The following is a 72,089-nucleotide window of genomic DNA, read 5'->3' as shown; positions in this document are numbered from 1 at the left end:
AATGAAGTCTAGCGAGCACAGAATATGGATTGAGAGTAAACTGAAGAAAGACGAAAGTAATGAGGAGCAGCACAAATAAGATTAGTGACAAACTTTACTTCAGAATTGCGGACCGAAGTAGACCTTGCAAGTGAATCTTGGATTACACTGAAACAAAAAAGAAGAGATTGAAGCGTTTGAAATGTGATGCTATAGAAAATGTTAAAAATGAGATGGGCTGGTAAAAAACGAAATTCTCCTGGAATCATCGAGGAAAGAAATATGCGGACAACACTAGCAAGGAGAAAGAAAGGACGATGGGAGATTGGGGATGGGAGATGTGTTGAGACATTACGGAATAATTTTCATGACATTAGCCTCTTCAGATCCAAGCAAAATTTTTATATAATTTTAATTGCCTTTTCCTAAGGTTGTGTCACATGGATGTCATAAATAAGCATCGTAGTGGTAGTTTCATGTTACTGCTCATCCGGGTAGAGATTGTTCTACGTCCAGCTGGCTGGACACTGGAACTCAAAGCGACCATTCATGATACATAGCCATGGAAGCAGTAACACTAAATTATGTTTTTAATTATTTATTTAACACTTAGATATATTACGTACAGAGTATTAAAAAATTATGCCACTAGAAAAGCAGTCTCAATCATCAATGTTTATGTAATTCTGTTAGTACATCGCAATCACTTTTCAGTTGTGGAAGTCAAAGAAACTTTTTATGTCATTAGGAACACACAGATATACTTTGTTTTTGGATCATGTGAACTGGTTTTATCTTCGCAGTTCTTGTTTCAGTATCTCATTCATTCATTTTTGTCTGTAATTGGGCAGGGAGGCAAATGTCTACTCTCACCTTTCCTAACATTCTGTTTGTAATTTGACTTATCTTTGCACGTTTTCTAAGAGCTGCTTCATGAGATTCAGATTCAGAGCCTGCGGAGCAAATGTCTTGTCGTGCTGCGGTTGCAGCCAAACTCGGGGATTCACCAATACAAATCTTAAAGTAGGATAGGTGCATGCCTGATTTCTTGCTAGCACCTAGTGCCTGCTGATCCTAGCTGTACTAAGTACACAAGTTCACAATTGTCAAGTCAACGAGATGGAAGAAGACTCTTACAGGCCGCTTCTTTGCGCCACTATGACGCAGTGAATGGAACATCTCAAAGTAGCCAACAGCAGAAACTAAATATGACTGAGAGAAAAAAAGTCCAGAGACGGCTAAAGTGTCCAGTGTACTAGACACATAGTTGCAGTGTCGAAGATTTCCAAAAAGAAAAATAGGGAAGTAACGTCCAGCTGTATGGACGCGGGGACTGAAGAGGTTAGAGGGGACTGCACAGGGTATAAACTGTAGATATAGATTGTAATACATCCAAAAAATAACTGAGGATGATAGGTGCAAGCGCTACTCTGAAATGAAGAGGTTTCCCACAGGAGACGTCTAACCAGAGGACTGACACAACAAAAAGAAACTTCACTCTCTTTGGTGGAGTTCAGCGCTTCCGTTTCATGGATTTTTTATTTACGTTCTGGTGTACCATAACCCACACATGTTCCGTCTCCCACAAGAATTTGGCTTGAAAATTCACCACCCTCGTTACGTACTACTCGCTGCATACTGATGCTACTGGCACTTGTTTTTTGCAATTCATTCAGAAATTTCGGTATGTAGTGTGTGCACAATTCCCGCTAGTGAAAGCGATTTGAAATAATTTCACAAAGAATACGTGTTGAAAATTGGGGAAGTTCATTAAATGATAGTGAAAGTTTCTCTTTTCTCAAAATTCTACATCAAAATTATGTACTATATCTTCAGTGATCGTCGGCCACTTCGCACTTCACAATGAATATTAGTGCAGATATCCTTAAGCACTCTAATTTTGTTAGCATTACATCACCCATAGTGTATTATTCCATAAATTTCACTCCATAAATTCTCATCTTTCGTACACAGAAAACAAATCATTACCCGATATTTAAAATTGACGAGATTTAAAACTGGCAGACAAATTTAAGAAAAAAATGCAAACATCAGCACGGACGAACTTCGCGCCATCTGTCAATAGTAAGTAGTTGCAGGTGCTCAGCAAGCATGTGCCGATCGCCGACCACAGCCTGCAGTGGCCGAACTATTAAAAAAAAAGATGCAATGAATAATAAGGCGAAGTACAGCCCATCAGTGATGAATGACCAAAATTAACATCGGTACAGCTGCAGATCAATTAGTTTCTTGACAATGAGAAGCAGAAAGAGCTGATAATCCAGTATCTTCGTCTGCGGTCACCGACGCTATACTCTGCACGATACGTCACATACGACAGATAATGCTACATTTTGTTCCTTATCGGTGCGCTAGAGCGGTATCAGATCGTGGTGCAACATTGCGACACTTCAGCAAATGTCCTTGTTTCCGTCACCGCCTTTCTCTACAGTAAGCCGGCTGGCTACTCTCGAGCCGCTTTTATTCCAGTAAGAGGAATGTGAGGCTGTGCGCTGGCATTATTTACTTTGGACACTGTTCGTCACTTTCTGTTCGACAACGTGAAGAATGAATGAAGCCTAAACGTTTATCCCTACTGTGCGACATATTTGGGCAACTGGACTGTGGTATGGTGCATTGAGAGCTACGAAATACAAAGCACAGGGTTCAATACATTTCATTTAAATAACTTTTTTCGAGCGATGACGGCAGACAGCAGTCTTATAGATATCGCTACAGTGAATGAAAAGCGAAAGTTTGTTTTTTTCTACTGTATTAATTTTATTGTGTTAACCGGTTTTCGGCTTACAAGGCCATCTTCAGACTCTGACATGTGAATGTCTGAAGATGGCATTGTAGGCCGAAAACCGGTTAACACAATAGTAGTAATACTGTAGAATAAAAGCAAACCGGCTAACACAATAAAAGTAATCTGTAGAACAAAAGTAAACTAGCGCTTTTCATTTATTGTAATGTTGTTCCACCGAGAACCGACGGAAGATTCAGTTAATATACGAGCGGTGTCCAGAAAGTAAGTTCCGATCGTTGCGAAATGGAAACGACTATGAAAATCCGATAAAGCTTTGCACAGATGTGTTGGGCAGTGTCTCTAGTATGACCCTAGATAGAATCACGTCGCTCTTCTCATTTCTGAGCTTACAGAGAGTGCGTAAAGATGTTTAGAAATTTGTGTCACCCGCCAAGTACGAGGGCCTGGTGGGAAATTTCGCCTGAAGCTATGCAGCCAACATTACATAACCATCGAGCGGTTTCTTCTTCAAGACAATTCTCAGCCGCATTCTGCAGGGGCAATGAAGATGCTCCTGCAGCGTTTTCAGTTGGAAATGTTTGATTACTCACAATGCAGCCCGTAAATATCTCCCTCTGAGTTTCATCTCTGCTCACATGAACCGCTGGCTATGAAGACAACATTTTGGCACAGACAACGAGCTGTAGGCCAGCGTAGAGAATTGGCGGAAAGCACTGGCGGCTGCCTTCTATGATGAGGGTATTGGAAAGTTGTTACAACGCTACGACAAATGTCTAAGTCAGAACGGCGACTACGTAGAGAAGTAGCTGGAAGGTGTAGCTAACTGTTACAAATAAAACATTTCTGATTTTCACTGTGGTTTTCATTTCGCGATCAATCGGAACTTACTTTCTGGACAGCCCTTGTAACTGCAGTGTATGGAGAGCAAATAAAGGCTCTGCATGCTTTATGGTTGTAGGGCTATGCCAACAATTTTACAAAAAATATGATTGCAGTTAGTAAGCTTGCAAAACTTCCTGCATGTAGAAATGTTTAACCTGACCCATATTGGCAACGGCCTTGCCGCAGTGGATACACCGGTTCCCGTGAGATCACCGAAGTTAAGCGCTGTCGGGCGTGGTCGGCACTTGGATGGGTAACCATCCAGACCGCCATGCACTGTTGCCATTTTCGGAGTGCACTCAGCCTCGTGATGCCAATTGAGGAGCTACTCGACCGAATAGTAGCGGCTTCGGTCAAGAATACCATCTTGCGACCGGGAGAGCGGTGTTCTGACCTCACGCCCCTCCTACCCGCTTCCTCCTCCGAGGATGACACGGTGGTCGGATGGTCCTGGTAGGCCACTCGTGGCCTGAAGACGGAGTGCTGACCCATATTATTAATTGAGTCAGACACGCTTTTAAGACCCAAGCTGTGAGTATTGTGCACAATGGAAAGGATAATGCGAAGAATTTACAGCCCTAGCTGTGGATCCTAAAGTGGAGAATTATAAAAAAATAAATTTGATATGAATGGTAGGTGGTAAACAGAAATAAGCTTTGCTTTGAAACATTAGTTTATTTAATTAAAACACGTCAAACGGATCTGAATATGAAAGAGTATCAATTGATTTTACAAATGTCACGTTAGTGAATTTTACCACGTAAACTTATTGGTTTTCAGCGTTCCTTGGACGAACAAGAAAACAATACCCATGAGACGGAGGCAAAATTACTCACAAATTTTGATGTAGAGCAATACAGTGACTGTTGGTCTGAGAGTTACATTGAAAAACTCATGCATCTACTAAAGCAATGCTGGATTTGAGACAGATGATTGCAATGACCTGTGGAAATATGGACCAAGGGTTTTTCCACAATGCCAGTACTACTAATTATGGTCACCTTAATTCATCAGCATGAGACGCACAGACCTCCGCCGTTGTACATGTGCGTCTGTGGTACAGGACGAGGGTCGAGCTTCCGCCATCACAAACTCTGGACCCTGCATGTCTCCTAAGATACACTGAAGAACCGAAGATACTGGTACGTGTGCCTAATATCGTGCAGGGTCCCTGCGAGCACGCAGAAGAGCCGAAACACGACGTGGCATGGACTCGACTAATGTATGACGTAGTGCTGGAGAGAACTGACTCCATGAATCCTGCAGGACTGTCAATGAATCCGTGAGAGTACGAGGGGGTGGAGATCTCTTCTGAACATCATGTTACGAGATATCCCAGATATGCTCAATAAAGTTCATGTCTGGGAAGTTTGGTGGTCATCGGAAGTGTTTAAATTCAGAATAGTATTCCTGGAGCCACTCCATGGCAATTATGGACGTGTGAGATGTTGCATTGTCCTGTTGGAATTGTCCGAGTCCGACAGAATGCACAATGGACATGAATGGATGCAGGTGACCAGACAGGATGCTTATGTACGTGTCACCTGTCAGAGTCGCATCTAGACGTATCAGGGGTCCCATATCACTCCAACTGCACACGCTCCACACCATTACAGAGCCTCCACCAGCTTGAACAGTCCCCTGCTGTCATGCAGGGTCCATGGATTCAGCCGTGTAACGCAAGTCTCTAGAGCAACGGAAGGTTCCAAATTATTGGAAAAGAGCAGATATGCAAAACTTTACAAAAGTCTTCGGCATTCAGTAGTAGCATGTTATAGGAGGGCATTACAGTGCTTTTTAACGAGTGATTACTACAATATACTTTTCATTCAGTTTTCAGTACTTTGAGCAACTAGACGGTATCGGCATGGGAAAACTTCTGTTTGTTATTTTATTTAGGACTGAAGAAAAGCCGGCCGGGGTGGCCGAGCGGTTCTAGGCGCTGCAGTCTGGAACCGGGGCGACCGATACGGTCGCAGGTTCGAATCCTGCCTCGGGCATGGATGTGTGTGATGTCCTTAGGTTAGTTAGGTTTAAGTAATTCTAAGTTCTAGGGGACTGATGACCTCAGAAGTTAAGTCCCATAGTGCTCAGAGCCATTTGAACCACTGAAGAAGAGGCTTCACTATTGACATTCTCAAAACCTTCCTGATTTGGTGATACATTTGATGTAGCTTCATGGAAAAGAGCCGCGAGGGATTAGCCGAGCGATCTAAGGCGCTGCAGTCATGGACTGTGCGGCTGGTCCCAGCGGAGGTTCGAGTCCTCCCTCGGGCATGGTTGTGTGTGTTTGTCCTTAGGATAATTTAGGTTAAGTAATGTGTAAGCTTAGGGACTGATGACCTTAGCAGTTAAGTCCCATAAGATTTCACACACACTTGAACATTTTTTTTCATGGAACAGAAACATTACCACTTTGCTTCAACATTAAGTTTACTCGTTCAAAATATTCAGTGTACCACTGGGACCCCTTTATTGAGCATACCGTGTATCGCAAGTTTACTTACACCGACTCATATTCCCACGCTGCAGGTTAGGGATACTAAAAACCGACAGGTTAGAACCGATACCGGTATTTTAGTTCTGAATAACCGGGTAATTATTTCTTCTCGGCTATAACAGATGTCTTTTTAGTTTTCACTGATAACCGAGTAAAAGTAACCGAAACATCAATTAGCCATAGCAACAACGCTAAAATTTTTCGTTTCTAAACACACCTTTCTTAGGAAAAGAAGTAATATTATACTTAAAATTTGCTTAATTTTGAAATCTAGTGTTGTTACAGAAAATGAGAAAAACAATTAGTGTTATTTTAATAGCAAAACCGACAGAAAAGAGCAGCAAAATTAAGAATCGGTACAGCATTGCTGAGACAATAGTCTTCCTGTTTCCGTGTGTCGTGGCTTAAGACACGCGTGTACGTGTAGTGTCCAAGACTTGTCCCTACCTGGCCTATAAGGCAGTTTCTCGCTGTCGTCGCCGGACATCCGTGGTATTGCACAATGGCACTTACCCTAATCTGGAAATATTTTTACTGAGTGACATAACAATGTATTGTATTACTGATTTTTCTTCATCATTTTTGTACATAGACAAGTCATTTTTCCCTCGTTCTGTTTGCGAGCGGAACAGGAAAGGAACTGGCTAGTAGTGGTACGGGGTGCCCTCCGACACTGGCCGTAAGGTGGATTGCGGAGTCTCGATAAGGATGTAGGTATAGATGTAGGTGCAGATGTAGTTGTTGAAGTCAATATTATGAGAAGATGAGATGAGACAACATGAATTTATGTGATGATTATTATACATAGTCTTTTTTTTTAATTCAGACTGTGATGGAAAATGGAAATAAACGTTTAGCGTCATTTGCCGGGAGACCCCTTACGGGGCAGGTCCGGCCGCCTTGGTGCAGGTCTTATTGCATTCGACGCCACATTGGGCGACCTGCGCACCAGATGGGGACGAAATGACGATTAAGACAACACAACACCCAGTCCCTGAGCGGAGAAAATCCCCGACCAAACCGGAAATCGAACCCGGGCCCCTCAGGACGGCCGTCCGTCACGCTGACCATTCATCTATTTTTTTTCCACTTTTTTTTTTTTTTTGAAGTAGGTCAGGGGGCAGAATGGGCAGGGGTCGTACTTGGAGGCCTGGCCACGGTGTCCCCGTCTCCTGACAGGATAAGGGAGAGGCAGCAGGAAGGAAACATTGATATTGTAATTTTTTTTTTAGTAACAATAATATTTTATTTATTCATTTAATTTTAATGTCCCAAAAGAAAAATCATATATAAAAAAGAAGGGAAATAAATATAGGGCCGAAGTGACATCCTCGTCACTTCACTGGGAGTAAATCCTATCCCTCGAAACAACGTAAACCTGGGACTCCCCACCGCTTCGGGGGGTTATGAAACATGCTGCCTAGAAAGTTCGCAAAATGCGTTTTATATTTAGAGTGGCGTCTGATGATTTCGCGTTGTTCTAGTAGATAATGCCAATAGTCCATGACCGATATCAAGGTCCGCGAGAGCACGTAGTGTGATGCGTGTCCTCCAATCCATCGGTTTGCCGATGTTTTGTGTGAGGGGAAAAAGACAGGGTCAGGGAAAAATAAAGCGTCCGTCGTGATCGTGGATTCGTCGGTGCGTCGGAGGAGGGCCATGATGCGTTGCGTCAGCCGCCAAACATCCTTTGCCTCACCGCACTGCAGAGAATGTTCGTCGGTGTCCTGCATGCCACATATAAGGCAGAGCGGGGAATCCACCATGCGAATGTCGTACAATCGTTGGCGGTTGACTGTCTTTCGGTTGATTAATGTATACCATGACGATCGCGCTGCTGTGGTGAGGAGTGGTGTGTGGACAGCTCGCCAAATCTGTCGCCAGTTTCGTGTTGGGTATTTAAGTTCGACAACATTGCTGCCATGATGACGCCGCAAGTATCGATATATCTCACGGGTAGTGGGGATTCTGGTAGAAGGTATCTGTAACTGAACATAACTAAAATCAACAAAAAATCGCGCCACGTGAGAAAACGAGGGCGAGATGGTGCCTACTGCTACCGGTGGTTCAAAGGACGTGGGAAGAAGCACATCCAGGATGGCCGACGTGATGACGTGTTGCCGCTGGTTCCAAGTTCGTAGCGTCGCTCGCAGGTATAGAGCTAGAGCCTTGTTCCGCACATCCGTGAGGTTAAGTCCTCCAGAATGGTGTGGGAGAGTTAAAGTCTCGTATTTGATCTTAAACAACATTCCTTGGCTGATATAGTATCCGAAGGCCGCCATTAATCTGTCAGCGATACCATGTGGCATTGGCAGTACCTGTGCCAAGTGCGGCAGTCGCGAGGCCAGGTGAACATTAGTGTAGTCCACCCTTTGGAGCAGGTCGTGCGTTCGGAGTGAATTGTTGCGTATGTGCAGTCAGACGTTCTGGAGGAGACGTCGATAGCTCGCCGCCGCTGATTGCCGTAGCGATCGGGTGAACAAGACACCTAAGCATCGCAAGATGTCCACCGTCGTAAACGGACTTCGCAGAGCGTCCAGCCCTCGACCGATGTGCATGATCTTGGTTTTATTCATGTTGACTCTGCTTCCCGCAGCTACCCCGTACGTAGTAAGAAGGGTAACCACCTGACTTACTTCGTTCTCCGACCGGACGAGTATCATCAAGTCGTCGGCATATGCACGACACGTGAAGGAGCTCGCACGGAGTCGGACGCCTGTTAGAGTCCGTCTAAGAGTCTGCATCAATGGTTCGAGCGCTATTGTAAACAGTATCATCGACAAGGGACATCCTTGCCTAACTGAGTTGCGAACAGGAATCGTTCCTACCTCCCTGCCATTGACTCTCACCGTCGAAGAAGCGCCGCGAAAGAGGCGCATGAGGACGGTAATAAAATCCTGTGGTATCGCCATGCGTCGCATGGTCGAGTCAAGGAAATCATGGTTGATCCTGTCAAAGGCACGATCAAAATCCACCGATACGAACGCCGCTCGTGTGTGACAAGCTTCCGTCAGGGAAATTACGTCACGGTATTCGCCGAGGATAGAATGTATGTTGCTCCGAACCCCGAGACAAGCCTGGTCTGGTGGTATTGTTTTGGATATTATCTATCGGGCGGACAGACTGTGATTGAACCTCATGAAAGGCACACGAATGGACACTCTTAATAAGAACGTGAAGTACAATGCTTCATTTGTTTTAAAAAATTATTGTGACATTAAGGTGCCTGCAAATGATTCCTTTAGCAGTGGACTTAAACCCACTTATTTCTTTTTTGGAGTTACACATAAAACACCTAATGTCTCCTCATATTTTCCTTTTGCTGGGTCATAAACGTCTTTAATGATCAGATGGCCTCTGTCTGTTTTAAACCGAACATTTATAATTCTTTCACTTGTATATATAAAACAGTATATGTTTGTGATTCAGTATGTTCTAAAAGAGCCAATGGTTGAGCTTGGGCGCTTTTAGACGAACTGTAAAGTCCTCTGAGTTCCCGATTTGGTGGTCGCATTTGCCTATGAACGGAGCAGAAATGATGTAAAACGTGTAGCTACGAACTAGGTGGGCCGTCCAATATCGCTCACTATGGGGCGAAATCCTTGTGGATTTTCAAAAGATCATATTCCTGGAGGAACGGCAGTCTCCTGGTGAAAACTATTAAAGACGTTTGGGTGCATATGAATCGTCTTGAGTCGTGCCGGGTATTTAATATGTTCGACAGTTCTGTTCACCACCGATTAAATAACGACTCCACTGGTAAGATTCCGAGGAAAAACCTACTCTTCCTTTCAGATTTAGATTTTTTAGCGTTTTCTCTAAACTGTTTGTTGCCAAGGCCGGAATGGTTAATTTGTAAAAACAGAACAAAACCGAAGTAGCTCTTCAATATACACTCCTGGAAATTGAAATAAGAACACCGTGAATTCATTGTCCCAGGAAGGGGAAACTTTATTGACACATTCCTGGGGTCATATACATCACATGATCACACTGACAGAACCACAGGCACATAGACACAGGCAACAGAGCATGCACAATGTCGGCACTAGTACAGTGTATATCCACCTTTCGCAGCAATGCAGGCTGCTATTCTCCCATGGAGACGATCGTAGAGATGCTCGATGTAGTCCTGTGGAACGGCTTGCCATGCCATTTCCACCTGGCGCCTCAGTTGGACCAGCGTTCGTGCTGGACGTGCAGACAACGTGAGACGACGCTTCATCCAGTCCCAAACATGCTCAATGGGGGACAGATCCGGAGATCTTGCTGGCCAGGGTAGTTGACTTACACCTTCTAGAGCACGTTGGGTGGCACGGGATACATGCGGACGTGCATTGTCCTGTTGGAACAGCAAGTTACCTTGCCGGTCTAGGAATGGTAGAACGATGGGTTCGATGACGGTTTGGATGTACCGTGCACTATTCAGTGTCCCCTCGACGATCACCAGTGGTGTACGGCCAGTGTAGGAGATCGCTCCCCACACCATGATGCCGGGTGTTGGCCCTGTGTGCCTCGGTCGTATGCAGTCCTGATTGTGGCGCTCACCTGCACGGCGCCAAACACGCATACGACCATCATTGGCACCAAGGCAGAAGCGACTCTCATCGCTGAAGACGACACGTCTCCATTCGTCCCTCCGTTCACGCCTGTCGCGACACCACTGGAGGCGGGCTGCACGATGTTGGGGCGTGAGCGGAAGACGGCCTAACGGTGTGCGGGACCGTAGCCCAGCTTCATGGAGACGGTTGCGAATGGTCCTCGCCGATACCCCAGGAGCAACAGCGTCCCTAATTTGCTGGGAAGTGGCGGTGCGGTCCCCTACGGAATTGCGAAGGATCCTACGGTCTTGGCGTGCATCCGCGCGTCGCTGCGGTCCGGTCCCAGGTCGACGGGCACGTGCACCTTCCGCCGACCACTGGCGACAACATCGATGTACTGTGGAGACCTCACGCCCCACGTGTTGAGCAATTCGTCGGTACGTCCACCCGGCCTCCCGCATGCCCACTATACGCCCTCGCTCAAAGTCCGTCAACTGCACATACGGTTCACGTCCACGCTGTCGCGGCATGCTACCAGTGTTAAAGACTGCGATGGAGCTCCGTATGCCACGGCAAACTGGCTGACACTGACGGCGGCGGTGCACAAATGCTGCGCAGCTAGCGCCATTCGACGGCCAACACCGCGGTTCCTGGTGTGTCCGCTGTGCCGTGCGTGTGATCATTGCTTGTACAGCCCTCTCGCAGTGTCCGGAGCAAGTATGGTGGGTCTGACACACCGGTGTCAATGTGTTCTTTTTTCCATTTCCAGGAGTGTATTTCAGATTGTCCTCGTGCTCCGGCTCCAATGATCACGTCGTCAACGGTATATTAAACACAATGCTTCTCTTATTTTTCAATCCTACAGGACAATTAGATATATATTAGTTTTCTATGAAAAAGACAACAGCTTAAATCAGAAATCCTCTTAAAATTGTTGAGACACCCATGGCCTTACTGTAAACAACTGTTGGTTATCTCTACAGATAGAGAACGCACCGCGCTGTTTTTTTTCGTTTTTTGCTTGCTATGGCAAGGTTTCAATTTTCCGTTGATGAGAGTTCATTAGGGATACAAACCGTGATTATTAACACAACGTAATTTTATTCAGAGTCAGCGGAATTAAAATTCCCGTCCGACGACTCTGATTCATATTTTCTGTAACTTTTCTAAATTACTTTAGAACGAATGCCACAAAGAAATTTTAAGCGACGCTTCGGCTGATCTGTTCTCCTCTTCATCAATATTTCAGACTGACCGGAGTCACCATTCATATATTCTTTTCACATTTAAATGATTGTCTGAGTAATCATTGTTCTTTTCTACCCAAAGAGATGATCTCAGACCAGCGGCTTCCGTGTGCTTGTACTCTCCTTCTGACTATTAGTAATTTCGAACGTTAGGTTCACAATCCTTCAGTTGAAGCACTTAATATAATTTGAACAAGCGAAAGAAACTTCCATCTCACTGTTTTTGCCAAAGAGTATGATCATTAAAGATTTCTAATATGTCGCGATGTTTCTGCTTACGGAAGTTAAAGTTAATTCAGTTCGCTCGAGTGGAGTTCACATGCATGCTTGGCCATCGAGATTTAGATTTACTGTGGTTTCTAGGAAGGTCACATTCGCTTCCTCCCAGTATTCCTAATCAACTGGTTTTGTGGATTTGGCATCTACCTTTTCTATTGCTATTGTGGTCGACGGAACTTTCCTTCCTGGTGCCAACTTTCGAAAATGCAGATAGCTTTGGTGTAACGTTTGTGCCACACTTAGTGAAGAGAAGAAGGTTATTAAAATATAACACCATTCCGACACGGGGTCAACGGTGATGAATCACAGTCTGGATGTGTGGAGAGCGAGAGAGAGGGAGAGAGAGAGATTTGAATCCGGCTCATCCTTTCTACATTTCCATTGCCATATCCAGTGCATGCATAACGACGATCGCTCAGTGGTATGACGGTTGAGCGTACGTTGCTTGATGAAATTTCCTTGTACAACTTCTGGCTCCGTGTCATACCGGGACAAACAGATAACGTCTTCAGGGTGGCGTAATAGATACGTCTCGAGTAGAGAGAAAGAGCGTATCTCGAACGGTATCTCTGTGACATTAGACTGACGGGGACTATTTATACTCGTGCTGCGTGCGCTCACCAGTCAGCAGTCAGCAGCTAGCAGCGAGTAAGTCAGCAGCCATGGACAGGTACGCAGGCCGCGTCGCTCTGGTCACAGGCGCCAGCGTCGGCATCGGCGCAGCCATCACACAAAGTCTGCTCCGGCACGGACTCACCGTGGTGGGGCTGGCTAGGAGAGTCGACAAGGTCAAGGTAAGCTGCACTAGCCGCTGCTCGCCGCTCCTGTAGCCCTAGACCAGGCCCGGGAAAGATTTGGGGAGATGAGTCTGCTCACCTCTCCGGCTTCCCCCACCACTACGCTATTCCGAGCAGGTGTATCAGTGAGGTGACTGTATGCTGAAAGCTACACACATGATAAACTTAGGAATATACACTACTGGCCATTAAAATTGCTACACCAAGATGAAATGCAGATGATAAACGGGTATTCATTGGACAAATATATTATACTAGAACTGACATGTGATTACATTTTCACGCAATTTGGGTGCATTGATCCTGAGAAATCAGTACCCAGAACAATCACCTCTGGCCGTAATAATGGCCTTTATACGCGTGGGCATTGAGTCAAACAGAGCTTGGATGGCGTGTACAGGTACAGCTGCCCATGCAGCTTCAACACGATACCACAGTTCATCAAGAGTAGTGACAGGTGTATTGTGACGAGCCAGTTGCTCAGGCACCATTGACCAGACGTTTTCAGTTGGTGAGACATCTGGAGAATGTGCTGGCCAGCGCAGCAGTCGAACATTTTCTGTATCCAGAAAGGCCCGTACAGGACCTGCGACATGGGATCGAATGAAGGGTAGAGCCACGAGTCGTAACACATCTGAACTGTAACGTCCACTGTTCAAAGTGCCATCAATGCGAACAAGAGGTGACCGAGATGTGTAACCAATGGCACCCCATACCATCACGCCGGGTGATATGCCAGTATGGTGATGACAAATACACGCTTCCAATATGCATTCACCGCGATGTCGCCAAACACGGATGCGACCATCATGATGCTGTAAACAGAACCTGGATGACGTTTTGTCATTCGTGCACCCAGGTTCGTCGTTGAGTACACCATCGCAGGCGCTCCTGTCTGTGATGCAGCGTCAAGGGTAACCGCAGCCATGGTCTCCGAGATGATAGTCCATGCTGCTGCAAACGTCGTCGAACTGTTCGTGCAGATGGTTGTTGCCTTGCAAACGTCCCCATCTGTTGAGTCAGGGATCGAGACGTGGCTGCACGATCCGTTGCAGACATGCGGATAAGATGCCTGTCATCTGGACTGCTAGTGATACGAGGCCGTTGGGATCCAGCACGGCGTTCTGTATTACCCCCCTGAACCCACCGATTCCATATTCTGCTATCAGTAATTTGATCTCGACCAACGCGAGCAGCAATGTCGCGATACGATAAACCGCAATCGCGATAGGCTATAATCCGACCTTTATCAAAGTCGGAAACGTGATGGTTCGCATTTCTCCTCCTTACACGAGGCATCACAACAACGTTTCACCAGGCAACGCCGGTCAACTGCTGTTTGTGTATGAGAAATCGGTTGGAAACTTTCCTCATGTCAGCGCGTTGTAGGTGTCGTCACCGGCGCCAATCTTGTGTGAATGCTCTGAAAAGCTAATCATTTGCATATCACAGCGTCTTCTTCCTGTCGGTTAAATTTCGCGTCTGTAGCACGTCATCTTCGTGGTGTAGCAATTTTAATGGCCAATATTTAACGTTTGCAACACAGTACAACTACTTTTATAAGCAGAATTTCATCACATGTGCTTATTTTCACTTTTTTCTTTCAAAGCAACAACTTTTATAACACGTAATAAATCCGGAAATCATGATCCGTGATAGTCACACCTGAATGTTGCTACATTGTTGTCAATTGCATAAAAAAATTATGCACCCATGTGTTGTACCAAACACTGAAAACACTGAAATACTTTAGCGGCTTGTCTGTACTATCGAGGACATTACTCTTGGGGTGACATTTTATAAAAGTCTCGTAAATACCTGGATTGGATAAACAGGTTGCTGAGAAGGGTGCTATACTGTACATCTGTCAGCTCAAGTTGGAAGTAATGATATGGTAAGATCCTACGGGACCAAACTTCTGAGGTCATCGGTTCGTAAGCTAACACACAACTTAATTTACCTTAAACTGGCTTACGCTAAGGTCAACAGGCATACCCATGCCCGAGGGTGGACTCGGACCTTCGACGTGGGAACCGCGCGAACCGTGACAAGGCGTCTCAGACCGCGTGGCTATCCCGCGCGGCTGGAAGTGACGAGGTACATTAGCAGCCAAAAGCGAGAACGATCTGACAAATAAATCGAAATCTGTCCTCAGTCATGCAATGTTTTGGTATCTCTTTGGGAAATTGTGATGAAGTGTTTGAGATAGTCATGTCTGGCCCAGGAGTGATTGCCTTGACTTGCAGGAAATGTTCCATATCATGAACACGAAGCTGATTTTTCCATAGTAGTACTTTTGTTTGATCGCATCAGTCTTGACCGCCATATGTCACCAATTGATTCTGCCCTTGTATTAAGACACTTGGGGAATTCAAATAATACTCTATGTTTGTGAGCTAACTTCCCAAAGATGTTCGGGCTCACATGCGGTTCCTCTTCGTCGAAATGTCTCGGCTCAAACTCGTCTAGGGGTTGAACCGCAAGTGTCGCATTACGTGCCCTAGTTTAGACATTTGTGACCCTTTGGTTAAATTGTCTGGCTGATGGCAAGTTTGCGAAATACAAAATTAACATAACATATAATGACAGTAATAATAATATTGGGAACCAAATTAACGACCCATAAATCATGTAGGCCACACAGTTGCGATTCGGTTAGAATAATGTTTATTCAGAAAGAAAACTAACAGCGAAAGTAGTCGTATTTAGAGTTACTGTTACACTCGAGCGCATACCTATTTGATACAGTTTGATCATTCACAATCTCATCGCGAAACACAAGTCCAATAGTCCGCCTCCTTAACTACACGAGAAGTTGGAGTTCACACCAGGCGCGCGGCTGCTCACCGCTCAGAGACTAAGTCCCGCGATACCACACAACGCGAAATTTTCTAAGTTGTTTCACTTCCTAGCTCCCTAAAAACCGACCTTCCCCTCCTCCAGCACTGTTTACTTTGGTGTCTTCTAGCCGAAATGCCCGTTTTCGCGTCTCCATCCGAACTGTCCCCTTTGGTGTCTCGACCAGAACTGCCCTCTGCCCGTACCCGGCCGCGTTTCCCGTGTGCCGGACACCTTCGCTCAACTGACTAGGGCAGTTCCCTTTCCTGAAGCCGCCCATCTGATTCGCTACAGCTTATTCTACATTACATTACATTTTAATATATTTAAATAATCAAAGCTTGACCACTTTCACGTTCTTAATAAAGTAACAATAATATCCATTACATAATAAACGTTAAATTCTTTTACATAAGACCAACACAATTTCCTTCTTAGCTTTGAAAGCCTCTGCCAGTATTCTTGCACCAATGTGCTTTCTGATAAATAAATAAAAAACAAAAGTAACTAAACTTTACAAAAAATATTCTATTACCTAATGATTCAATAAGGTGTCATGCTGTCGTCGTTCAATGTGTTTTGTTTGGAGAAAAAGATGATCTGATGCTTAACTGAAAATATTAATCATTTAAATTTACTATATCTTTTAAACAAATAAAGTTACAGAGTTGATATTTACAACATTTGCCATTTTAATGATGCGCTTCTATATGAAATGTCGATCGTTAAGATCGATCAAAGCGTTCAGATTTTAGCATTCAGATCTTTGTTACAAAACTTGTTAATTTCACTTTAACAGTGAATCCTAAACTATTATAGATATGATCAGTATTCAAGTTTTATTGGGATCACCATGAAAATTTATGGAGGATGGCAGATTAAAATTACTGTGGCTTGATTCCCTGAATTGCTACAGAATTAAATGGTTTCCATAAATGTTTCCCCTTTATGGCCGTTCTTAGGTCCGCCATATTTAACACTGCTACGTCTCCTTGGCTTCTGCTGGGTTTCCCTATGACGCAGGTTCTCGTCTGTCTCACTCGCACACTACAGCGCTTAGGCCTCAATAGACAATAGACGCCTGTGAATTTCCCCATCTCGTGGTGAAACTGCGCCCTTTGTGGCACGCTGTTCTGGGCGACAGGGTTCGTTTCACAGTCCCTGAAGGCTGTCTCTTTCGGCCATATACTTATATGCTTGTTAACTCACATGTTGACTACAAAAGATATTGTCAGCACTCTGCTTACCCTCAACTCAGTTTATGCCGTAATGGCTGCCTTCAGTTCACTCAGCATTTATTGTCATTCGTCAGAAGACAAGAGCATCAAATTGTCTTTGTGGTTGGTGTTGTAATGATGTTCCAGTAAGTGCTTATCCATATTAAGTATTTTGCACGGCTTTAATATTACACGAATAGTGAGGCAATTTCCATTCGGCATTGAGCGATATGGCTTTTCCACTTTTCATTTTTTAGACATAGGTATAGACGCTATAGTATTACTGATACAGAACGTAAATCTAGTTTAACGCAAGTAGTATTGTCAGCAAACTGCTTGCTGTATGACAAGGTAAATGCTTTGCTTTAGCGACGTCCGTCTGCAGCCTTCATTCTGTTCTTCCTCCTCACCCCTCAACCGCACTCGCCGCTGCGCTCGCGGAACGCTGTTTGGCCATGCCTGTCCTAAACTGTAAGCATCCATTTAAAGTCACTTAAAGTGCGTCTTAAAGCGAACTAGGAAAAACCCGTGTGGTTATACGTGCCGCAAGGCGCACATCAATATTCTACTGATAGCAAGTTATCTAGACATCGAGTACCAAAAGGAAATTGGACACTCTTGATTTCTCTGCAGTCATTGCGCTAAATACGGCGGCAGTGAAGTAAACGATCAATATGGGTGAAAAAACAGAACTTCTTTTAGAGGACTTATCACTGAAATATTGTTGTTGTTGCTGTGGTCTTCAGTCCAGAGACTGCTTTGATGCAGCCCTCCATGCTACTCCATCCTGTGCAAGCTTCTTCATCTTCAAGTACCTACTGCAACGTACGTCCTTCTGCATCTGCTTAGTGTATTCATCTCTTGGTCTCCCTCTACGATTTTTAGCCTACACGCTGCCCTCCAACACTGTATTAGTGATCCCTTGATGCCTCAGAACGTGTCAAATGTTCAAATGTGTGTGAAATCTTATGGGACTTAACTGCTAAGGTCATCAGTCCCTAAGCTTAGCCGGCCGCGGTGGTCTCGCGGTTCTAGGCGCGCAGTCCGGAACCGTGGGACTGCTACGGTCGCAGGTTCGAATCCTGCCTCGGGCATGGATGTGTGTGATGTCCTTAGGTTAGTTAGGTTTAAGTAGTTCTAAGTTCTAGGGGACTGATAACCACAGCAGTTGAGTCCCATAGTGCTCAGAGCCAGCCCTAAGCTTACACACTACTTAACCTAAATTATCCTATGGATAAACACACACACCCATGCCCGAGGGAGGACTCGAACCGCCGCCAGGACCAGCCTCACAGTCCATGACTGCAGCGCCGGAAACCGCTCGGCTAATCCCGCGCGGCTCAGAACATGTCCTACGAACCGATCCCTTCTTCTAGTCAAATTGTGCCGCAAATTTCTCTTCTCCCCAATTCTTTTCAGTATATCCCCATTAATTACGTGATCTACCCAACTAATCTTCAGCATTCTTCTGTAGCACCACATTTCGAAAGTTTCTATTCTCATCTTGTCTGAACTACACTCCTGGAAATGGAAAAAAGAACACATTGACACCGGTGTGTCAGACCCCCCATACTTGCTCCGGACACTGCGAGAGGGCTGTACAAGCAATGATCACACGCACGGCACAGCGGACACACCAGGAACCGCGGTGTTGGCCGTCGAATGGCGCTAGCTGCGCAGCATTTGTGCACCGCCGCCGTCAGTGTCAGCCAGTTTGCCGTGGCGTACGGAGCTCCATCGCAGTCTTTAACACTGGTAGCATGCCGCGACAGCGTGGACGTGAACCGTATGTGCAGTTGACGGACTTTGAGCGAGGGCGTATAGTGGGCATGCGGGAGGCCGGGTGGACGTACCGCCGAATTGCTCAACACGTGGGGCGTGAGGTCTCCACAGTACATCGATGTTGTCGCCAGTGGTCGGCGGAAGGTGCACGTGCCCGTCGACCTGGGACCGGGCCGCAGCGACGCACGGATGCACGCCAAGACCGTAGGATCCTACGCAGTGCCGTAGGGGACCGCATCGCCACTTCCCAGCAAATTAGGGACACTGTTGCTCCTGGGGTATCGGCGAGGACCATTCGCAACCGTCTCCATGAAGCTGGGCTACGGTCCCGCACACCGTTAGGCCGTCTTCCGCTCACGCCCCAACATCGTGCAGCCCGCCTCCAGTGGTGTCGCGACAGGCGTGAATGGAGGGACGAATGGAGACGTGTCGTCTTCAGCGATGAGAGTCGCTTGTGCCTTGGTGCCAATGATGGTCGTATGCGTGTTTGGCGCCGTGCAGGTGAGCGCCACAATCAGGACTGCATACGACCGAGGCACACAGGGCCAACACCCGGCATCATGGTGTGGGGAGCGATCTCCTACACTGGCCGTACACCACTGGTGATCGTCGAGGGGACACTGAATAGTGCACGGTACATCCAAACCGTCATCGAACCCATCGTTCTACCATTCCTAGACCGGCAAGGGAACTTGCTGTTCCAACAGGACAATGCACGTCCGCATGTATCCCGTGCCACCCAACGTGCTCTAGAAGGTGTAAGTCAACTACCCTGGCCAGCAAGATCTCCGGATCTGTCCCCCATTGAGCATGTTTGGGGTGGATGAAGCGTCGTCTCACGCGGTCTGCACGTCCAGCACGAACGCTGGTCCAACTGAGGCGCCAGGTGGAAATGGCATGGCAAGCCGTTCCACAGGACTACATCCAGCATCTCTACGATCGTCTCCATGGGAGAATAGTAGCCTGCATTGCTGCGAAAGGTGGATATACACTGTACTAATGCCGACATTGTGCATGCTCTGTTGCCTGTGTCTATGTGCCTGTGGTTCTGTCAGTGTGATCATGTGATGTATCTGACCCCAGGAATGTGTCAATAAAGTTCCCCCTTCCTGGGACAATGAATTCACGGTGTTCTTATTTCAATTTCCAGGAGTGTATTTATCGTCCATGTTTCACTTCCATATATGGCTACACTCCATACAAATACTTTCAGAAAAGACATCCTGAGACTTAAATCTATACTCGATGTTAACAAATTTCTCTACTTCAGAAATGCTTTCCTTGCCATTGCCAGTCTACATTTTATATACTCTCTACTTCGACCATCATCAGTTATTTTGCTCCCCAAATAGCAAAACTCCTTTACTACTTTAAGCGTCTCATTTCCCAATCTAATTCCCTCAGCATCACCCGACTTAATTCGACTACATTCCTTTATCCTCGTTTTGCTTTTGTTGATGTTCATCTTATATCCTCCTTTCAAGACACTATCCTTTCCGTTCAACTGTTCTTCCAAGTCCTTTGCTGTCTCTGACAGAATTACAATGTCATCAGCAAACCTCAAAGTTTATATTTCTTCTCCATGGATTTTAATACCTACTTCGAATTTTTCTTTTGTTTCCCTCACTGCTTGCTCAATATACAGATTGAATAACATGGGGGATAGGCTACAACCCTGTCTCACTCCCTTCCCAACCAATGCTTGCCTTTCATGCCCCTCGACTCTTATAACTGCCATCTGGTTTCAGTATTGCCTCACGTGTTCCAACGTTTCTACAGAATCCAAACTGATCTTCCCCGAGGTTGGCTTCTACCAGTTTTTCCATTCTTGTGTAAGGAATTCGTGATAGTATTTTGCGGCTGTGACTTATTAAACTGATTGTTTGGTAATTTTCACACCTGACAACACCTGCTTCCTTTGGAAATGGAATTTGCATATTCTTCTTGAAGTCTGAGGGTATTTCACCTGTTTCATGCATCTTGCTCACCTAATGGTAGAGTTTTGTCAGGGCTGGCTCTCCCAAGGCTGTCAGTAGTTCGAATGGAATTTTGTCTCCTCGCGGGGCCTTGTTTGGACTTAGGTTTCCAGTGCTCTGTCAAACTCTTCGCGCAGTATCGTATCTGCCATTTCATCTTTATCTTCGTCCTCTTCCATCTACATAATAATGCACTCAAGGACATCGCCCTTGTACAGACCCTCGTCTTTTTACGTACTTGATCCTCTGCTGCCTTCACTATTTCATCTCTCAAAGCTACTCTCTTCTTCTACTGTATTTTTTTACCCTGTTCTTGTCAATCGTTTCCTAATGTTCTCTCTGAAACTCCCTACAACCTCCTGTTCTTTCACTTTATCCTGGTCCCATCTCCTAAATTCCCACCTTTTTGCACTTTATTTAGTTTTAATCTACAGTTCATAAACAATAGATTGTGGTCAGAGTCCACATCTGCCCTAGAAATGTCTTACAATTCAAGACTTGGTTCCTAAACCTCTGTCTTACATTTATATTATATACCTGAAACCTTCCAGTGACTCCAGGCCTCTTCCACGTATACAATCTTCTTTCATGATTCTTGAACCAAGTGTTAGCTATGGTTAAGTTACGCTCTGTGCAAAATTCTACCAGACGGCTTCGTCTTTCATTCCTTACCCCCATTCCATATCCACTTACTGCTTTTCCTTCTCTTACTTTTACTACTGTCAAATTCCAGTCCCCCATGACTATTAAATTTTCGTCACTATCTGAAAATTTCTTTTATCTCATCATACGTTTCTTCAATCTCTTCGTCATCTGCGGAGCTAGTTGACATATAAACTGGTACTACTCTGGCAGGCATGGTCTTCCTATCTATCTCCGCTACAATAATTTTTTCACTATGCTGTTGTAGTAGCTTACCCGCGCTTCTATATTTTTATTCATTATCAAACCTACTCGTGCATTACCCCTATTTGTTTTTGTATTTATAACCGTGTATTCACCTGACAAAAAGTCTTGTTCCGCCTGTCACCGAACTTCACTAATTCCCACTATATCTAACTTTAACCTATCAATTTCCCTTTTTAAATTTTCTAACCTACCTGCCAGATTAAGGGATTTGATATTCCACGCTCCGATCCGTAGAGCGCGAGTTTTGGTTCTGCTGATAACGACGTCCTCCTCAGTAGTCCTCGCCCGGAGATCCGAATAGGGGACTATTCTACCTACGGAATACTTTACCCAAGAGAACGCCATCATCATTTAACCATACAATAAGCTGCATGCCCTAGGGAAAAATTACGGCTGTAATTTCCCATTGCTTTCAGCTGTTCGCAGTACCAGCACAGCAAGGTCGTTTTGGTTAGTGTTACAGGGCCAGATCAGTCAATCATCCAGACTGTTGCCCCTGCAACTACTGGAAAGGCTGCTGCCCCTCTTCAGGAACCACACGATTGTCTGGCCTCCCAACAGATACCCCTCCGTTGTAATTGCACCTACGGTACGGTTATCTGTCTTACTGAGACACGCAAGCCTCCCCACCAGCGGCAAGGTCCATGGTTCATGGAGAGGGATCACTAAAATATTGCAACAAAAATACAAAATTTTGTTAAAAGTAAATAACAGTTTTTCACTGTAGACAATATACTACGTTTATTCAGAAATCTCAATTTAATTGTGTATTAGAGACGCTTCTATTGTCGCATGTATATCCAGATAACTAAAGCTCTTAAAAAAAAAAACTTTCTGTACAAAAAAAAATACTTGTGACCAGTATTGAGGTTTCAATGGCATGCCTTCCTCTCCTGTATCGTGAATGCAGAATTCATATTTTCTTTTTATTTTCCATCAATGTTGTCGGCGTCCCACACACTTAACATACAGCACATTTCGAGTAGTGTTGTATCGCATTTGGTGCCGATATAATACTCTTCACTTCTAATGTCAAAGACACATAGACCTAGAACATATTACTCTCTTAAAACCGTCCGTAGCTCGTGGACCAGTGGCTAGCGTTGCTGCCTCTGGATGACGGGGTCCGGGGTTCGATTACCGGCCGGGTTGGGGAATTTCTCTGCCCGGGGACTGGGTATTTGTGTTGTCCTCATCATTTCATTATCATCGTCTTCATTCGTGACAGTGGCTAGACTGGACTGTGTAAAAATTGGGACTTTGTACGGGCACTGATGACCGTGCAGTTGAGCGCCCCACAATCCAAACATCATCATCATCATCATCATCAGTTAAAACCCTCTCTTGCTAAATACGCCAAGTTGCCACATTCTGCCTTTTTCTTCTCGAAATAACTATGTCGGTGCGGGCCGAGCACTGCTGAAGCTGTGAAGCATGGTCGATGGCACGCCATTAGGTGAACGCTTAGGCAACTTTCGTGTAACATCGGATGCGCTTTAACACATGGATATAGCCTCGTCCTCGATTCCGTTCAGTATGCTACAATAGGAGGGAGGAAGGAGTTTACGCAATACGTGAAACTCCACAGACTCTTGTTGTACGAGAAAACTAACGTAGGACTATATAGTTATGTTCTATCTAAATTTAGACCTTGGGACCGCGCTAGGCTGTTCTTCTTTCATTATTGGCAGTAAGCAATTAAGCTAGCTTTATGCTCTCTTCAATAGTTCTTTGTCTGCTCACCTTTTCTTTCCTCGCTTCTACTGTGCGTCATCTTCAGTGTTCCTGGGACTCATTTACTTGAGGGAATACTTGTTTCCGCATTTTGTTCAGTCTTCAGTTCTTGCTTCTTTGTACCAATTTCTTATAGGTCTTCATGCATTTTCCTAAGCCAGTTGGGTTAATTTTTCTAAATTCTGTACGATTTTTCCTGGAATTCTGCTAGGACTCATTCTTCACCTCTACCACTATAACTTTATTGTACGTTATTGTTTATTTCTGTGTGACTTCTTAATTTAAATACTTCTACAGTTCGTGTACTTGTTAATATCTTCCTCACAATATTTCTTTTCTTTTCCCTGATTACTTACTTTTCTTTTATTGATCATAAAATTAGTATTTATGTTACATATGTGCATTCTGAATGCATCTATGTCTCGCAGTGATGAATTTTTGCATTTACAAAACAATTTTTTAATGCAAACATATTTTGTTAAGTCAAATGCTAAGTATCTCTTTTGTAGTCTTGATCTGATTGCTTCTCTATATAAGGAGAGTCTTTCTTTCAGGAAGCAGTTACGAAAATTTATTTATTTGCAGGCTACTTTTGGATTATTACAGCTCCATCAAGTTACTGACACAAATTTTTGCATCGAAAACAGAGTTATAATATTCTAAACAGGTTTGCAAATGAATAAATTTTGGTCGTCGATTGATGAAAACTTTTTGCCCCTCTGTAAACTAAGACTAAGTGCCTGGCCTATACAGTTGAATTCGAAAGGAGCATGGTTCCAGGCAACCTGTGCGTACCTAATGTAGCCCATTCAAGATCTGTCTAAACCAGTTCAGTAGAATACGTGGTCCCTGAAAAAGGGCACAGCTGATTTCCTTTTCCATCCTCGTTCAGCTGAGGCAGTACCCGGTCTCTAATGATCCTGATGTCAACTGAAAATTAAACTCCTTTTTCGACGTGCGCTAGACCCTTGGCAACAGGTTAGTGATCGGCATACAGTTTTGTTGCAGGGATGTATTTAACGAAGCCATTCGCCGCCATCTTGTCCAACATTGTTGTCCAGCAGCTGATTACCTAAATATAGACAGGGCGCTAGGTTCTAGCCTCGTTTCCTCTGTTGTCTCTTTTTCCCTGCCTTGGTAGTACTGTGAGTACATCTCCTCGCCACAGGTCCTGTCTCGCTTGAAGGTTTTCCAACTGTGTTACCTACACGATAAACTTTTATTTAGGCCGACTATGTAAGAGTTATGAACATTGCACATATTTAAAATTTCTTCATTTCTGCCAGTACACGCCTTCCATAGTGAGAAATGTAGAGGCCATGTTCCAACAATTTGCACAGGGAGGGGAATGGTTTAGATGTCCACATGGGCACACAGATGTAGGTTTCCGGTGTGATTTCCGATGGTCCCTTTGGAAGGGTACGGCCGATATCCTTCCCGTTCCTTGCGTGGAAGTTCCGAGGTCTGTAAAGAGACAGACTGGGATTTTACATTAGTTATGCTGTGGGAATAGCATAGGCCTATACAAAACAAGAAAAATTACTAGACCTACTCAATTGAGGAGATAAAAAATACTGTTAAGCTGCAAAGCAATATAAATCTGCAAACCATGACGACGAAAAGAAAACGTACACGGTAGAACGACTAATTACTTAGCAAGCTCAACATGTTAACATTTTCTCTGCGTATGTAAGCTAAGAAAAACTAGTAAGCGAGTATGGCTCCGATGAGATACTTGAAGTTTTTTCGTGGATGTTCCGTTCTCGTTTTCAAACCAGTTTTAATATTTTGTTCACTAAAATTCCACATCATTGTAGTCTTTCTGTAAATAATCACCACGTTAGAGTTTGGTTAGAATATATGCTTTACCAGACATGGTCGTGGAACTGGAACCACAGGGCACACTGACATTTTGCACATTTACAAAGTGTCATCAGGATTGGGCGCTACATTAAGTGCGAGAAGAATCGAGCAAAGATCTGGTCCCGAATCTTGGGATTTGTGCAATGACAACTAGCAGCGAAGTAACCGACCAGGCTAACAAGAAGTATTTTCAGCACTTTCAGTTTCTTCAATTTATGATACTGTTTTCTTCCTTTCAGATGATACCACTACGTTCAGTTTACAGAAAAATTTGTAACTTACAGCAAGGCATTTAACACAAATAAATTTCATTTAATTGTATCTACACTCCTGGAAATGGAAAAAAGAACACATTGACACCGGTGTGTCAGACCCACCATACTTGCTCCGGACACTGCGAGAGGGCTGTACAAGCAATGATCACACGCACGGCACAGCGGACACACCAGGAACCGCGGTGTTGGCCGTCGAATGGCGCTAGCTGCGCAGCATTTGTGCACCGCCGCCGTCAGTGTCAGGCAGTTTGCCGTGGCATACGGAGCTCCATCGCAGTCTTTAACACTGGTAGCATGCCGCGACAGCGTGGACGTGAACCGTATGTGCAGTTGACGGACTTTGAGCGAGGGCGTATAGTGGGCATGCGGGAGGTCGGGTGGACGTACCGCCGAATTGCTCAACACGTGGGGCGTGAGGTCTCCACAGTACATCGATGTTGTCGCCAGTGGTCGGCGGAAGGTGCACGTGCCCATCGACCTGGGACCGGACCGCAGCGACGCACGGATGCACGCCAAGACCGTAGGATCCTACGCAGTGCCGTAGGGGACCGCACCGCCACTTCCCAGCAAATTAGGGACACTGTTGCTCCTGGGGTATCGGCGAGGACCATTCCCAACCGTCTCCATGAAGCTGGGCTACGGTCCCGCACACCGTTAGGCCGTCTTCCGCTCACGCCCCAACATCGTGCAGCCCGCCTCCAGTGGTGTCGCGACAGGCGTGAATGGAGGGACGAATGGAGACGTGTCGTCTTCAGCGATGAGAGTCGCTTCTGCCTTGGTGCAAATGATGGTCGTATGCGTGTTTGGCGCCGTGCAGGTGAGCGCCACAATCAGGACTGCATACGACCGAGGCACACAGGGCCAACACGCGGCATCATGGTGTGGGGAGCGATCTCCTACACTGGCCGTACACCACTGGTGATCGTCGAGGGGACACTGAATAGTGCACGGTACATCCAAACCGTCATCGAACCCATCGTTCTACCATTCCTAGATCGGCAAGGGAACTTGCTGTTCCAACAGGACAACGCACGTCCGCATGTATCCCGTGCCACCGTACGTGCTCTAGAAGGTGTAAGTCAACTACCCTGGCCAGCAAGATCTCCGGATCTGTCCCCCATTGAGCATGTTTGGGACTGGATGAAGCGTCGTCTCACGCGGTCTGCACGTCCAGCACGAACGCTGGTCCAACTGAGGCGCCAGGTGGAAATGGCATGGCAAGCCGTTCCACAGGACTACATCCAGCATCTCTACGATCGTCTCCATGGGAGAATAGTAGCCTGCATTGCTGCGAAAGGTGGATATACACTGTACTAGTGCCGACATTGTGCATGCTCTGTTGCCTGTGTCTATGTGCCTGTGGTTCTGTCTGCGTGATCATGTGATGTATCTGACCCCAGGAATGTGTCAATAAAGTTTCCCCTTCCTGGGACAATGAATTCACGGTGTTCTTATTTCAATTTCCAGGAGTGTATAAAGGAACATGTTTTTGCAATTCGTTATTATATAAATATTACTGGTAAGATAGTTTTGGATATGATAACAAGCAGCACCATCTTGTTCTACGTATTTTAATATCATCTCTGACCCTTGTTTCTTTCTGCTAACCATAAACAGTAACTCCACGATGTTCATGTAATATTAAATTTTTTCCTGGTAATCTTATTTTTGTGTAGGCACTGGCACTAAAAGATGCTCCTGGAAAGTTGTACGCTCTAGAAGGAGATGTCAGCAACGAGAAAAGCATCCTTGCTGCTTTCAAATGGATTAAGGCCAATCTGAAAGGTGTCGACATCCTCATTAACAACGCTGGACTTGTCGTAGAGAGCGACCTATCATGTAAGTAAATATCGCAGTTTATGAGTTTGTTTCGGCATCTCAGTGAAGCAAAACATATTTGTATTCAGTTTGGCAATATCAGTGGATTTGGTGTGTTATAAATGCTTTGCTTTCCGATATAAGCTTTTAATGCTGTCATACTGCATCATATATATTTGTATTAATACGTCTGGCGCATTTTATAATATCTGATAACCGATGAGATGTCACAGGGAGTTTCTTTTGTCTACTGCTGCCATAGACAAAAAAAAGCATGAAGTGTCGCTGTAGGCATATCCCATTAGTGTTAGAACCTGAGTATGCTTCGTAGAAAGAACTTTGCAGTTTTATGCAGTTGCCCGAAAGATCATAGATAAATTGTCGTAAATAGACTGTAAGAAGTTTCTTAAGATAAAGCTGTGTATACATTTTTATATTAGTTATTTACATTAGAGCTGGATATAGCACTATGCATCACTGACCGACCATAATTATATTCGGAGATTGAACTTTGATTTTTGGCATCTCGCTTTTATTTTCAGTGGTATGCAAAATTTCATCATGATCATGAAATGAGGAAATTGTTGTTGGACATTACTTCGCGGAAATAAGAGTAAAGGCTAATTACCCTTTGGATACTACAGTGTATTTATCAAGAAATTAGAAAGTGGTGAGACCGAATATAAAGTTTACAAGAAAAGAAACTGAGCCAAAAAATATCTTTCGTCGACAGCAAAAGAGTGATGGTTATGGATAGCACTACATGTTTAAGTGGTGTTCCGTACTCTACATGAAATCGTTTAAAGGCTCTTTTGCAGCAGATCCCAGTTCCCGGAAAAAAAATTGTGTGTATGTGTGGAAGACATGCCAAGCTTGGTCCTTCGCAGTCAGCTACAGAGATAATGGTGGACAATCAACGTGAAAGAAGCTTTGCTCAGCGAAATAATTCATCAGAGCAGTTCGAAACTGTAAGACATTATTGTACCTGGAGAGCATCTGCATAGTGCTGGGCGTTAACACTCCGAAAAGAACGGGAATACATTTGTGAAGAGTATGTAACCTGCTAAAATGTTTAGGTTCAGCCACTTTTACGAAAAGAATAATTGGCAACTTTGCGGAGATATAAATCATTTAAGTTACCTTAACGTGCATATCTTCTTTCACTGATTTGCTAATGTACAATATTCTGAGATAACTCCTCACTTAGGCAACAAGTGTTGGTAGCACAAAAAAAGTTCACTGTGTGCAAAACTTAGGGATCAAAGTAACATTCACATGACGGGTTACTGCTAACTAGTACAGCTCCATGAAACTTGGACCACACTTAGAAAGAATTGCTATAACGTGGTACAGAAGGTAACTGAAAAGAATACGTATTGAGACAAATAGAGATTGTATTGCTATTCAGAGACAATAATTATACTGCGACCACCGAGATCTATGGTGGTCCACTGGACGTGATTCTCAATAGGTGCCTACTGTCATAAGAGAACTAGACAGGAAATACTGGGGATGATATAGTCGATTATTCTGTAAATTGAAGAGCGAGCAGCTCTCGTGTTGGAGAACTGACCTTTTCCAGAAGAAAGCCGCAACAGTCCAACAGGATGACTAACAGTCAGTTTCCCTACTGGCAGTAGAAGGCAGTGTGGCAGAGATTTGCGTTGCTTCTTTTCGTACGTGTAGTTTTATTAGTTGCTAATATCTCTATCCCAATTAGTGCTAACGCATTTTGTGAAAACAAAAAACATTCTCCAGGTGTGTCTACACACTGCGAAACCAGCGATTTACGAGGTGTGCTGCGGAAGAGCCAGCATGATTATGAAACAGCGTGTAGTTGTGTCTTGCGACGTAGTGGTCTAGAGAGAGTGGGAACTTACTACCTCGACCTCCATTTCGCAGATGCACATATGAGGGAAGTAAGTGACTTCATTCTGGCGACCCAGCATCCCACATACTTCTACTATCCATCCCTGCTCCCTTCCACCACCACCAGTTACATCCCCAGAACACAATTTATCCCTCAATACGGCTCTGCTGTACTTAGATACGCTACAGCCATTTAATATTTAGCCTTAACATACTTCATTTAACTATAAACATTAATTTAATACCATTATAACACTTGTTATTTTTCCATCCCCTGCAACGCAGAAACTGTTACTTCTAGAGAAAAAAATTAATACGACCTTTTTTTTGAGGAAATTTTAGTTTAATTTTGTACTGTAAAACATTTTCGCTAGACGCTACAGTTTTCGAGTTATTCAAGAAAAACGTCAAAAAGTGACCTCCAAACGCCACCCACCCTACACTCACTTCCCGCATGTCGACATTTTTAGTATGTTGTTCATTACACTTCCCCCTACCACCGTTCAAAAATTTGTGACTACACGAATTTTTCTCCTATTCACCCTTTCGTGGTCTTTGTTGGCTGGATACAGCTGACGCTTCAATTTTAGTCACGTTTGTTTGAAGTATTCTTTTCACTGTCGTAATTATTATGTAGGACAATGCAAATATAACCCGTACATAGTATTTGCAGACGTGTAGCCTACCTCCGTTGTGCTACACATATGTGCCATCGAATGAAAAAGTAACAACATTTAGCTTATAACAATTCTGTCGTGTTGAAAAGCAGACGAATTTATGTTAGTGTGTACACTTTTATATGCCAGCTCGTCACATAAAGCTTTGATTGTCAATTATTAGGTTGTTACATAGTCGGGTTATTTTCCTATATCTGTCAGTCAAGGTAATTTTATTTTATTTGTTTCCTGTGCGACCAGCGCGTAATCCATGTTCCACTTTCCTCTGAGCCCGAATGTAACGTTCTCGCGTCTTTCGAAAAAACTAAAGGCAGATATGCGTTCAGATGACAGCAGTAGATGACAATAGTAGATGACAGGAAAGCTGTGTAGCATGGAAGAAATTTGGAAGGAATGTAGTGGCCTGCCCTCCAATTATCGGCTATGCCAACCAGAGGTGATGCAGGTTGTAGACACATGGTTGACGACGTATGGAAGTTTGGGTCTGGCCGTGACGCGTGATTGGATAGCCTAATGGTAAGGCGACCGGTCACGATAAGCGGGAAATAGGGATTCGAGGCCTGGTCGGACACAAATTTTCATTGTCGTTATTCCTTTATAGAGCTGATGGTTGTTCACCTTCACAAGCAAGAGGTTACAGTATTCTGTAGCCAATGGCCTATCATACCATCACGCTAAGAGTTGTGCCTATATGAACATGACGATTGCAGTCTGCCAACGTTCGTTTTCCTCGAAGCCTCCTCACACATGCCCGTTGTGAACTTGCCAGAAAAGACGACGTGGTGCCACATCTGAATCCAGTGTTGCTGTGGTGGGCCCTCTCTCTACTGTTGTGTCAAAGTAATACACAACAGCGGTCACCATGTTGACAGTCTGTGGTGCTCCAGGCATCTTTGGACTGTCCGTGTTGATATTCGTCTTGCAGTGAACATTCTCATTTCCTGATTCAAGGTTCGTGGCGCGTCTGGACCATGCTACACGACCTGCATGTCTTTCCTCTCTGGCGCTAATCGCTAGCAGCTCCTGCTACTCTGCATGGCGTTGAGTATAGTTCTCCTGATCCCAATGGCTCCAGATTCACACGGAAGTCGCAAAGGATCCCAATCAATGAGAACAACAACGTTGTGGGACGATAGATCTTAGTCTCGATACGCCATTTACACATCGACCAATCTGATGCGTGCTGGTAGACTTTTCTTCTACTTACACAGCCAACACTCCAATGCGGTTTTTGGATGAGTAACCCAATGAGTAAATTTTTCTTGTATTAAGAATGTGGAGGGGTTTGATCCTAGCTATACCACACTTCATGAGACTTTGATGTTCGTTGCATGCCACCTTCTTAATAAAGCAATTAGACTCTAAGATAAGAAAAACGACGCACCACGAAGGAATTATCCAAGTGTGACGGAAATCGTTAGATGTGATGTACATGTACAGACAAACGCTCCTGATGCGTCACATCGAAATTAAACACACAACCAGGCTGTAGTTGCCAAACACTTTAGTACAAACATATGTTGTTAATGAAACCAAGAGTAACACGATTATAATAAAAGGCATCTGGCTTGTAGAACCAGCAGCAGTATTCAGGTTGGAACATTGCTGCATTTAAATGTAACAGACCTAGATCTTTCAAAATTTATTCAAGCAATTTTCACTAATAAAAACAATGTTCATAAAACTAGATTAATAAAATTTAACTGACATAACTGAATGCTTCATGAGTTACATAGGAACTGGCTTTCACACAACCCTTATCAAATCCTAAAACTGCTTCCATGGACTGATTTTAAGCAATTATAACAAATTAAAAGTGTTATCAGATTAATGCACTCGACTAAGCTACTCTTTAGTATTACTCACAGGTATGAGGTTCACATACATTTCATGGCCAGAATATAATAATAGGATATTAAATAGTCTTAACATGGAGCCTAACAATTTTCACGTTGAAAATTAGTGATGGGCGCCAGCAGACCGAAAGGTGCTACCAGACAGAGGAGATTCACGGACGAGAAGGTAAAATGGAACTATACTCAACTTTTGGCTACAATTAAGCTTCCAGAAAACCACAACGCCCCACCGGAAAGATGAAATTGCAGGACACTAACAACGTAACCACAGACATGGATGCAGGTCCTTAAATCTCCCTCTTCCACCGTGATACCCCGATCAGAGTTTGCTCGCGCCGACCACTGCCAATTATCTGAAACTTAAACACATCAGCGGCAGAAAACATTCTGGCACATCAGATAGACAAACATATCTGCCCATCTGGTTATAAATAAACCTTTAATTGTACCGGACTAATCTAGGTGAGCACTTGCCAGGTAACGGCTCTTAAAATTTGATTAGCCAGTTCTCTAGAACAAAGAAATAAAATAATAACAAAGGAACAGGAAATAGGAAAATTATTTCGGCCCGCTCTTGAACGTCAGGCACAGACTTATGTACTGTTTGGCATGACCTCTAGCTACGCATTAAGCACGGCTATTTGTTGTGCGTAGCTAGCATTCCCTTAAATAGCATCAACATAACAGGCGCGCATCCAAGTACAGTGACAAATAACTGAAACAATCAAGATAGTTTTCAGTGCACTCGGGTATTCAATTAACGTGAACAGAACCCACCAAGAAACAATTCGACGACTCCAGTTCGTACACTTTGAGTAACATGTAACAGACGCGAAGGAAATCTGTCCTTCAAACCTCCAGGAAATCCCAATCACCATCGTCAGCGGATCTGCATTCAAACGGCTAAATACGCTGCAGCGGCTGCCCACGCTCCTTCCGCCGTACCGACTCGGCCACTCGCAGGCGCCACACGTCACTGTCGCTCACACAGCTGATGCCCGAACGCAAGCCCCTGCAGAGCGCGAGCGCCGCAGTTAAAAAGCCACCCGCCAAAGATGCGAAGAAGACAAGCTGGCATCGAAAATCGACTCAGAACGATCGGGATGACAATCGATGGAGAAAGGCGCTAGCAGCGCACCAGCTCAGCTCCGACAACCATGAGTGATGTTCTGAGGTGCTTTCATAGCAGGACCCCTGTGGTTGTCATCCGCAGTACCCTTTAAGCAAAGCGCTCTGTTACCCTTCATGACAGATTATCCTGGGTTTACATTTCAGCAAAATGATGCCTGCCCGCGCACGGCGAGATTTTCTGCTGCTTGTCTTCATGAGTGCCAAACCCTACATTGACCAGCAATGGAGAAGGTTTGGATCATTGTGGGCAGGGCCCTCCAACCAGCTCGAGATTTTGACTATCTAACGCGCTGATTGGACACATCTTATCATGATATCCGTCAGGACGACAGCCACCAACTCTGTCGATCAGTGTCAAGCCGAATAACTGCTTGCATAAGAGCCAGAGGTGGATCAACGCGTTATTGGCTTGCTTAATTTGTGAAGTTCTTTCTCTTAATAGCCCATCTACATTTTCTGAAACTGTAATCATTTGTTTGTCTGTAGACTTACATCACATCGGGATAATTCCTTGGTGCTGAGTCCTTTTTTGTCTTAGAGTGTACGCGGCCAGCAGCATATTTTTCTGAGAACACTCTAACTAGTATTTGTTGTTCTCGCCTGAGAGTATTAAAGTATGACTCTTTGCCGTCTTGATGTGGACAGCCGCACCTACGGAATCGTGGAAGCGCATGCTGGACGTGAACGTGCTGGGACTGTGCATCTGCACCAGGGAGGCCGTGCAGGACATGCTGAGCAGGGGCGTTGACGACGGCTTCATCATCCACATCAGCAGGTAAGCCCGTGTCCAGTATAATCCAAACTTTCAACTTGTCCCCTTACAGCGCACCAATCTACACGGGGAGAAGTAACCATTCTAATTTAATAAATCATAACCTGCATGGAAAGACATAAGTGTCATTTTTCCCATGCCCTCTTCGGAAGTGCAATCGTAGAGAAATAGTCAGAAAGTGATTTTATGAAACCTCTGCCAAACATTTTGGCGTGTCTCTCGGCTTCGCCTTCAAACATTATGAATCACCTCGAAGGGAACGATCTATTCATACGTAATCAGCATGGTTTCAGAAAACATCGTTCTTGTGCAACGCAGCTAGCTCTTTATTCGCACGAAGTAATGGCCGCTATTGACAGGGGATCTCAAGTTGATTCCGTATTTCTACATTTCCGGAAAGCTTTTGACACCGTTCCTTACAAGCGACTTCTAATCAAGCTGCGGGGCCTATGGGGTATCGTCTCAGTTGTGCGACTGGATTCGTGATTTCTGTCAGGAAGGTCGCAGTTCGTAGTAATAGACGGCAAATCATCGAGTAAATCTGAAGTGATATCAGGTGTTCCCCAGGGAAGCGTCCTGGGACCTCTGCTGTTCCTGATCTACATAAATGACCTGGGTGAGAATCTGAGCAGTTCTCTTAGGTTGTTCGCAGATGATGCTGTAATTTACCGTCTGGTAAGGTGATCCGAAGACCAGTATCGGTTGCAAAGCGATTTAGAAAAGATTGCTGTATGGTGTGGCAGGTGGCAGTTGACGCTAAATAACGAAAAGTGTGAGGTGATCCACATGAGTTCCAAAAGAAATCCGTTGGAATTCGATTACTCGATAAATAGTACAATTCTCAAGACTGTCAATTCAACTAAGCACCTGGGTGTAAAAATTACGAACAACTTCAGTTGGAAGGACCACATAGATGATATTGTGGGGAAGGCGAGCCAAAGGTTGCGTTTCATTGGCAGGACACTTAGAAGATGCAACAAGTCCACTAAAGAGACAGCTTACACTACACTCGTTCGTCCTCTGTTAGAATATTGCTGCGCGGTGTGGGATCCTTACCAGGTGGGATTGACGGAGGACATCGAAAGCCGGCCGCGGTGGACTAGCGGTTCTAGGCGCTCAGTCCAGAACCGCGCGACTGCTACGGTCGCAGGTTCGAATCCTGCCTCGGGCATGGATGTGTGTGATGTCCTTAGGTTAGTTAGGTTTAAGTAGTTCTAAGTTCTAGGGGACTGATGACCACAGATGTTAAGTCCCATAGTGCTCAGAGCCATTTTTTGACATCGAAAGGGTGCAAAAAATGGCAGCTCGTTTTGTATTATCGCGTAATAGGGGAGAGAGTGTGGCAGATATGATACGCGAGTTGGGATGGAAGGCATTAAAGAAAAGACGTTTTTCGTCGCGGCGAGACCTATTTACGAAATTTCAGTCACCAACTTTCTCTTCCGAATGCGAATATATTTTGTTGAGCCCAACCTACATAGGTAGGAATGATCATCAAAATAAAATAAGAGAAATCAGAGCTCGAACAGAAAGGTTTAGGTGTTCGTTTTTCCCGCGCGCTGTTCGGGTGTGGAATGGTAGAGAGATAGTATGATTGTGGTTCGATGAACCCTCTGCCAAGCACTTAAATGTGAATTGCAGAGTAATCATGTGGATGTAGAATGTCGCCAACGCGCAACACATCTTTGCGTAGCGGGTTATCGTCAGCTCGACTCAGGCGTTCAGGTTCGTTTCCGTGGTATCCGGCTCAGCCCCTCATTAGGGCCTCCCGGTAATCAGCGAGAGCCCGTAGAAGAGAGCAGCAGGGATCGATTTCGATAGCCGATAGGAAAATTGTAACCTTCCGCCCCGCGATTATTTCGGGTCGCTCGGAGCCGGCTAGAGTCAGTTTCGTCCTCGGCTGCCAGCGACTAATATACTATCACCGTTTGAACAACGCCTCGGATTGGACGCTCCATTCGCCATCCGTACGGCTGCGCTCTAGCGACCTGTGTTCCGATCCTTGATGTTCTGCGCCGTGGACACGTTTTGCTGCTCGATCGAACTATGAAGACGTACTTTGTTTAGACATAAACTTTCCACTGGTCAAGAGAACGTAATCTACGTTCTCAAGATTATATTTTCGTTTCGTTGGAGAACAATTGTTGCGATGAACGTTTCCTTCGCTTTAGTAAGAAAAATTTCTGGGAAACGTTTACTTTCTTCTGTCGTGTTACATCAGAAACAGCAGACTACTTTTTTTTTCGAAGTTTGCTTGTTTAAGTAAACGACGTTTAATTACATATATTTGCGATCTTGTGAAAGTATTCCGTTTGTGGAATACTTCAGAATTAAAGTGTGACTTGAAGAGTAATCATGTAGACAGAGATATTGACTTCTATGGGCTGCTCTAGCAAAGTGGATGTTAGTTATGACAATGTCCTGAATGATTAATCTTACACTTCACTTAGACCCTGCGCTAATAAGATTGACTCTTTATGTCTCTAATTTCTCGTTGCTACAGCTATTGCGAGTACTTGCTCTTCTGCCAACGACCATGCGGCAATGATAACACCGCTTCCCGTCAAATCACCGAAGTTAGGCGCTGTCGGGCTGAGTTATAACTTGAATGGGTGACCATACGGTCTGCCTAGCGCTGTTGGCAAGCGAGATGCACTCAGCCCTTGTGTGGCAAACTGAGGAGCTACTTGTTTGAGAAGCAGCGGCTCCGGTCTCGTAAATCGAAATATGGCCTGGAGAGCGTTATGTTGACCACATGCCTCTCCATTTCAGCACCCTGTGACGCCTGTAGGCTCAGGATAACATGGCTGCCGATCGGTACCGTTGGGTCTTCACGGCCTGTTCGGGCGGAGTTTAGTTTAGTTTTACTTACTATATTCGAGGTCTTGCGTAATTACTCGGATAATTTTTCCATCTGCTACTTCTTTTTGAGCCTGCAAGGTGTCTACTTTAGTTCGTGAACGTTGATTCTGGGGCGCCGACTATGCCTGTGAAGATACACTCCTGGAAATGGAAAAAAGAACACATTGACGCCGGTGTGTCAGACCCACCATACTTGCTCCGGACACTGCGTGAGGGCTGTACAAGCAATGATCACACGCGCAGCACAGCGGACACACCAGGAACCGCGGTGTTGGCCATCGAATGGCGCTAGCTGCGCAGCATTTGTGCACCGCCGCCGTCAGTGTCAGCCAGTTTGCCGTGGCATACGGAGCTCCATCGCAGTCTTTAACACTGGTAGCATGCCGCGACAGCGTGGACGTGAACCGTATGTGCAGTTGACGGACTTCGAGCGAGGGCGTATAGTGGGCATGCGGGAGGCCGGGTGGACGTACCGCCGAATTGCTCAACACGTGGGGCGTGAGGTCTCCACAGTACATCGATGTTGTCGCCAGTGGTCGGCGGAAGGTGCACGTGCCCGTCGACCTGGGACCGGACCGCAGCGACGCACGGATGCACGCCAAGACCGTAGGATCCTACGCAGTGCCGTAGGGGACCGCACCGCCACTTCCCAGCAAATTAGGGGCACTGTTGCTCCTGGGGTATCGGCGAGGACCATTCGCAACCGTCTCCATGAAGCTGGGCTACGGTCCCGCACACCGTTAGGCCGTCTTCCGCTCACGCCCCAACATCGTGCAGCCCGCCTCCAGTGGTGTCGCGACAGGCGTGAATGGAGGGACGAATGGAGATGTGTCGTCTTCAGCGATGAGAGTCGCTTCTGCCTTGGTGCCAATGATGGTCGTATGAGTGTTTGGCGCCGTGCAGGTGAGCGCCACAATCAGGACCGCATACGATCGGGGCACACAGGGCCAACACCCGGCATCATGGTGTGGGGAGCGATCTCCTACACTGGCCGTACACCACTGGTGATCGTCGAGGGGACACTGAATAGTGCACGGTACATCCAAACCGTCATCGAACCCATCGTTCTACCATTCCTAGACCGGCAAGGGAACTTGCTGTTCCAACAGGACAATGCACGTCCGCATGTATCCCGTGCCACCAAACGTGCTCTAGAAGGTGTAAGTCAACTACCCTGGCCAGCAAGATCTCCGGATCTGTCCCCCATTGAGCATGTTTGGGACTGGATGAAGCGTCGTCTCACGCGGTCTGCACGTCCAGCACGAACGCTGGTCCAACTGAGGCGCCAGGTGGAAATGGCATGGCAAGCCGTTCCACAGGACTACATCCAGCATCTCTACGATCGTCTCCATGGGAGAATAGCAGCCTGCATTGCTGCGAAAGGTGGATATACACTGTACTAGTGCCGACATTGTGCATGCTCTGTTGCCTGTGTCTATGTGCCTGTGGTTCTGTCAGTGTGATCATGTGATGTATCTGACCCCAGGAATGTGTCAATAAAGTTTCCCCCTCCTGGGACAATGAATTCACGGTGTTCTTATTTCAATTTCCAGGAGTGTATGTGGAGCAGATTTCACTGACACACATGACAAGAAAGTAACAGCAGCGCCATTTTCTTTTGGCTCCTGTAGTGGAATGCTACAGTACTTGAAGTGTGAATTTCAATGTGCATCAGAACTGCAGACATCAACCTGCTAATAATGAGAAATTAATTGCGTAACTTTATTTCGTCAAAATGACAGTTAAAAACTTTGTGGCTATCCCTCGAAAATACTTTATGTTAAACTGGAGCTCTTTTTCTCATTTAAATTATGTAATGTTGAAATTACTTCCGTTCGGGACCCTCTGAATAGACTTTAGATCTTCTCAAATACAGTCTATATTGCAATTTGAAATCCGGTTTCACCATTACATACTGTGTGAACTCTGTCTACGGAAGATTGGATTCCACGTAGTGAATCTCTTGCTAGCACACAATTTGATACCTCCATCCTCTCACATTAGATCGTTAGATCGACAGCAAATCAAGGAATTACTTCCAAGTCACAGTTCCATGATGTGTTAATTGTTCTCATACTAAGGTACAAGTTTGCAAGACGCAAATTCACGCTGTGGTAGCTATGTGTACTTACACTGAGGTGAAAAAAGTCATGGAGTACCTCCTAATTTAGTGTAGTGCAGGAACTAGACTTGACATGGACTCAAGTTGTTGGAAGTTCCCTGCAGAAATATTAAGCTATGCTGCCTCTATAGTCGTCCATAATTGCGAAAGTAGTGCCGGTAAAGTATTTTGTGCAAGAACTGACCTTTAGATTACATCCCATGAATCTTCGATAGAATTCAAGTCGGGCGATCTGGTGGTTTAAACAGTCCAGAATGTTCCTCAAACCAGTCGTGAACAATCGTAAACCAGTCACATGGCGCATTGCCATCCACAAAAATTGCATCATTGTATGGGAACAAAAAGTCAATGAGTGGCTGCAAATTGTCTCCAAGAGGACGACGAACCAGAGGCTCCAGTCCATTCCATGTAAACACCTTTATGGAGCCACCACCACCCCGTACAGTGCATTGTTGACAACTTGGATCCATGGCTTCCCGGGGTCTGCGCCACACTCGAACCTTATCACTAGCTCTTACCAACTTGAATCGTAGCTCATCTGACCGGACTATGATTTCCAGTCGCCTAGGGTCCAACCGATATGGTTTCGAGCCCAAGAGAGGCGCTGCAGACGATGTCGTGCTTGTTAGCAAAGGCACTCGCGTCGGTCATTTGCTGCCATAGCCTATTAACGCAACGTTTCGTTGCGCTGTTCTAACGGATACATTAGTCGTACGTCCCCCATTGATTTCTGAGGCTATGTCACCCAGTTTTGTTTGTCTGTTAGCACTGACAACTCTACTCGAACACTGCTGCTGTCAATCGTTAAATGAAGGACATTAGCCACTGGGTTATTCGTGGTGGGAGGTAATGCCTGAAATTTAGTGTTCTCGGCACACTATTGACACTGTGGATCTCGAATGTTGAATTCCCTAACAATATCCCAAATGGAATGTCCAATGCGTATAGCTCCAACTACCATTCCGCGTTCAGTCTGTTAATTCCCATCGTCCGAAATCTTTTCACATGAATCGCCTGAGTACAAATGACAGCTCCGGCAATGCACTGCCGTTTTATACCTTATGTACGCGATACTACCGCCATTTATGTGTTCATATCGCTGTCTCATGACTTTTGTCACCTGATTCTATTACGTAAAGGAATGACCTGCTATACTTTGTGGTTTTTAATGACCTCCGTATCTAGTGTAACACAGTCAATCACACGAATCTTTATTTGTATCACCTACGAAATTTCCTATTGAATGAGGTTGTTTCCTGAAAATTAGGACTAATTTAGGTCAGATGCACCATATGCAGATGAGGAGTGCGTTTTCACAGCCACAGATGGTCAAGATTTTCTGGGAGAGATCGGACATTTCTTAGGATTCTCAAGACTGTCTACACAGTACTCTCATATAAAGTGCTCCTTAATATTAACTGGCAAGTACCTGTCGCAATGCAGATGTAGTTCAGAATTACAAGAATAATAACTCATCGTTGTTCTAACTGGTCATTCAAGTCGAAAACTAGGATGTTTTTATTAAATTTGATCGCTTATTACTTTCAGATTTTCCAGAACGGTTTTTGACGTGGCTCAACAAATGTGACGAAACCAAGACGCTCTTGGCTCTGTAATATGAATGAAAAAGTTTGTGTCTTCGACGAGGTCGCTGGAGTGCCAGCACAAGAGCGGACTGGAATAGATCAGAAAATTATCCGAGGGGTATTCAAGAGGGAAGAAATATAAAATAATAAGTACCAAAATCAAGCAATAAAGCAAAGTACAGAGAATGAATAAAATCCATCTCGGTATCCGCCTGATATGATGACAAAGATAAATCTGGAAATTCGGATAAATATCTCAGACTTGATCCTCTAATTCTGCTCCGTGAACAGATGGTGAGCGCAAGATCGCCAGCAGTGAGTACTGTAACACCCCTCCACCTCCCCTCCCCCCCCAGCACCCCCCACCCCCACCCCCTCGTCGCGGGGAACACGGTGGGGAGCCGAGTGGAGCGTTGTGTAAACGAGGAAATCGATCCTGAGTGTAGTGCTTGGAGAAGTATAGATTGTCTTTATATTTCCTGTCTTATTGCAGGTCATTCACTTCAAGGTAAAGATTAGCGCAATTTGAGTACTGGAAGCGTTTTATCTTCCCATCAGTAGCGCTACGAATCCTAATTTTTTTTCACCAACGTGACTGGCCGCTTCGTCGGTAGACACATAAACTAATAAATTCCGCGAGAAACTTACATTTGATACACTTCCTTCAACGATGTCAAGAATGCCACGTCCAACTGTGTGCCTGCCATATCTACACTTTTATAGAGCGCTGAAGATTTTGCATGGTGGCTATGAACCTTCTCTGCTATAACCTGTGTGGGACGCATGATTGACATTTTTGAATGACACCACGCGAGGTTGTTCAATCTGAAGTGGACATAAATGTTCAGCTACAGTTACCAAGTATTCATTTATTAAATCACCATCTATGAAAAGGTGCAAGGACTTTGCTAGTAGTGAAAGTGAAAAATAGCGAAAATTTGTAGGTCATCCGAACGGCACATTCGCTTAATTTCTGTTCCTCTTCTTCTTCCTCATCCCAGAGGTTACTTTAATGTTTTACAACTTCTTATACACGCTCAGGTCCTTCGAAATTTTTGGTATCCGTATTCGTGAACCTGGTAAGACATGTAGTACCTTTGCAAACTGGCTTCCTGAAAGTGTTGAGTCTTGTGGTATACAAAATATTTAGTTAACCCATCTATTTGTGTAAAAAATGCAACATTCCACGCACTGAGGATCGAAACTGAAGATTTTGTCGGCGTTATACAGTGCCGACTCGCCACCGGTGTCAAAACTGACCCTCCTCTATTTTGCAGCTGCAGCTTCTCCTGTGTTGTCGCAACCATACAGTGCATGCCCATTTTCCTCACTCTCTGCCTCGTTTCAACTGCTGTGTTCGCGAGCAAGAGTGTGAGCAGGCAAGAGTGCTCACTCTCAAAATCAGCGAGTTGTTAATCCCTGCTCTAGTATGAAGGTTCACTGTGCTAGCTGATTTGGACTCTATGCTATAGGCTGGCTGACAAGAGAGAATATTACATGCTCTGATCAAAAACTGACAATGGTGTAGGCCAATTGCAGTAGAGGGGAGACTGACAGATCAGCTCTTGCAGAACATGTTTGCAGCCAGGAGACCACCACATTAATTTTGACAGGATTAAGTACTGGCAGCCACGAGCGGATACCACGAAAGACTATACACAGAAGCCATAGAGATTTAAAATATCCTAGGGATTACAGTAGGAAGGACGAGGGCGTGAAATGGAATGACATTTGGATCCTTGTGCTGAAGAAGATGTGTACCAGTCTTCCACCATGGGGTGATAGCAATAGCAGACGACGGCAGTCGACAACGGCCAATTGCGCGCTGGTATTCAAAACATGTGACGTCACGCTACTGCGTGGGAGCTGGCGTAGACGAAATTTTACTGCAGTCAGCAGCAAGCTAAGGTGTGAATCGGACACTCAAAGAAACTACGATAGCCCTTGAAAACGTCCTGTACAGATGTGGACGAAACGTTGGGTTTAAAAGTGAAATCCTTTCCATCTCGGTGTAAAAGCCCAGAACATTTTATTGTCTGTGACATTGCCGTGAAAGTTAGCATTTTGCAATTTGACAGTTCGTTAACACTCTCCTTGACTGGATATTATTTGCCGCACATAGGTTCCTCTTCATTAAGAATCTACATATACACATACATCACACTCCTCAAGCCACCTAATGGTGTGTGGCGGAGGGTACTTTCTGTGCCACTATCTGATCCCTCCAACCCTGTTCCACTCGCGAATAGTGCATGGGAAGAATGAAGCCTCTGTATTGGCTCTAATTTCTCGAATTTTCTCCTCGTGGTCAATACTCGAGATGTATGTGGAGGGAAGTAATACGTTGTCTGACTCCTCCCGAAAAGTGCTGTCCCGAAATTTCAATAGTAAATCTCTCCGCGATGCACAACGCCTCTCTTGTAACGTCTGCCAGTGGAGTTTGTTTAGCATCTCCGTGACGCTCTCTCGCCAGCCAAACGATCCCGTGACGAAACGCGCCGCTCTTTGTTGGATTTTCTCTACCTCCTCTATCAGTTCTAACTCGTAGGGATCCCAGACAGATGAACAATACTCAATAATAGGGCGAACAAGCGCCTTATAAGCCACCTCTTTCGTGGATGAGTCACATTTCCTTAAGATTCTTCCGATGAATCGGAGTCTTGTGTCTGCTTTTCCCACTATCTGTTTCATATAGTCATTCCACTTAAGGTAGCTCTGGACAGTTACACCTAGGTATTTTACGGCAGACGCTGTCTCCAGCTGTTTCTCATCAATAGTGTAGCTGTACAGTAGTGGATTTCTTTTCCTATGTATGCGCAGTACGTTACATCTTGTATCTGTTGTTTGTCTGGGACTGCAGGTAGTCTCACAGTTTCCTGTCCTTGTTTCCAGCTTAACTGCACACCTGCCAGCGTTCGGAACAGAAACCGCCATGTACTCTGCCACCAAGCACGCCGTCAACGTGCTGCTCGAAGGCCTCAGGAAGGACCTCGTCGCCAAAAAGAGCAAGATTCGCGTGGGGGTAAGTCAACATCTGTTACTAAATTGTACCTTAACGGGACCAAGCAGGCATAAATAGCATCAAATCTCTTGTTCTAGAAACAATGCAGATTATTTGACTCAATAAGTACGTTTATCGCCATACTTTCTAGAATGGTAACAGAGAGACGTGTAGGTATTTACTCTTAACATGTCGTCTGCCTTAGCCTTATCGCATGTGAGCATGTTTGGCCATCTTTTTAATAGGATATCACGAATAGTTGGTGTTTAGACCGGTAAGAACAGGACTGTCATTAACAGACTCCCATGTTTCATTCAGTTTCATTACTGTTTCTAATTTGTTTCTTGATGAATTTCATCGTTTCCTGTTCATTTATAGTTCTTACCAACATCTCTATCTCTCTCACTTGATGAACAACTCAATACAATTTCATAATTCAGAACTGGTCCCACACACTGATTATAAACTTTTCCTTTTGGGCACAACACCTATTTCCCAAAAGCAGAAAAGGACTTTTGGATTCTTCTGATTATTTATTTTATTGTCCATACAGCAATACTTTGCATTTACCCTAAATGGAAAATGTCCGTCATCTAGTAGTATATTATTATAGGCAAAACAATTGTGTTTCAGACACATCCTAGTAACACGTATTCCTTTTTGGTTTCCGCTGTTTACCTAGGGCTATAGAGAGTAGGTTTCGTGATATTGCATCTTCGAGCTCTTCTTTCAGTTCTGAATTTCTCACTATCTTTATGAAGTCTAACAGAAGCTACAGTATTCAAACGTATGTTCCTTACCACACTATCGTAGTTTCAGCCAGCGTCTGGTTTCTCAAGAACTGTTGGTAACGATAGTTACCAAACTTTACATTGTCCATTACAGAGTATGTTGGGTCACTAGCATTTTTATACAGTCTGGAACCGCGCGACCGCTACGGTCGCGGGTTCGAATTCTGCCTCCGGCATGGATGTGTGTGATGTCCTTAGGTTAGTTAGGTTTAGGTAGTTCTAAGTTCTAGGGTACTGATGACCTTAGAAGTTAAGTCCCATAGTGCTCAGAGCCATTGGAACCATTTTTGAACTAGCATTTTTAACCCACCTGTGTTCTTTCACGTAGACCGTGAGTTCCCAAACTTTTCCTCTGCCGGAACACTTGGGGGATCTTGGTACTCTGATGGAACACACTGTCTATTTCGAAGATTGAAAACCTTGTTTTGTTCAGTGAGTACTTCAATTTTAAACCATAGCTAATAATACAGAAATTATAATAAAAGTTTAAAAATATTCAATATCGTAACAATATCGAAAAAACCTCATGTTATTAATAGTTTTTCACGGAGTACTTACTCACTTCCCGCGGAAAGTCAGTGTTCCGCAGAACGCCTTTTGAGTAACTATGATGTACAGTGTAACAAATGCAACGTCACTCCAGCTTTCGGAATTTCTTCTTCTCAGACGTTCCGTAACTAATTTTGCAACCTCCATTTGTATTACATAATTTCCATATTTAGCATATTATTATTACCATCCTGTGTTCCTGATTCATTGTTTGAACTACACAAACGTTTAAGTTGTATATTTGTACAATTTCCTCTCTATTGTAAGTCAGTTCGACATTTATTAATGTAAATCGTAGGCCGAAGAAAAATTTATATAATTTTAAGAGTCGAAGAGATAGTAATATGTATTGCAACAGCATAAATAAAAATGTATTCGACCCTACATTTCCTTCATTAGTAAGCTAGCGCGCTTAATTAGTTCAAAAACATTTTTTGTAATGCATTTAGGACGGTATTCCAACTTTATTTCCCTGTGTTAATGCGTGAATAGCCGGCAAAGTGAAATCGCATCCCCTCATGACGGAATCCCCAGAAGATCTGGAGTAAATACCCTCCTTACGAAGTACCCAGAACATTTGTCTGCAATTTTCTCAGTCCTCTCTCTTTGGTGACATGCTGATGGCTGAGAGTGTTGCAATGGACGACTCTTGCAGTTTTAGATGGATTCTACCGTGGGAGGAGGCACGGTGGTCAAGACAGTGGACTAGATGTCGTGAAGAGAGGAGCTCAATTCCTGTTGCAGTTTTTCAGATATGGGGCTGATGTAGTTTTCGAAAGAGATTAATGTGAATGCTGGGATGGTTCCTTTGGAACGGTTATGGTCGATTTATATCTCCAGCTATGCTACCTGTATATTCATGCTTCCTTTCCAGCGACTTCTTCGTCGACGAAAATTGATTCATAATCATATGTAATGGACTCTGACAAAAGGCTTGAGTGATGGAATATTTATTTTTATCTGCGTAATATTACAATCTGTGATAAGAGAAATTCGCTTACTCACTTAGAGGTGCTTTAACATTGAGCCACACTGTTGCTTGCTATTTGAATAAAATACCTTTGAGAATTAGTATCTATCGCAAGGGGTTCACAGCATAATGAACAACGCGTTATTGCTACCTTACTGAACAACGAGACAGAAATATTAACATTTTTCCCCAAATGAGTTATGTTAGTTTTTGGGTTCGAATAAGCGATTATTGGTGAGATACGTTTCGTAGTTTTGATGTAGAAGGTGAGGATAAAAATGAATCTGAACTTTGAATCTGCATGAACCTGAACTTTGTTTGCTGTTGTTATGGTTAGTTGAATGGCATACCACATGGGCGTCTCTACCGTTCTCACAAGAAATGTGCGTCACCATCATAGTACGAGATACAATAATAATAACTATAAAAGGAAAGGTGATGATAATAATTTTGACGGAACTCCAGAGAGTGTTACAAAAATTGCTAACGTGAAGACGGTGCGCACTTTTTATTGCTGTCCCACGTACCTGGTTTTTATTGGCTACTCTGTCAGTCTATGCTCCATTCTAAGATGTTACCAGACTGTTGTGTATGAGGAGAATGGGCCGCCACATCAAAGCCTCTTTATGTAGCAACAGGGAATCATAGCATTACCATTACGTTGTGCTACATTTCCTATTTCATTGAAAAGTTTTACATTGTATAGAAGAGAGAAGCTGTCAATCTCACAGAGCGAAATTCCGTTACAGGCAGTTTCTCCGGGCACTGTGAAGACAGAGCTGCTAAACAACGGGAAATTCTGGCCTAAAGACCTTTACGATAGAGCCCCATACATGGAACCAGAGGATGTAGCAGAAGCCGTGGTTTACATGTTATCCCAGCATCCTCGAGTACAGGTAAGCTTCTTTCACAGTTCTTTCAGCGCAAAATAATTTAGTTCATCGATCACGGCTTAGAAGCCTTATGTATTTCGAAAGTATCACGTGTTTTGAACTACGTTCTTATAAACCGATCGGTAGTAAGTGTCCTAATTTTTAGCTGACACTACTGTTGCGCAAAGCAGGTTTTTTTTTCGCTTTTACAGCGCTTAACAATTGACCCACTTTCTTTTGATGTTGCAGGTTCATGACATCGTTTTACGTCCAAACGGCAGTGCTGCATAAGGACAATAATAGTGGAGAATTACAGATGTTGCTATTGTAGACAAGTAACGCTTTGTGATGCTGGATCTTCGTGAACTGTGTCATTATAAAACACATTGACATAATACAACAAAAATACAGTTGTATATTGAAATCTGCTTATTCCACGTTTACTATCTTACGTGGAACATATTGAAGCCCTTGTACGTGTTTCATGCTTTTGTTTCACAGAATGCCTGTCATTTGTGTGGTTGTCAAAGATGAAAACGTTTCGTATTACGCTGTATGAGTGGAGTTGTGCTGTGTATAAAAGTCCTGCTATTAATAAAATTGTCTGAAAAGACGAAGAATCAGAATAAGGTTTCCTTTACTAAGAAGAATTTACGAGGGTAATTCCAAAAGTAAGGTCTCCTGTTTTTTTATAAGTACATAGACCTGTTTACTTCTACAATGGTTTACATCAGTTTACAGCTTGAACATTTAGCTATTTTTCGACATACGAGGGCAGTTCAATAAGTAATGCAACACATTTTTTTTCTGAAACAGGGGTTGTTTTATTCAGCATTGAAATACACCAGGTTATTCCCCAATCTTTTAGCTACACAACACTATTTTTCAACGTAATCTCCATTCAATGCTACGGCCTTACGCCACCTTGAAATGAGGGCTTGTATGCCTGCACGGTACCATTCCACTGGTCGACGTCGGAGCCAACGTCGTACTGCATCAATAACTTCTTCATCATCCGCGTAGTGCCTCCCACGGATTGCGTCCTTCATTGGGCCAAACATATGGAAATCCGACGGTGCGAGATCGGGGCTGTAGGGTGCATGAGGAAGAACAGTCCACTGAAGTTTTGTGATCTCCTCTCGGGTGCGAAGACTTGTGTGAGGTCTTGCGTTGTCATGAAGAAGGAGAAGTTCGTTCAGATTTTTGTGCCTACGAACACGCTGAAGTCGTTTCTTCAATTTCTGAAGAGTAGCACAATACACTTCAGAGTTGATCGTTTGACCATGGGGAAAGACATCGAACAGAATAACCCCTTCAGCGTCCCAGAAGACTGTAACCATGACTTTACCGGCTGAGGGTATGGCTTTAAACTTTTTCTTGGTAGGTGAGTGGGTGTGGCGCCACTCCATTGATTGCCGTTTTGTTTCAGGTTCGAAGTGATGAGCCCATGTTTCATCGCCTGTAACAATCTTTGACAAGAAATTGTCACCCTCAGCCACATGACGAGCAAGCAATTCCGCACAGATGGTTCTCCTTTGCTCTTTATGGTGTTCGGTTAGACAACGAGGGACCCAGCGGGAACAAACCTTTGAATATCCCAACTGGTGAACAATTGTGACAGCACTACCAACAGAGATGTCAAGTTGAGCACTGAGTTGTTTGATGGTGATCCGTCGATCATCTCGAACGAGTGTGTTCGCACGCTCCGCCATTGCAGGAGTCACAGCTGTACACGGCCGGCCCGCACGCGGGAGATCAGACAGTCTTGCTTGACCTTGCGGCGATGATGACACACGCTTTGCCCAACGACTCACCGTGCTTTTGTCCACTGCCAGATCACCGTAGACATTCTGCAAGCGCCTATGAATATCTGAGATGTCCTGGTTTTCCGCCAAAAGAAACTCGATCACTGCCCGTTTTTTGCAACGCACATCCTTTACAGACGCCATTTTAACAGCTCCGTACAGCGCTGCCACCTGTCGGAAGTCATTGAAACTATACGAGACGAAGCGGGAATGTTTGAAAATATTCCACAAGAAATTTCCGGTTTTTTCAACCAAAATTGGCCGAGAAAAAAAATGTGTTGCATTACTTATTGAACTGCCCTCGTAATCACCATTTCTGTAGATGCATTTTTGTAGACGCTGTGGTAGTTTTTGTATACCCATGTCATACCAGCTAGTCGCCATGCTGTTCAGAAAGCTATGAACCTCTTCTTTCACCTCGTAGTCGGAGCTGAATCGCTTTCCGGCCAAATGATCTTTTAACCTTGGGAACAGGTGATAGTCACTGGGCGCCAAGTCAGGACTACAGGGTGGGTGGGTGATTATGTTCCACTCAAACTGTTGCAGGAGAGCAACGGTTTGTCGAGCGATGTGTGGGCGAGCGTTCTCATGGGGAATGTGTAAGCCCTTGCTCAACATTCCTCTTCTCCGGTTCTGAATTGCCCGTTTGAGTTTTTTCAGAGTCTCACAGTACCTGTCAGCGTTAATTGTGGTTCCAGTTAGCATAAAGTAGACTAACAATATCCCTTTCCGATCCCAAATAACGGTTGTCATGACTTTACCGGCAGACTGTGTTTGTTTGAATTTCCGCGGCTTTGGCGAAGAAGGATGCCGCCACTGGCGTGATTTTTGCTAGGTCTCAGGTGTTAAGTGATATGCCCAGGTTTCGTTACCCGTGACAATTGGGGTCCAGAAAGTTGTCCTCTTCGGCTGCAATGCGGTGAAGAAATGCGCGGGAAGCGTCAACTCGTTGCCGCATGTGGTCCTCAGTCAGCATGCATGCGTGGCACCCATCTTGCGCACACCATCCAGTAATCCAATGTTTCCGTTAAAATTTTGTGAGCGGTGCTTCGGGAAACCTCAGAAACCAACGTGCAGAGATCATCCAGGGTGATCCGCCGATCTTCACGCAAGCTTTGCTCAACCTTCAACTCTGTCTCCTCAGAAACTGGCAGTCTCTCGCTCCTTTGTTCGTCGTGAATTTCGGTCCGACCAGCTGCAAACTCTCTACACCACTTACGAACATTTTTGACATCAATGTATGACTCACTTCCGTCACTTGGCGATGGATTTCAATCGGAGCAGTGCCCTTTGCGTTCAAAAACCGAATAACTGCGTGCAATTCGCACTTGGCAGTAACACCCAACGGGAGCTCCATTCTCAACGGCTGCCAAGCCAAGACTGACCGCTCAGCGCGGCGTGCGCATGTTTACTCACAGCGCGTGAAGCACTCTTCATAACAGTGTGACCAACTCCCACACAAACAGAGTTCTGTACTTATAAAAAAATAGGAGACCTTACTTTTGGGATTACCCTCGTACTTACCTGTCTTAACCACGCAGGAAGATTATTTTTATCATGGATAAAATTTTCTAAGTTATCATCAACAGGTCCAAGACCAGCAAATCATTAATAATAGAAACATACACCAACTTCTGTACAAGTAACAAAATTCAAAGGACTTTGTTGACAAACTAAAAGCTAATGAAAGAGGTACAAGTAATTACGATTAACAAATTACAAAGTACATTAAAGCACTTCGTTTATGAAATAAGAGTGGCCGTTACATGCACAGTAGTCTTATTCGGCTACGGATAACTTTTGTATGAGTGTTGGACATGTGTTGGTATTACAGACTAAGTTCAAAATACAAAATTCATGTACTAGGAGGAATGGTAAATATTCAGAGATATGACAGGAACGATTATTTGAAGTAAAAAAAGCTCCTATGGACATAAGTCCTATTCCAAATGCCACAAGGTTGATAACGAGTTCCCGTGGTAAGACGTTCCGTGCCTCCACTGGTACTGTTGAACACTGCTGGATTCTCGTTGTTGCATCTGGACGTACTACAATACGTCTCTCCAACGAAACCCGCACGTCCTCGATGGGATTTAAGTCGGAGAACCGGCAGGGCAGTCCATTCGCCGAATATCCTTTAGTTCCAAGAGCTCTTCCATCTGCGCTATTCGATGCGCTCATGCATTGTCACCCCATAAGAGTGAAGTCAGGGCCAAGTGCAACCCTGAAAAGACGTACAGGGGGAAGATGTACAGTCACAATAACGTTGACTGGTGAATGTTCTGTGTTCAAAGACCTCGAGGTCAGTATGTCAATGCAACATTACACCTCCCTACACCATAACGCTCGGATCACCAGAACGATCATATCCGGCAATGTTCCTGGTTGCATTAAGCTTTCCCACCTCTCGCCATATGACGGTAAGCCTGGAATCTACATCTACATACATATTCCGCAAGCCGTCGTACGGCGGGTGCCAGAGAGTACTTTGTACCACTACTAGTCGCTTCGTTTCCTATTGCACCCGCCAACAGAGCGAGGGAAGAACGACTATCTCCATGCATCCGTACGAGCCCCAATTTCTCTCATCTTACTTTCACGGTCCTTACGCGAAACGTACTTTGGTGTCAGCAGAATCGTTCTGCAGTCACCTTCAAATGTCGGTTCTCTAAATTTTCTCTACATTGTTCCACGAAAAGATCGTCACCTTCCCTCCAGGGTTTCCAATTTGAGTTCCGGAAGCATCTTGTAATGTAAAAATATAAAAACAGTGATACCTAAAAAATATACGGCAGTCTGCCAATGTAATCGTACTCTTAATGATTCAATACTAGCGGTTGAAAACACTTTTCTGCAACTTACTCACAAGAATGCTCTTAATAGTGCAATATCTTCTTAGTTAGCCTGACACAGGTCAGTAATTAATAAACTAGCTTAGTTCTCAGGTTAGTTGCCTAATCTTCGACAGTTAATTGTCCTTTCCTTCTTTACCCAACAGCACAGATATTATTCCTGGTTCGTGAGAAGTCGTGTGCTTATTGCACCAGAGAATATTTCACAAGTCTGTTCGCTGTAAACTACTGCAATACGTAACTCAATATCGTGATTTCGTCTCGATTCCCCAATATAAGATAACAAGAGTAGGATCTACATATGAAATCCTGTAATGGAACTGGAATCCTGTGACCAGACCTTTTCTGCCAAGGATGTTATCTCGTTATATAAAGAAAAGCTGTAAGTAAAAATTGTTAAATTATTAGCAGCTTCCTCCGGGCTCGTAGGATCTGAAAGAAAGTTAATTGTCCTAACCGACGGCACGTCTCGTAGATGAGCTAAAAGAAAAACGTTAAAGATTTTCTAAGATAGCGCCTAACAATGAAAATTCTTTGTTAAGGCAATCCAGGTATCAGATTACAAATTCGTTGACCGCATGCACAAATTCTTTTGACATAATAACCATTATTTTTTTTTTTTGGTTTTATGTACAACTTACATTATTAGCTGGTAGAGAAAGATGAGCTTTACACAAGAACGTCCTCTTAGGTCCGAACCCAGGCAGATAAGATAAGCGAATGAGAAAGGAAAGATAGTTCACGCATAGAAGCGCAAGAGTCCATGGAATAACATGCCCATTGTAGTTCTCTCTCTTCTTCCTTGGCGTAACTTGTCGGTTGTTTATAAAATTTAGCTTACATTTTTTTTTAAAACCCAAGGCCACCCAGGAGAAACACTACAATCTCCGTAGTACTTGCGTATTGTTCGAACCTACCAGTAGCAAATCTAGCAGCCCGCCTCTGAATTGCTTCGAGGCCTTCCCTTAACCGGCCTGGTACGGATCCCAAACACTCGAGCAATATTGAAGAATGGCTCGTACTAGCGTCCTATTTGCAGTCTCCTTTACGAATGAACCACACTTTCCTAAAATCCTCCCAATAATCCAAAGTCGACCATTCGCCTTTTCTATTACAATCTTTATATACTCGTTTCATTTCATATCGCTTTACAACATTTCGCCTAGATCCGTAATCGACGCGTTTGTTTTTCCTACTCGTCTGCATTAACGTACATTTTTCTGCGTTTAGAGTTAGCTGCCATTCATCACAACGACCAGATATTTTGGCGAAGTCAGTACATCACAGCATCATCAGCAAACAGCCTCAGACTGTTGTACATCAGATCATTTATGTATATAAATAATAAGAGCGATCCTACCAGACTTCCCTGGGGCGCTCCTCATGATATCCTAGTCTCTGATGAACACTTACCATCGAGTCACTCAAGAAATCCTCGAACCACTCATATATCTGAAAAACCTATTGCGTATGCTCGTCTCTTCGTTTATAGTCTGCAGTGGTGCACCGTGTCAAAAGTTTTCGGAAATCTAGGAATATGGAATCTGCCTGTTGCCCCTCATCCATAGTTGGTAGGACATCATGTGAGAAAAGGGCAAGCAGCGTTTACCACGAGCGATGCTTTCTAAAACCGCGTTGATTCGTGGACAGAAGCTTTTCTGTCTCAAGCAAATTTATTATATTCTTACTGAGAGTATGTTCAAGAATTCTGTAGCAAACCGATGTTAAGGGTATTGGTCTGTGATTTTGCAGGTCCGTTCTTTTAGCCTTCTTTTATTCTCCTCCCGAACAGTCCATGAAGACCCAAAGGTACCGACCGACCGCCGTTTCATCCTCAGCCCACAGGCGTCACTGGATGCGGATGTGGAGGGGCATGTTGTCAGCACACCGCTCTCCCGGCCGTATGTCAGTTTACGAGACCGGAGCCGCTACTTCTCAATCAAGTAGCTCCTCAGTTTGCCTCACAAGGACTGAGTGTACCCCGCTTGCCAACGACGCTCGGCAGACCGGATGGTAAACCATACAAGCGCTAGCCCAGCCCGACAGCGCTTAACTTCGGTGATCTGACGGGAACCGGTGTTACCACTGCCGTTGGCACCCTTCTTTCATTACTCAAACTTAATCTCCACTTATCTGAGAAACCACTCTCCGCGACGGCCCGGTATCTGTGCTCTCGGCACCATCGCAAACGCCACCAGGTGTCAACGGAACACAACGTACTAGTCCTCGGCCAAAGAGACCTCCCTATCCACTCTCCGTGCCACTCTGAAGCGTGAGACATCGTGCCTTGGAGTCCTGTTAAATGTGGTTGCAACTGCACCCGCTGATGTAGTTGACCGTGGTCGACCACCTCTTCTCCCATAGCAGCGATACTTGTGGTTCGGAGCGCCCCCTGTGCGCGTGAAACAATGCTGTGAGCAATATACCAAACTCATGAGATATACTCCTGATACTTGGTGCTTCTTCCAGTTTCCCATTCATTGTTCCCTGTGTGAAGTCACCCATATGTTGTCGCCGGGTCATGTTGTAACGAAGAACACAAGCACACTGCACCGTAACTACTCCACGATTGACACGCATCGACTTTTCTCGTAACTTCAACAGCCTCGTGTTGCGGGGCCACCCACACCTGGCGCTATTGTCAAGCTGACACTTGTGCACAACAGGAATGTGTCTGGCAACACGCTCCCGCAATTTCATTCATTTCCACCAAGTGTTACGTAACTTTATCTGTATCGTCGTTAAGTTTTGCAAAGCAGTGTAACATTTCCACACCTATTCATATTAGTTGAGACAAATGTAAGAAGAAAGTGATGTCCAGCTGTGAGAATGGGACTGCGACCCTGAAACAAATGGTGAAGCAACAAATGTCAATAAAAGAGCAAAATGTATCTTTAGAGCTTTTATTTACAGTAAAACACAGTAAGGTGAAACGTAAAACGACACGAGCTGAAATGAGTACAAAGACGGCGATGTTTGGTTACCAACATGCTCAGCCTTGTGGCCGTCCTGGATGTGCTGATGGAAGGCGGGAAAGAGGGCGAGAAAGCAAGTAACACCTGGATGCACCTGCTTCTCTCTTTTCTGCCGGAGAAATTGGTTTCACTTTCGTTGGAGTCTCTGGGCAAATACTGCTGGAGCCCGAGGCCTGAAAATACGATTCCTGTCCTAACCCTTATTCATAAAATAATGGGGACAAAATGAACAGAAAACTGGGTAATTTCCAAGAATGACTGTCTGTCGAAGTCGCTGGGTCCAAACGATATACAGGGTGAGTCACCTAACATTACCGCTGGATGTATTTCGTAAACCACATCAGATACTGACGAATCGATTCCACGGACCGAACGTGAGGAGAGGGGCTAGTGTAGTTGGTTAATACAAACCATAAAAAAATGCACGGAAGTATGTTTTTTAACACAAACCTACGTTTTTTTAAACGGAACCTCGTTAGTTTTGTTAGCACATCTGAACATATAAGCAAATACGTAATCAGCACCGTTTGTTGCATTGTAAAATGTTAATTACATCCGGAGATATTGTAACCTAAAGTTGACGCTTGAGTACCACTCCTCCGCTGTTCGATCGTGTGTATCGGAGAGCACCGAATTACGTTGGGATCCAAAGGGAACGGTGGTGGACCTTAGGTACAGAAGAGACTGGAACAGCACATTACGTCCGCATGCTAACACCTTTTTATTGGTCTTTTTCACTGACGCACATGTACATTACCATGAGGGGTGAGGTACACGTACACACGTGGTTTCCGTTTTCAATTAGGGAGTGGAATAGAGAGTAGATGTTCAATGTGGTGGCCATCATTTGCTGCACACAACTGCAATCTCTGGCGTAATGAATGTCGTACACGCCGCAGTACATCTGGTGTAATGTCGCCGCAGGCTGCCACAATACGTTGTTTCGTATCCTCAGGGGTTGTAGGCACATCACGGTACACATTCTCCTTTAACGTACCCCACAGAAAGAAGTCCAGAGGTGTAAGATCAGGAGAACGGGCTGGCCAATTTATGCGTCCTCCACGTCCTATGAAACGCCCGTCGAACGTGTACCTCACCCCTCATGGTAATGTACATGTGCGTAAGTGAAAAAGACAAATAAAAAGGTGTTAGCATGTGGACGTAATGTGCTATTCCAGTCTCTTCTGTACCTAAGATCCATCACCGTTCCCTTTGGATCCCTACGTAATTCGTTGCTCTCCTGTACACACGATCGAACAGCGGAGGAGTGGTACTCAAGCGTCAACTTTAGGTTACAATATCTCCGGATGTAATTAACATTTTACAATGCAACATACGGCACTGATTACGTATTTGCTTATATGTTCAGATGTGCTAACAAAACTAACGGGGTTCCATATAAAAAAACGTAGGTTTGTGTTAAAAAACATACTTCCGTGCATTTTTGTATGGTTTGTATTAAACAATTACACTAGTCCCTCTCCTCACGTTCGGTCTGTGGAATCGATTCGTCAGTATTTGATGTGTTTTACGAAATATATCCAGCGGTAACGTTAGGTGACTCACCCTGTATATTGATCGTGCGATCGGAAATCGATCATGCGACTCCGGTGGCGGGCGTTATGAGTATGTTTACGTTGGTCACTACAGCAACGACGAAAGAAGAGCGTTTCAAAAATACTTGTAATTGCAAAGGAGACGACTTACCTTACCCCGTCGTCGGTGTTGTCACGTGAAAGTCCATTACGGTGGTCTGGATGGATAATTTGGAGGAGTCGAACCATGTATTCTTCCTAATACTCGTTCGTTTTCCGCACTGTCCGAAATGAAATCGTAACGGTATTTCAGCATCCAAACTGTTCTTACGAAGTTTAACACACTTCGCACCACCACATTCTACACAGTCCCTTCTTTCCTCGTCTGGTAGTGTGGGCTGCAGATTCCTCGACTTGCGCCATAGGGTGGTGGGGTTTCGGGTTCCGCTGGATAGGTCAGGAGTCCACTACACGCAGCAAGCGGCTACACGGGTAGCAGGGGTTGTGTGGAGTGGACTGGGCGGTTTTTTAGGTTAGACGGCCTCGGGCACGTACAGAAAGGGCAGCAGCCTCAAAGGGTGCGGGGCAAAGTCAGGACATGCGGGGGCCAAGCAGCAATCGGTATTGAAATTGTAAACTGTCGAAGCTGCATTGGTAAAGTACCGGAACTTCAAGCGCTGATAGAAAGCACCGAATCTGAAATCGTTATCGGTACAAAAAGCTGGCTGAAGCCAGAGATAAATTCTGCCGAAATTTTTACAAAGGCACAGACGGTGTTTAGAAAGGATAGATTGCATGCAACTGGTGGTGGCGTGTTTGTCGCTGTTAGTAGTAGTTTATCCTGTAGTGAAGTAGAAGTGGATAGTTCCTGTGAATTATTATGGGTGGAGGTTACACTCAACAACCGAGCTAGGTTAATAGTTGGCTCCTTTTACCGACCTCCCGACTCAGCAGCATTAGTGGCAGAACAACTGAGAGAAAATTTGGAATACATTTCACATAAATTTTCTCAGCATGTTATAGTCTTAGGTGGAGATTTCAATTTACCAGATATAGACTGGGACACTCAGATGTTTAGGACGCGTGGTAGGGACAGAGCATCGAGTGACATTATACTGAGTGCACTATCCGAAAATTACCTCGAGCAATTAAACAGAGAACCGACTCGTGGAGATAACATCTTGGACCTACTGATAACAAACAGACCCGAACATTTCGACTCTGTATGTACAGAACAGGGAATCAGTGATCATAAGGCCGTTGCAGCATCCCTGAATATGGAAGTTAATAGGAATATAAAAAAAGGGAGGAAGGTTTATCTGTTTAGCAAGAGTAATAGAAGGCAGATTTCATACTACCTAACAGATCAAAACGAAAATTTCTGTTCCGACACAGACAATGTTGAGTGTTTATGGAAAAAGTTCAAGGCAATCGTAAAATGCGTTTTAGACAGGTACGTGCCGAGTAAGAGTGTGAGGGACGGGAAAAACCCACCGTGGTACAACAACAAAGTTAGGAAACTACTGCGAAAGCAAAGAGAGCTTCACTCCAAGTTTAAACGCAGCCAAAACCTCTCAGACAAACAGAAGCTAAACGATGTCAAAGTTAGCGTAAGGAGGGCTATGCGTGAAGCGTTCAGTGAATTCGAAAGATAAAATTCTATGTACCGACTTGACAGAAAATCCTAGGAAGTTCTGCTCTTATGTTAAATCAGTAAGTGGCTCGAAACAGCATATCCAGACACTCCGGGATGATGATGACATTCAAACAGAGGATGACACGCGTAAAGCTGAAATACTAAACACCTTTTTCCAAAGCTGTTTCACAGAGGAAGACCGCACTGCAGTTCCTTCTCTAAATCCTCGCACAAACGAAAAAATGGCTGACATCGAAATAAGTGTTCAAGGAATAGAAAAGCAACTGGAATCACTCAACAGAGGAAAGTCCACTGGACCTGACGGGATACCAATTCGATTCTACGTAGAGTACGCGAAAGAACTTGCCCCCCTTCTAACAGCCGTGTACCGCAAGTCTCTAGAGGAACGGAAGGTTCCAAATGGTTGGAAAAGAGCACAGGTAGTCCCAGTCTTCAAGAAGGGTCGTCGAGCAGATGCGCAAAACTATAGACCTATATCTCTGACGTCGATCTGTTGTAGAATTTTAGAACATGTTTTTTGCTCGCGTATCATGACGTTTTTGGAAACCCGGAATCTACTCTGTAGGAATCAACATGGATTCCGGAAACAGCGATCGTGTGAGACCCAACTCGCTTTATTTGTTCATGAGACCCAGAAAATATTAGATACAGGCTCCCAGGTAGATGCCATTTTCCTTGACTTCCGGAAGGCGTTCGATACAGTTCCACACTGTCGTCTGATAAACAAAGTAAGAGCCTACGGAATATCAGACCAGCTGTGTGGCTGGATTGAAGAGTTTTTAGCAAACAGAACACAGCGTGTTGTTATCAATGGAGAGACGTCTACAGACGTTAAAGTAACCTCTGGTGTGCCACAGGGGAGTGTTATGGGACCATTGCTTTTCACAATATATATAAATGACCTAGTAGATAGTGTCGGAAGTTCCATGCGGCTTTTCGCGGATGATGCTGTAGTATACAGAGAAGTTGCAGCATTAGAAAATTGTAGCGAAATGCAGGAAGATCTGCAGCGGATAGGCACTTGGTGCAGGGAGTGGCAACTGACCCTTAACATAGACAAATGTAATGTATTGCGAATACATAGAAAGAAGGATCCTTTACTGTATGATTATACGATAGCGGAACAAACACTGGTAGCAGTTACTTCTGTAAAATATGTGGGAGTATGCGTGTGGAACGATTTGAAGTGGAATGATCATATAAAATTAATTGTTGGTAAGACGGGTGCCAGGTTGAGATTCATTGGGAGAGTCCTTAGAAAATGTAGTCCATCAACAAAGGAGGTGGCTTACAAAACACTCATTCGACGTATACTTGAGTATTGCTCATCAGTGTGGGATCCGTACCATATCGGGTTGACGGAGGAGATAGAGAAGATCCAAAGAAGAGCGGCGAGTTTCGTCACAGGGTTATTTGGTAAGCGTGATAGCGTTACGGAGATGTTTAGCAAACTCAAGTGGCAGACTCTGCAAGAGAGGCGCTCTGCATCGCGGTGTAGCTTGCTCGCCAGGTTTCGAGAGGGTGCGTTTCTGGATGAGGTATCGAATATATTGCTTCCCCCTACTTATACCTCCCGAGGAGATCACGAATGTAAAATAAGAGAGATTCGAGCGCATACGGAGGCTTTCAGACAGTCGTTCTTCCCGCGAACCATACGCGACTGGAACAGAAAAGGGAGGTAATGACCGTGGCACGTAAAGTGCCCTCCGCCACACACCGTTGGGTGGCTTGCGGAGTATAAATGTAGATGTAGTACTCCATATTTGCGACAAAAAGTCGAACAATTTTCTACGTTGCTTAAACATTGAATTAGATTCTCCCATGTGAGACAATCCGCCGAAGAAACGTCAAGAACACCAGACATCCCACTTACTAACGACATAAATCGCCTGGGTTCCCCTAGCAACTCACAAATAATTCGCGAAGGTATGTAATTTAGAGCAAGTAAGGGAACGGCGGAAAGGAGATAAAAATGAGGATCACAAATAATTGATCACAACGCCCGCCACCGGAGTCGCATTATCGATTTACGATCGCACGTTCTATATGTATCGTTTGGACCCAGCGACTTCGATAGGCAATCATTCTTGGAAATTACTTCCTCTTTAATTTTCCGTTAAAATTTCATATTTGTAATCTTCTAGAACTACTATCTTTGGAACTAACAGGTACGAACGACTGACAGAATACAGTAAATGGCTCCACGCAGTCTGATTTGTGTATGTGTATATTGAAAGGTGGCTACACTGAGTCACAGCGCCAGAGATTGCGCCAAAGATTATTATTCCGCCGCCTCCACTGGTGCAGTAGTAGTTCAGAGGTTGCGAGGGCAGTACTTGTTGAGAGGATATCGAGAGCAGTACTAGTTCAGAGGATGTCGAGTGCAGTTGTTGTTCTGTTGGGCGAGAGAGTAGATGCTGTTCGGATGGTGTAATGTATAGATGGAAGATGTTGCAATGATCACAGTGTATTTTTCGTCAATATATATTGAGGAAAAAAAATAATTACTTCACATTTCTTTAATGACAATGCCTCTTGATCACAGGTTCAGTCAACAAAGCATCTGTCTCGTGTTCATGTAGTAGACTTGTAATTCTGGTTTCTATGTGCAATTATAGTATTTCTGGTTTTTTAATTAGTTCATTATAAATGGTGTTTAAAATACCTTGTCGTATTGAGGAAGAACCGTGCCAGATACATGTACGTTGAGTCACACTACCACACACAGAACAGTTACACTTGTGCTTTGTTGTTTCGTAGCTTTTATAGTTGCAGGGGACTTAATTAATCAATTGTGTTAACGGAAATTTCTTGTCATTCTTTATTTTTGTTTTATGCAGTCAGATTGCGTACTAATACTACTCAGGGCCAACCGGTTACGAGACTCCGTAACCAGACACACTGCTACTAAAATTATTGCATTTTAATTAAGCCCCCATGCAGCATGCTCTCTGTATAAAAAGTTCCGACACTAAATTCATTCCTGACGTATAAACGGCGTCAGCGCAGTTAGATGCACAATCGACCAGCCAGTTTGCAGTGGGCAGCGTTAAGTAATGAACCTACGGCCGTTCTGTTACAACGCTGTTGTATTACATATTGCAACGGAACATCTATAAATCAAGCGTTCAAGATATTCTTCAGAATGTTTTGAAGAAGAGAAAATTTTGTGAAAACTTTGCCTCGCACACCTTGACTCCCAAATAAAATCGACGACGCATAGACGCTTGCTGGGATGTGATTGAAGTTCAAAACGTGGACAAATTTTTCTCTGAAAAAAAATCATCTTGGGTGACAAGACTTCATGCTATCAATACGAACTTGTCACAAAAGGCAAAGTACAGAACAACTCTCTAATGGTTCGCCAAGACCGAAGAAGGTGTGAATGTGACACACGACTTGAACAACATCCCAAAAGGACTCTGTTGACAGTTTCACACGGTTGATTGAACTTTCTGAGCCTTGTACTCAAGTGGGAGGAGACTGCGTAGAACACCTGAAATATTAAAGCCACTTCATTAAAGTTCTCTATAATTATTAATCTGTGGCGAACGACAGTGATTTCTAGTGGTCGCGCTAAAAGCAGACACGTTTTAACGCAGCGGAGTAAGACTCTACACGGAACCCCTTTGGTTCCTTGATTATTCTTAGTTTTTGTATTTGATCGCTTCGTGTCGCTTTCTGTAATTATTTTGTGAGTTTTTGTGTGATTGCTGATTTGATTGTGTTATGCGGATGCAGTCAAACAATAAAAGCGAAGTAACAGTCTCAAGACGTTCTGGGTTATTTCCAGAGGTGTACAAATTCCCCTTGCAGCCTGCTTGCCCCTAGGTCCTCTGCAACCATTCATGCAGGTCAGCCTGCCGCGACGTAAACACAAGAGTGCGCGTGTACTGAGGCGTAGTGGGTAATGCAATCGACTTGGGCTCCCGCAAGCCCGAGCTACCTGGGTTCCCGCAGGCCTGCCAAGCTACACGGGACCCGCTCAGCTTGCTGCGCCTGACAACAGGTTGCGCTGTCAAGCTACCGTGAGTAGGGTAGCCAGGTAGTTAGCCCGTGTAGTGACGTAACAAGACTGTTACGCCACACGGTAGTAGCCAAAAGAAAGGCACGCTAACGCTGTGGCCGATAGTGCACGAACGGCAATAAGCAGACGGGCGTGAAGTCTGGAACATGAGAACTTATGAATGAATAAGAAGAAAAGTATGTAGATACTTTTTACTTATCTTTTATTGATTCCTTGGAATACATCTCTCTTGAATACTCGTAAGCTATAGGCACTGATACAAATGGCTCCTTGTTAGTTCGTAGCCATTAACTTAGCTGATGGCTATTCTGTCTCTCGGCTAATGAGAGAGAAAGGCTTCATACAACTGGGCGGTAGCTAGGTTCTCGTACAACTGGGGTCGAGTCCACTCTCGTATCACGAGACCTTCCTTGGTGGTGGCGCTAGGTCTGCGATCACAGTGGCGACACGCGGGTCCGACATGTACTACATGGACCGCGGCCGATTTAAACTACCACCTAGCAAGTGTGGTGTCTGGCGGTGACACCACATTCCTCCCCCGCAAATCGGCGAACGGTCGTGTAATAAGGCTTCCGCCCGCCGTGGGGAGGACCACATGTTGACGTATGCGATGAGGTGGGGAGCCTAACAACAGGCGAGGCTGTGCCACCCGCACCCGGCCATCCGGTCCGAGGGGAGCTAGGAAACGCCTGCAAAACTAGTCCAGGGTGCACGTCAACATGCGGTGCATGCGCCCGTAAAGAAACAGGAGGGGCCAAAGTGTCGACCTCCATTGCGTCGGGGTAGCCGACGCGCGATGACGTCATGTGGTCCGGAGCGGGCTGGAGTTCCATGGCGGAGGACAGCTGGTCACGGGAAGCGATCGGCGGCGCGTGACCCTGGGAGGCGCTTGGCGGCTGCAACGAAGCGTCGAATGCGGTCGGCGGCGGCGGCGGCTGCTGCTGCTGCTGCTGCTGCTGCGGCGGCGGCGGCGCGTCGCCATGGGGCAAAATGGAAGGCATCGTCGGTAACACCTGGGGATGAGGCGAGCCAGTAGATGGGTCCCCAGGGCGCTGACCGGACGGCACCGTCGCTGAAAGCAGACGGGGAGCGGCAGAACCCGAGCGACGACAGAGGCGCAGCTGATTGAGATGCCGACGCACCTCACCAGAGGCCCCCAAAACCAAATACATCGCGCGGCCGAGGCAGCGAAGAATGCGCCCTGCGAGCCAACGCCGTGAACCTCGATAGTTGCGATAAAATACAACGTCGCCTGGAGCAAAAGCAGGAGTCTGCCGCTGCACAGGAACCTGCTGCGGCGGATGCAGCAAAGACATCAAGGTGCGATGAGGACGACCGTGGAGCAACTCAGCCGGCGAGCGCCCATCTCGGGGCTGAGAGCGATACGAAGACAAAAAGAGCAACAATGCGTCCTCCCGAGAATGCGACTCTTTCAATTTCAACATCTGTGACTTGAAAGTCCGGACCAATCGTTCAGCGGCACCGTTGGACTGAGGCGAAAACGGCGCGGATGTCAGATGTTGAATACCATTGGCCTGGCAGAATGACTGAAATTCTGCGGACATGAATTGTGGGCCATTGTCGGAAACAATAGTCTGCGGAAGACCTTCAATGCAAAAGATAGCAGACAACGCTTGGATGGTGGCGGAGGACGTCGTGGAAGACATCCGGACAACAAAAGGAAAATTACTGAAGGCGTCGACCAGAACCAACCATCGAGCATTCCAGAATGGACCAGCAAAATCAATGTGCAAGCGTTGCCAAGGGGAAGTGGCTTGTGGCCACGCAAAAACTTTCCGCGGCGGAGCGGACTGTTGTTCGGCACACGCCGGGCACGAAGAACACATATTCGTAATCGCAGCATCGATTCCGAACCAAGTACAGTGCTGACGAGCAAGTTGTTTCGTTCGCACTATACCCCAATGTCCTCGGTGAAGAAGCCGTAAAACAGAGGACTGTAACGAACGTGGGACCACGACTCTGGACTGATCATTATCAGAACGCAACAACAAAACACCACGTCGAGCAAAAAGTCTCTCCTTGTGAGCAAAAAATCGGCGAACCAACGGATCCTCGATCCGAGACTTTGACAAAGGCCATTGCGTAGCAACAAAACGTAAAACAGTAGCAAGGACAGGGTCAGCAGCTGTGGCTGTAGCGACACGACGAAAATCAATCGGAAACGATTCGACCACTTCATCGGTTTCCGAATCAATGAACATGCAAGCAAGTTCGGAAGAATCGAATGCTTGATCCTCAGCAACAGGCAAACGGGACAACGCATCGGCGTTTCCGTGCTTAGCAGTGGACCGATACAAGATATCGTAGCGGTACTGCGAGAGGAAAATAGACCAGCGAACGAATTTCTGCGCTGTACGTGGAGGTACAGGCTTGTTCGGATGAAAAAGCGACGTCAAAGGTTTGTGGTCTGTGATGATGGTAAAGTGACGACCATACAAGAAATCATGGAACTTAGTAACACCAAACACGAGAGCCAAAGCTTCTTTCTCTATCTGTGAATAATTTCTTTGCGCAGACGAGAGCAATTTGGACGCAAAGGCAATAGGGCGATCATGGGAGCCAACTTTGTGCGCAAGTACAGCACCGATCCCGAAATCTGATGCATCTACCATCAACAAAAGGGGTTTCTGGGGATCGAATGGCGTAAGGCAAGTATTAGAAAGCAACGCCGATTTCAACTGGCGAAAGGCGCGTTCACATTCCGTCGTCCAGACGAACGGAACACTTTTACGGCGTAAGCGATGAAGCGGAGCTGAAATGGAAGAGGCATTGCGCACATATTTATTGTAATAATTAATTTTACCCAACACACTTTGTAGCTGTTTCACATTTTGAGGGGAAGGCAATTCTTGTATGGCACGGAGGTGCTCTGGACTCGGATGTATGCCTTGGGCATTAATGACATGTCCCAGGTATGGTAAGTCACGAGCAAAAAACACACATTTGTCCTTCCTCAAGCGAAGACCATTTTGCCGCAAGACCTGAAATAATGTTCGTAAATTCGCAAGATGATCTTCTTCTGTCTGTCCGGAGATCACTATATCGTCCAGATAGTTTGCTGCAGTAGGGACCGACGCACAAATAGTTTGTAAATATTGCTGAAACAAGGCAGGGGCGGATGCACACCCGAATGGCAGTCTTTTGAAGCGGTACAATCCAAGATGCGTGTTAACCACCAATACGCGCTGGGATTCGTCGTCCACCGGTATTTGCAAGTACGCATCGGCTAGGTCCAACTTTGAAAAATATTTTCCCGGGCACAGTTTAGCAAAAAGATCTTCCGGGCGGGGCAAAGGAAAAGTAGCAGTCACTAGCTGTGGATTCACTGTGGCCTTGAAGTCCACGCAAAGTCTCAATTTTCCGGAAGGTTTTGGCAAAATTACTAAGGGTGAGGCCCAGAGAGAAGCTTGCACACGTTCAATTACACCCTGTGATTCGAGATCGTGTAACGTTCTTGCGACCTCATCACGCAATGCGTGGGGAACATTGCGCGCCCTGAAAAATTTCGGTTGCGCGTTTACCTTCAGTTCTAAATGTGCTGCATAGTTTTTAGCGCAACCTAAGCCCGGTGCAAAAATGTCTGCAAATTCGTCACACAGCCGAGAAACACTGTCGGTAGGCACAGTCTGATTCACTGATAGGACCTGATTTACAATAGACATGTTAAACAACTTAAATAAATCTAGACCAAACAAGTTCACTGCAGAAGAAGAACGAAGAACGTAAAATGACACAAGTTTTGTTTGTCCCTTGTATGTTGCAAGAAGGCTGCACTGTCCTAACACAGGAATTTTCTGTCCGGAATATGTAGTTAGCTTAACATTTGCGGAACGCAACGGAGGTTTGCCCAGTTGTTTGTACGTGTCGTGATTGAGCAATGAAACTGCAGCTCCGGTATCGAGCTGGAATGGTATCACTTTGCCTTCAAAGTCTAAGTCCACAAAAAGTTTATTGTCCTGCTGACGACAAGAGCGACTGTTTTGTGCAATTGGAACAGACACTGGTACAGAATCACTTGCTAATTGACGTGATTTCCGGCGACGTCGACGCACAGTTTTTGTGGGACCAACACAGTTACTGTTAGAGAAAGTGTCACAGGACGAAGTGGAAGTAACGACATGAATGTCCATAGGCGAAGGTCCACGAGCCTGAGTGTCCTTGGTTCGATTCCGGCGCGAAGCAAAGGGCCTGGAATGATTGTGATTGTCTGATCTGAGCTTTTTCTGGCAAACACTTTGAACATGTCCTTTCTTATTGCAGAAAAAGCAAATAGCTTGGCGTGACGGGCAATGTTCACGCGAATGTCTAGTAGCACACCGCGGGCATGATTTCACTGCATTTGTGTGCCGGCGCGGCACACCTGGCGTAGCACGCGGCGGTCGCTGTGTCGCCGTTCGCGAGGCCCGGTTACCGGGTCGCACAGCGCGTCCAGCGGGCCGGTTAATGTTACACACGGCTGGCGAAGTTTCAAAAGATTCCTGAGCACAGTCCAGTGTGTCCTGTCTATCCAATATGTCTATCACTTGTTGAAGGGAGGGATTAACTAGTTTTAAAATTTGCTCCCGTATGCGAACATCAGAAACGTTCTGTGCAATTGCATCACGCACCATTGTATCTGAATAAGAAAGACCACAGTCACATTCAAAGGCACAGTCCCTAGTAAGTCCTTGCAATGTTGCTACCCACTCCCTATTAGTTTGACCGGCCGTACGTTTTGTACGAAAAAACGTATACCGTTTTGCAACCACATTAACTGTTTCTTTGAAATAGGCATCTAATGCAGACAAAATTTCCTCGTATGACAAAGTTGCTACGTCGCGCCGGGGAAACAATTTCACTATCACACGGTACGTGGACACACCGACACAAGAAAGCAAAAACGGCTGCCGCTCATTACCTTGAATTCTGTAGGCAGCAAGGTGGAAGGCGAACTGACGAGACCACTCTTGCCAGGTCTCGTGGTTCGGGTCGTAGTGCCTAAAAGGCGGTGCAACGGCAGGTTGTGGCTGCGGTAGCGGTGAAGCGGCTGCGGCCGCATCGGATTGAATGGTACGTTGACCCTGGACGAGCTGTCCAAGAGCATCCAGTAACGCCTGCGTCTGCTGATTCTGCAAGCGATAAAATTCGGACAGTACATCTGGAGAATGTGGCGAAGCCATGACACAATTAAATGTAAGCAATCAGAAAGAAGTTTGTACTCGTCGCCAATCTGTAGTGACGTAACAAGACTGTTACGCCACACGGTAGTAGCCAAAAGAAAGGCACGCTAACGCTGTGGCCGATAGTGCACGAACGGCAATAAGCAGACGGGCGTGAAGTCTGGAACATGAGAACTTATGAATGAATAAGAAGAAAAGTATGTAGATACTTTTTACTTATCTTTTATTGATTCCTTGGAATACATCTCTCTTGAATACTCGTAAGCTATAGGCACTGATACAAATGGCTCCTTGTTAGTTCGTAGCCATTAACTTAGCTGATGGCTATTCTGTCTCTCGGCTAATGAGAGAGAAAGGCTTCATACAACTGGGCGGTAGCTAGGTTCTCGTACAACTGGGGTCGAGTCCACTCTCGTATCACGAGACCTTCCTTGGTGGTGGCGCTAGGTCTGCGATCACAGTGGCGACACGCGGGTCCGACATGTACTACATGGACCGCGGCCGATTTAAACTACCACCTAGCAAGTGTGGTGTCTGGCGGTGACACCACAGCCCGCAGTTCATTTATCGCAAAGGTGGGGGCGACACAATGAATAGGTCGAACTTTAGTGAGTTTGAGAAAAAATTGACAACTGGCGAATACATGCTGGTAACGAAACAGAGCACAAGTGCCGCACGGGAAACGTTTTCGTGTGCTTATGATGCCGCTTCAAATAAATCAGTAGGTGTGTCTCAATGCAAACTATGTAAAAAGCTCTTAAGTACTTATTCGGGAACCTCGAGTATGTTACGACATGTGTGCAAATTTGACAAGCAGTTCCCTCACTCCGTAAATATCTTGAAAGAGGACAAAGATTTAGTGGCCGAAAAGTGCGTCGAAATGTGTGTGAAGGACCTGAGACCATTTAGTAGTATAGAGGGAGAAGGATTTCTTAATTTAGGGCAGACACTGATCGACATAGGTAAAAAATATGGCTCAGTTGATATTAAAAATATTATGCCTTCCCGAGTGACAGTAGCTAGGAAAGTTCAAATCTCAGCTGATAAAGTACGCAGCAAAATGCTCCCAGATATAGTGCATGCGATTCGTTCTGGTATATGTGCCAGTACAATTGATCTATGGACAGAGAATTACAAAGGGGTGCATTACATGTCCGTGACAATGCATTACATAAATTCAGACTGGCGTTTGAATAACTATGTACTGATGTGCTCTGCGTTTCCTGACTGCCCAAAAACTGGCTCGAATATTCGAAACGAATTAGAAGATCGCTTAGAAACTATGGGTGTTTCTCGTGAAGACATTGCCAAAATTACATTTGTCACAGACAAGGGCAGGAACATTGTCAAAGCTCTCGAAATATATGAGCGTCTTCCATGCATGGCTCATAGTATAAACACAGTCTTGAAACATGTTCTGAGCGAACAGTTTTTGAAAGAAAATGTTCCAAATATATTAGCCATTCTAATCTATATTAAGGGGAATCCCACAAGCAGGGTCAAGATGCTGAAGACCTAGACACTACAAATGCTTTTAAAATGAAGAGCGTCATTTTCCACGAATGTGTTGTAGTAGGAATATGATGGAAACTCGGAGCCACTCTCCACAGCGTCTACGTCTGCGTCATGAGAATTCAGACTCGTCGTTTAGGTCTGTGTAATGAGGGTCTACAGTCGTCGTTTAGATTCGCATCATGCAAGTAAACACTCGTCGTCTAAGTCTGCATCATGAGGGTCCGAACTATGGTCCCTATGACGCAGACCTAGACTACAAGTGTGGTCTCTCATGACGCAAACGTAGACGCCGCGAAAAATGGCTCAGAGTCGCCATTGTATTCCCAGTACTATAGTTTTTAGACGAACTGGATACGTAACAAGTGCTTCGATTTTGTTAAAATGCATTTTGGCAATTTAGAATGATTTTGACAACTTTGAATGAATTCACAGAACCAGTAAAATACATCCTGGAAAAGTAGTTAAATATTTGTATAACTGGTGTAATACTTCGCTGAAACATACTGAAGTTAAAGATTCTAGACTTCCAAAATCTTAATTTGGTTCTCATTGCAGTACAATGGTTATCAAGGGCGTAGATAATTTATTCTTCTGGGGAGGGGACCAATCTTCTTTATGTTTTGGGGGGGTGGAGGTTCGCTTCTTTAGTACAAATATCCATCCATTTCAGTGTTGAAACCTGCAACACAGACTGCATTGCGTTCTACTAAAACAAAAAACACTATGTTCATGGGCTCGGGGGGGGGGGGGGGGGGGGGAGATTGTGAAGTCTCGAAGAAATCCTTTTGTATCTGACAACTAGCTGAAAACCGGGCGTTGCCTGGGCATTTATTTATTCCATACTCTCGTAGTCCATCTTCCCTCCCCTATTTTCTCTCTATCCATTTATTCCTCTCCCACTATCTCTATGTTCACCTCCCGCCCTCCCTCCCCATGCCTTGGCCCATCTCCCCCCACCCTCTATCCTTCTCCTCGTCCTCTCTCTGTTGGACTCCGCCACTTCAGTTCATCTCTTCTTCACCTATCTATGAAAACTCATATATATCTGTCAACTTTTGTGGTGATCAGTGAAGCAGTGTCAAAGTTTATTGCTAGGCAGCATTTATTGTAATACTTTTGATACGCAGCATTGATAGTTTTGTTTTCTGGTGCGTAAACAAATGATGTTGAAGGTGTCCCGACAGGGGAATATGCGACATACAATTGGCCATGTGAAAAACATGATTTTCAAGCTTGATGCCACAAACATATAACGACTGCTCTTGCGATTTATCTATCAACATGGCAAATGCAAGCTGCACTGGAAATTATAACCGTTTAAAGTCGAGTGGCATGTCGGTAGGAATCATAGTAATACATGGAATCAAACTGTCTTAACCTTTGTACTTTCCTTTTAAAATTGTGGCTTCGATTACGTTGTTCTTTAATTTCTTCACCGCAAGTCGGGTGACATTACAAAGACGTGGCTGGTTTACCTTTCGCAACATAATGATTGCCGATCCGACTTAATTGCAGATTGGGAGGCGGTAATCCGGGCAGATCCAGCGAATTTAAAAATTCCGTAGGATAGTTGACTACATCATCTTGGTTAGTAACGGAATAAACCGACTTGTATGTCATCAATTTGCCAGGTATCATATTTTGAATCTGAAAATTCATTTCGTTAACATCAAGGTGTTTTGCATTCAATATAACACATTTGCTCAACCAAAACTGGTTTGCAACTGTTAAGCGACATTTGCTGTGCGCGAATTGTTAAACACGATGACAGTGAATATGTCAGACATCTCTCAAATTTCAAAAAGATCATAGACATTTGGTTTAAAAAATGTATGTATATATACATATATACACACACGCACACACACACACACACACACACACACACACACACACACACACACACACACATACATACATATATATATATATATATATATATATATATATATATATATATATATATATACACACACACACACACACACACACACACATATATATATATATATATATATATATATATATATATATATATATATATAAACGCACATGAAATATTCAAAAACCTTCTCCATGGAAACATGGAGCCAACTTTCATGGTAACCCGCAAACGATGTCAAAACCTTTTGTAAGGTACTCTATTCCATGGACTGTCCGAAATACTATGTAGACAGTGATGTTCCTCTTGATGGTCAAGTCCGCAAAGTTTCTTCAAGATTGGACTAAAACTGTAGGTTGGTGTAGAAGTGTGTAAAGTGCCCTGTGCCATGCACCATTGAGAATTTAAGCAGACAGCGCCCTTCATCCTGCTTTGAATATCAAGTGTGCCAAATTTCATCAAGGTCGGAATAAAAACGTACAATTTGTCGAATTCCGTTAGGTAAAGTAACCTCTGCCATGTACCCTACGAAATTTTATGTAGACTGTGACCTTCCTCTTGGTTTCAAGGTATAGTGTGCAAAATTTTATCAAGATTGTATGCAATACAAACACACGGACACAATGAAAACGCACTTTCAGTTTTTCTCAAATTTTCGAATTTTTCGGTCGATTTTCCAAAAATTTTATTTCATAAAAACCTTGTCCTGAGAATTACGAACACAACAAAAAAAATTGCCAAATTGGTCCAGCCGTTCTCGAGTTTTATGCTTATCAACATATTTGGCAATTCATTTTTATTTATATAGATAATAAGCCCGAAATATAAGCGTAAAGGAAGAATGTACAAATAAAACGCAATATTTTTTGACCTGAAATTAATATATATATATATATATATATATATATATATATATATATATATATATAATGTTGGGGTTTGTCTTTTGGTGCTCAGGTAAAATAAAAACTTTTAATTAACGTTCATAATACGACAATGAGTCGCGCAGACTAAACGGCTGCGTAGCGCAGCTCAGCAGTAATATGGGCAGGCAAGCAAGTTTCCCGCAGCCTGCCCGGGTTGGGTTCTGCTTGGCTTGGCTGGGAGTGAAGCAGCCTGCCCGTTCTGTTGACAACGCGCAGCGGCCTGCCCGCCTGGCCACCGGGCAAGCATGGGCGGGTTAAAAGCGGGACATGTACACCACTAGTTATTTCAGCAATATACACTACTGGCCATTAAAATTGCTACACCACGAAGATGACGTGCTACAGACGCGAAATTTAACCGACAGGAAGAAGATGCTGTGATATGCAAATGATTAGCTTTTCAGAGCATTCACACAAGGTTGGCGCCGGTGGCGACACCTACAACGTGCTGACATGAAGAATGTTTCCAACCGATTTCTCATACACAAACAGCAGTTGACCGGCGCTGCCTGGTGAAATGCTGTTGTGATGCCTCGTCTAAGGAGAAGAAATGCGTAACATCACGTTTCTGACTTTGATAAAGGTCGGATTGTAGCATATCGCAATTGCGGTTTATCGTATCGCGTTGGTCGAGATCCAATGACTATTAGCAGAATATGGACTCGGTGGGTTCAGGAGGGTAATACGGAAGGCCGTGCTCGATCCCAATGGCCTCGTATCACTAGCAGTCGAGATGACAGGCATCTTATCCGCATGGCTGTAACGGATCGTGCAGCCACGTCTCGATCCCTGAATCAACAGATGGGGACGTTTGCAAGACAACAACCATCTGCACGAACAGTTCGACGACGTTTGCAGCAGCACGGACAATCAGCTCGGGGACCATGGCTGCGGTTACCCTTGACGCTGCATCACAGACAGGAGCGCCTGCGATGGTGTACTCAACGACGAACCTGGGTGCACGAATGGCAAAACGTCAGTTTTTTCGGATGAATCCAGGTTCTGTTTACAGCATCATGGTGGTCGCATCCGTGTTTGGCGACATCGCGGTGAACGCAAGTTAGAAGCGCGTATTCGTCATCGCCATACTGGCGTATCATCCGGCGTGATGGTATAGGGTGGCGTTGGTTACATGTCTCGGTCACCTCTTGTTCGCATTGACGGCACTTTGAACAGTGGACGTTACATTTCAGATGTGTTACGACTCGTGGCTCTACCCTTCATTCGATCCCTGCAAAACCCTACATTTTAGCAGGATAATCGACTACCG

At 44.8% G+C, this 72,089-nt stretch overlaps 2 protein-coding genes and 1 pseudogene across 2 annotated transcripts; 2 read left to right on the top strand and 1 right to left on the bottom strand.

Moving 5' to 3' along the window:
* Positions 1 to 3,798: 3,798 nt before the first annotated feature.
* On the top strand, positions 3,799 to 3,916 carry LOC126459056 (5S ribosomal RNA; annotated as a pseudogene).
* Positions 3,917 to 12,845: 8,929 nt separating this feature from the next.
* Positions 12,846 to 46,945, top strand: LOC126455547 (dehydrogenase/reductase SDR family member 11-like). The gene is made up of 6 exons (XM_050091302.1): positions 12,846 to 12,992; positions 27,266 to 27,428; positions 33,586 to 33,715; positions 43,175 to 43,304; positions 46,343 to 46,489; positions 46,715 to 46,945. Exons 1-6 carry the CDS (start codon positions 12,861 to 12,863, stop codon positions 46,754 to 46,756), a joined length of 744 nt encoding a protein of 247 aa, XP_049947259.1. The 5' UTR covers positions 12,846 to 12,860; the 3' UTR covers positions 46,757 to 46,945.
* A 14,426-nt stretch (positions 46,946 to 61,371) lies between these two features.
* Positions 61,372 to 66,962, bottom strand: LOC126457164 (bromodomain-containing protein 4B-like). The gene is made up of 2 exons (XM_050093247.1): positions 66,235 to 66,962; positions 61,372 to 62,388 (listed from the first exon to the last, which is right to left on the bottom strand). Exons 1-2 carry the CDS (start codon positions 66,494 to 66,496, stop codon positions 61,814 to 61,816), a joined length of 837 nt encoding a protein of 278 aa, XP_049949204.1. The 5' UTR covers positions 66,497 to 66,962; the 3' UTR covers positions 61,372 to 61,813.
* Positions 66,963 to 72,089: the final 5,127 nt, after the last annotated feature.

This window comes from Schistocerca serialis, chromosome 2, assembly GCF_023864345.2.
Source record: "Schistocerca serialis cubense isolate TAMUIC-IGC-003099 chromosome 2, iqSchSeri2.2, whole genome shotgun sequence".
Lineage (NCBI taxonomy): Eukaryota > Metazoa > Arthropoda > Insecta > Orthoptera > Acrididae > Schistocerca > Schistocerca serialis.
The sequence above is the reverse complement of the archived record's forward strand: the minus strand, read 5'-3'. Positions and strand labels throughout refer to the sequence as shown.

Bases quoted from the DNA above. Each gene is read 5' to 3' on its own strand.
- LOC126455547 (XM_050091302.1), top strand. From the start codon at position 12,861: ATGGACAGGTACGCAGGCCGCGTCGCTCTGGTCACAGGCGCCAGCGTC. The intron at 27,429-33,585 runs GTAAGTAAATAT...TGATGTGGACAG, and splicing joins CGTAGAGAGCGACCTATCAT to CCGCACCTACGGAATCGTGG. The intron at 33,716-43,174 runs GTAAGCCCGTGT...CCTTGTTTCCAG, and splicing joins TTCATCATCCACATCAGCAG to CTTAACTGCACACCTGCCAG.
- LOC126457164 (XM_050093247.1), bottom strand. From the start codon at position 66,496: ATGGCTTCGCCACATTCTCCAGATGTACTGTCCGAATTTTATCGCTTG. The intron at 62,389-66,234 runs GTAATGAGCGGC...GTCTGCTTTCAG, and splicing joins TGCTGCCTACAGAATTCAAG to CGACGGTGCCGTCCGGTCAG.